This window comes from Aegilops tauschii, chromosome 2 (assembly GCF_002575655.3).
Source record: "Aegilops tauschii subsp. strangulata cultivar AL8/78 chromosome 2, Aet v6.0, whole genome shotgun sequence".
Lineage (NCBI taxonomy): Eukaryota > Viridiplantae > Streptophyta > Magnoliopsida > Poales > Poaceae > Aegilops > Aegilops tauschii.
In genome coordinates, this window is record NC_053036.3 from 188420504 (window position 1) to 188492592 (window position 72089).

Genomic DNA, 72089 nt, shown 5'->3' on the forward strand with positions numbered 1-72089 from the left:
TTAGTTACAGATTACTACAGACTGTTCTGTTTTTGACAGATTCTGTTTTTCGTGTGTTGTTTGCTTATTTTGATGAATCTATGGCTAGTAAAAGAGTTTATAAACCATAGAGAAGTTGGAATACAGTAGGTTTAACACAAATATAAATAAAGAATGAGTTCAATACAGTACCTAAGTGGTGGTTTTATTTTATTATACTAACGGAGCTTACGAGTTTTCTGTTGAGTTTTGTGTTGTGAAGTTTTCAAGTTTTGGGTAAAGATTCGATGGACTATGGAATAAGGAGTGGCAAGAGCCTAAGCTTGGGGATGCCCAAGGCACCCCAAGGTAATATTCAAGGATAACCAAGAGCCTAAGCTTGGGGATTCCCCGGATGGCATCCCCTCTTTCGTCTTCGTTCATCGGTAACTTTACTTGGAGCTATATTTTTATTCACCACATGATATGTGTTTTGCTTGGAGCGTCATTTTATTTTGTTAGTATTTGCTTTCTGTTATTTAGAATAGTGTTTTGCATCTTTAGTGTTAATAAAAATGTCAAGGATAGCTTTTACCATGCTTATTTTGTAAGTATACATGTTGCTGTTTCAAAACAGAAAGTTTACTGCTGTTGCAAAAATTCCCTAGAAAAGTCAGAATGTGATAAAATGTTGAAACCTTTTGCATAATAAGATCTGATAAATTTACTACAGTGGGAATTTTCTCTCATAATTTTTGGAGTTAGGGAAGTATGATGAATCTTGCATTCTTTACTGACTGTACTGTTTTGGCAGATTGCTGTTATGTTTGCATTGTTTGCATATGTTTGCTTGTTTAATGATTCTATTTAAGGATAGGAGTATTAAATATGCAGAGACATTTAGTATGCAATGTTGAATAATAATTTTAGTGATTTGTTACAGTAGAAAATGATAAGGTTTTGCATTGGTTTATACTAACTTATCTCACGAGTTCTTGTTGAGTCTTATGTGGATGAAGTTTTTGAGAAATAGAGAAACCATGATATGAGAGGAATTAAGGAGACACAAAAGTTCAAGCTTGGGGATGCCCAAGGCACCCCAAGATAATATTTCAAGAAGTCTCAAGCATCTAAGCTTGGGGTTGCCCCGTTAGGCATCCCACCTTTCTTCTTCAACAACTATCGGTTAGTATCGGTTGAGCCTAAGTTTTTGCTTCTTCACATGAGTTGTGCTATCCTTGCACTGTCATTTTATTTTGCTTTGCTTGCTGTTTGAATAAAATACCAAGATCTGAAATTCTTAAATGAGAGAGAGTCTTCACATAGCTACATAATTATTTAACTACTCATTGATCTTTACTTATATCTTTTTGGAGTAGTTTGTCATTTACTCGTGTGCTTCACTTATATCCTATGAGTAAATGGTTGAATGAGTTGAATTTCATAAATCTGAAATTATTTATGTTTCATATGCTTACCCCATTGAGAGTAATGACTTCACATCTAAGAAGTAGAGGTAGTAAATTTATTGAAGGTTAGCAAGCATTGTATTGGTCATTTGAACAATTCATGAAAGAATATTGAAGGAAGAGAAATTTCACATATAAATATACTATCTTAGACATCTTCTATGATTGTGAGCCCCATTAATTATTTTCAAACCTGAGCAAATTAGTTGAAATTGGACAAGGAAGACAACGTAATGAGTTATGCTTGGGTATATTTGTATAGAAGTTATATTGTTATAGATCCTCCAACATGTGGTGCTTGCTTTTTAGAATCCTTTGCTAGCCAAAATATCTGTACTAAGCGGGAATACTGCTTGTGCATCCAAATCCCTTGAACCAAGTTTCTTCCATGAGTGTCCACCATACCTACCTATATGCGGTATTTACCTGCCGTTCCAAGTAAATTTGCATGTGCCAAACTCTAAACCTTCAAATAATAATCTGTTTTGTATGCCCAAATTGCTCATGTACCGACTAGGGGCTGTCAGTATCTTCCATGCTAGGTGGGTTATTCTCACGATGAGTGGACTCCGCTCACCATTCACGAGAAAATGGCGGTAACTGGGATGCCCAGTCCCATGATCAAAAGATCAAAATCAAATCAAAGATAATTGCAAACAAAACTCCCCCAGGATTGATGTTAGTTGGAGGCACCCGTTGTTTTGGGCAAGCCAAGGATTGATGATTGTTGGTGGAGGGGGAGTAAAAACTTTACCATTCTGTTTGGGAACCGCCTATAATGTATGTAGTATGGAAGATATTGGGAACTCTTGGTTGTTATGTTGACAATGAGATCATACCTGTCAAAATTATTTTCATCTCTATTTCAAAATCGAGCTCTGGCACCTCTGCAAATCCCTGCTTCCCTCTGCGAAGGGCCTATCTTTTACTTTTATGCAAGAGTCAGTAGTATTCCTTCTCATTCCTACCTACTCTTTAGTTGGCAAGCATCGTGTGTTGGGGAAAGATCTAAGCATATATGGCCATGCAAATATATTTGATCATGAATTGTTATTGTTGACAATTATCTATATGATAAGTGAGTTGGGAGGCGAAACACTAAGCCCCTATCTTTCTATGTGTTCGATGGATGCTATTTGTTCTAAGAATATGCTTTGAGTGGTAGCAATCATGGAAGACTATATGATAGCTGGCTATGTGGAGTTTGCTAAATCAAAGCTCTGACATAGACCCTTCCTGAAAATAAGATGAATTGTAATTGTTTGATGACTAAGAATGAAGTTTACTAGTTTTCAAGAAAGTTTATGGTCTATGCTTTAACATGTGAATAGCTTGTTACTTGATCTTGAGAAGTTTTATGAGATGAACTACTGTTATGACATATAATCATGCTAGAAAAGGTGATTGAAATTATCATTGATCAAACTTGTGCACCTGCTAGAGTTCACACTTCATAAATTATTTCTTTTATCATTTACCTACTCGAGGACGAGCAGGAATTAAGCTTGGGGATGCTGATACGTCTCCAATGTATCTATAATTTATGAAGCATTCATGCTATATATTATCTATTTTGGATGTTTATGGGCTTTACTAAGCGCTTTTATATTATTTTTGGGACTAACCTATTAAATGGAGGCCCAACCCATATTGTTGTTTTCTTGCCTATTTCAGTGTTTCGAAGAAAAGGAATATCAAACGGAGTCCAAACGGAATGAAACCTTTGGGAGCGTGATTTTTGGAGCGAACGTGATCCAGGAGACTTGGAGTTGAAGTCAAGGAAGCTTCGAGGTGGCCACGAGGGTGGAGGGCGCGCCCCCTCCTACTGGGCGCGCCCCCTGTCTCGTGGGCCCCTCGAGCATCCCCTGACTGACTTCTTTCGCCTATATAAGTCCATATACCCTAAAACCTTCATGGCGAGAATAGATCAGGAGTTCCGCCGCCGCAAACCTCTGCACTTGGAGGCCCAACAACGTCTACAAGAAGAAGGTTGTGTAGTAGACAACAGTGATATAGTGATCTCAACGTGGATTTCACATTTCATGGTATCTGTCGTGGAATTGTCACGGCAGTTGTCCTCGAGCTAGGACCTAGTCGTGGAGCCATCGCAACTAGGAAGCTTGAAGGGGTTAAGTGGGACAAGGAACACGAGGGTTTAAACTGGTTCGGCCCCTTACGGTGAAGGTAAAAGCCTACGTCCAGTTTGAGGTGGTATTGATTAGGGTTTTGATGACCAGGGAGCTTAACTGCTATGCCTGGCTCTCGACGATCTCTTTCTTGTCCCTAAACCGCTGCCGGGTCGTCCCTTTATATAGGGGGGCTGACGCCCAGCAGCTCTCAGAGTCCCGGCCGGCTCACAAGAGTGTCCGGCTCTGACTCTCAACTATTCTTGCCTTACACTACAACTTCTACCAGAATAATGATTGTAACTACGGGCCTTAATCTATATCCGGGTCTTAAGCCCATCTTTGGCCCACCGTCTTCAGGCTTGTCGCCGGGCTTCTGGCAATGACCATTATGAGTAACCCGGCCCCTCCTGGCGGGTGACTCTAAGGTCTATATCCTCAACATTAGGCCCCAGATTAATTTGAGCCGGCTCATGTCAATCTTCAATTCTTTCGACAGAAAACCTCCGGCTTACCATTGTGTGAGAGCCATAACCCGGCGTGATGTCATCCTCTGTACTCCGGGTAATCCGCCGTGACGTCATCTTCCATTAAGCCCATTTTTTACTCCACCAGATCCGCAACGGATCTTATCTTTACTGCCATCCCGAAAATCGAGGCGTTTCATGGGGAGATAACCACGCCGCGGTCTCCTCGTTTCTCGCGCCCACTTATGAGCTCGCCCTTATAAATAGCCCGGCCCGACGGGCCTTCAGTCACTCTTCTCCTTCGTCTTCTTCCTCTCACTGCCCCCGGGCTGCTCCAGCTCCGCCGCCGCCGCCGCCGCGCCCCCGGTCTTCGTCAACCTTGGCCACTGCATCACCCTGACTCGGTCCAGACAAACGGCGGCGACCTCCGCATCTCTTCAGCACCGGTAAGTCCTCGCTACCCCGTAGAACAGATCTGCAGTAGGGTTCGTCCGTGTTCGTCCGTGTTCTTCGCCGTCGCCCACAAGTTCTTCGGTAGTTTTCATTTTTACTACCCTTCTTGATCTTAGACCTGTATAGACCTGCCGCGGTAGCTGTCTGGCACTCATTTCAGATGCAAGTAGATCTCTTTTGACTGCCTAAAGGCCTCGTTCCAGCTCAAGAACTCCCCTGCGTCTGTTTTTAGGTCTAGAAACTTTTCTTTTGCCCGACCATTTTGATCCAAAATATTTACCGCAATGTGTGAAACCTGTTTTCACCATACTTAGTAAAAAACTGCGCTCATTGAGTCATGGCGGTTTACTTTTCCGGCTTAAAGAAAACACACGCCGTAGGACCTTCTGACTTAAAGGAGACCATGCGCCATAGAGTTTTCCGGCTCATCTGTGATAAGGCCGTAGACAACCGAATTACTCTCAATACCTTGGGCGGCTTAAATAACCTAGTGCACTTAGATATATGTCATTAGTCCCCTTCGTAAGCCGCCACTTTAACATTGAACTATAACTTTCCTTCGGCTTATACTTAAACCAGACGTTTCCTTTTATCATAGGCTTCCGACTTTCACCATGCCTCCCAAAGCTCCTAAAGCCTCCATCACTTGCAATTGGATGAGGTCCAATGTCACCAACGAGACATTAGCAGACTTTGTCAAGTCAGGCTACCTGCCTAAGAAGGACGTCATGTCCTACCGTGCCCCCGACCCATCAGAGGAGAGACCACAGCCAAAGGACGGGGAGGTGGTCATTTTTGCGGATCACATGAGCCGGGGCTTCGCACCGCCCGGCTCAAAGTTTTTCAGAGACATGCTGAATTTCTTCGACCTGCACCCTCAAGACATAGGACCCAACTCAGTGTCCAATATTTGCAACTTCCAAGTGTTCTGCGAGGTCTACCTTGGAGAAGAGCCCAGTCTGCTGCTCTTCAGAGAGCTCTTCTACTTGAACCGCCAGAACGAGTGCGCCAACGGGCCAAGTTTGGAGCTAGGCGGCATCTCCATTCAGAGACGGAGAGACTGTCTTTTCCCTTACGCAGAGCCGCCAAGCCACCCCAAAGACTGGAACCAGACGTGGTTCTATTGCCAAGACACGTCGCCGGCTGACGAGAGTCCGTTGCCCGGCTTTCGCCCCTCGCATCTGGAACCAACACACCCGCTGTCAGACAAGCTGACTCAAGCGGAGCGCCAACCTCTGCTCCCCACCATCAACAAGATCAAGGCTCTCCTGGGCAATGGTCTCAATGGAATCGATCTGGTCCAGGTCTGGATCTCCTGGCGGGTGATCCCATTGAGCCGCCGCCCCGGCTTAATGTGCGAGTACACGGGCCGTAAGGATGACCCCCAGAGACACAGCCGCAACGATCTTCCTGAAGATGTTGCAGAGGATATGACCAAGGCTCTTTTGAACGAGAGCCTGGCAGACTGCGGGAGGACTGGGTGAGCCCCGTTCTGCAAGACCAACCCAGCCCCAGCGGTAAGCCGCTGATCTGAACATTTTATCTTCTTCTGTATATAACTTTCATCTGAATCGTTTTAAGAAATCATCATTGTATTTTTCAGGCTGATGACAAGTTCTGGCGGGTCAAATATGACCATGAGGCGGCCAAGAAGGCCAGAAAGGCGAAGAAAGCCACCAAGAAAGCCGCCCCTCGCAAGAAAGGAAGTAGGCCTACTGCTTCAGAGCTGATGCAACTAAGCGACAGCTCCGAGTCAGAGGTAACCCCTGAGCCTGTAAGTCCTTGTTGTATTTGTTGTTTATTTCTGTCCGCCTTATCAATACTTGTTCATCAATAGGACGACACCGGAGCAAGTAACTCGGTGGTTGAACAGGTAACGATACTTTCCTCCGACTCGGAGCCCTTGCCACGGCTGAAAATCCGAAGGGTAACCCGGAAAGTAAGCTTTTCACATCCTTTAGCTTATCAAGACCCTCAATTTATTTTGAAGTGACAGGTTCATGAGAGCCGGCGGCACACCCGGACCGACAAAAACACTGACCTCTCCTCCGGGTTACCTGATGCATCAAGGAAACGCCGGACCGAGGTGATATCAAAACTGTACCCTTTTCATCCTTTGGCAGGTGTTATACGTCAACCGCTCAACTCTGCTGACTCAAATTATCAGGAAACTTCCCCCTCTTCCGGCGACTCTATGCAGTCAAGCCTGCCGGCTTTCAAGACCGTGCCCGGGTAATGATAATCATCTCATGCTGTACTTTGTCTTTACTTACACTATTGTGCTTAACCTTTCTGTCTTTTCAGTGCCCAGGCTAAGCTCACCAAGAGGGCGAAGAAGACCAAGCCGGTCGAAGAGCCGGATTTGCCTGAGCCAGAGGCAGCCGCTCAAGAACCGCCAGCTGCCTATGCTCCTGAGGCCGCTGCTCCAACCAACAAGCCCGCAACAGAAGCTTCTGTTAACCCGGAGGCCTCCAGCTCGGCTCAACCAGCAGATGACCCGGACGTGGTAATCACCCAGACGGAGTTTGTTGAGCCGGGGAGACCTACTGCGCTGGCCAAGTGCTCCGCCAAAGGGGAGCTGCTAGAGTCCCGCCGGGTTAACCTGGACCTCACCGACTACGCCAATTTGAACATTGGAGAGATCGTCTCCGGCTTCGTCAGCCAAGTGCACAAGAGCCGGGACGCAGAGATTGCCATGGTGAACCAGATCCAGCAGAAATCTGAGGTATTATTCTTGTGTCCTCTTACTTACTGCATAGTTACCTTTACCATGCTAGCCCCCAAGTCGACGACTTATGATTGAGTATGTTGTAGACTTAGGTTCCGGCTTATTTCCATGAGCCGGTAGTTTGTAGATAGAAACGTTCGATATGCATTAGCCCCCAAGTGCCAAGTGTCTTTGTTGGAAAACGCTTGGGACTTTAAATTTGCATAGTAACTGTTCATGCCATAACCCGGAAATTCATGCAGGCTGCTGGCAAGAAGTTTGAGGCTGACATCTCTGATCTCAAGACCCGGCTGAAGACACAAGAGACTGAAACCCGGAAAGCAAATGCTAAATTTGTGTCCAGTATTGCTGCGCAAGAGAAGCTGAAGACGGAGTTTGACGCTGAACGGAAGGCTTGGGCCGAAGAAAAGGCCACACTGGTGAACCGGGCTGAACAGGCGGAGAAGGCTTTGGCAGAGAAGACCGCCGGACTGTTCGGCTTAAAGCGCCAAGTGTCCCAGATGGTTGCCGCAATCTTCGGTAAGTCACTTCACCGGCTGTCATCAAGTTTAAAATCTTTATATCTCATAACTCATCCTTGTCGGCGGCTTATCTTATTTTGCTAAACAGGTCCCAGAAGCGCCAACCTTAACCAGAGCGTGGTAACCAAGCTGAAGGCCGTGTACACCCTGGTGGAGCAACTCTACACCGGGTCACAACGTGCCTTGGCTGTGGTGGCCCTATCCAACGAGGTGCCGACTCACCTGGCGGAAGTTCTTCGCCGGCTCGCCGTTCTGCCTCAACGGATCCAAGAGCTGCGACGGGCCTCCGCAAGAGCCGGAGCGATCGCCGCGCTGAGCCGGGCCAAGGCGTTCCTTCCAGAGTTAGACCCGGCGGACATCGCCCTCGGCTATCCAAGTTTGAAGGAAGACGGCACAGCCTTCGACCAAAGGGACTTTGCCGCCTGCGTGAAGGTCGTGCGCCCGGTGGCCACTCTCATTGGAAACGACACAGATCTGACCAAGTACCAGCCGGGTTACAATGCGGAAAATCAGAGGATCCCGACCCCGCGCTATGAAGCCCTCAGCTTAATCCCGCCGGCTCGTCAGCACACCTTCGCCCCGGAGATTGACCCGGCCGGGTTAATTGACGAGGAAGCTCAATTCGAAGCTCTGAGCGGCATCGACTGGAAGTCGTCGACTTTCCAGACCTTGGGAATAGCCGGAGGAGAAGAGAGGGACGAGCCGGAGACTTCAACCCAGCAAGCGTCGTAACTCTGCTGGCGGCTTATCAAACAATGCCTCACCCTTTTGGACTCAATGAGTCTTGTAATAGAGTAGGACCAACACTTTATCTTTGCCATGCCATCGTGCACGCCTTGAATGCTGAAGTCTATTGAAGTTGTCTCCTTTATATTTCTCCGGGTCGTAATCAATCATTTGTTTTTCTTAAGCTCAAAATAGTTGCCTTTAACTATCCTGCAGAGAAGGACAAATCACAAGCCTCGAGGCGGCTTACCTCCCTGAGAATCATAGGTTTTAGATATATAACCCAGAATATGAATCAAAAAAGACTGGTCCTCAATTATATCCTTAATACAGCCGTAATAACACACTGAGCGGCCTACAAGCATACTTCCGGCTTAGATAACCCGGGTAATAAGGTTGGTACCTCAATTCCGGTTTACCTGTCTTAAGAACACCTATTGTGTTCAACTAATACTGTAAACCAAAATTAAGCCGGCAAAGTAAGACCCGCTGTACACACTTTGAAATAATCAGAAGAAACTTGCTATAAAGCAGAAGAACTTAAGGGCTTCCGGTTCGAATACGACCAGAGACCCGGCCCAAAGGGGTTATGCTAGGATTCGAATGCGATCATATAGCCCCCAGTGGGTGTGGCGATGCCAATCAAGAGGGTATCGACAGCTATGTTCTCTTTGGTTCGAATACGACCCATGTTTGAACAGGAAGCCCCCAAGTGATTTTAAGAATTGTTTAACGACGCTGATTCGAATACGATCCACGTCGGTTCCCAAAGGGGTTAAACTAAGATTCAAATATGATCAAAGAAAACTCCCCAATGAGCTCGGCACTTTGACAATCAAATGGGTATCGACAGCTATGTTCTCTTTGGTTCGAATACGACCCATGTTTGAATAGGAAGCCCCCAAGTGACCTTATTGCTTACGGCTAGATTCGAATACGATCATAAGCTGGATCCTCCTTCAAGTTATCATGTAATCTTGCAATGAAAACAACACGTGCATATTTGGAGGAGAAAAAAGGACAGAGGTCCTGCTTTATTGCTTATCATAATATATACATGGCTGAGAGAAATATGTACATTTATGAGAGCCGGTGGCTCAAGTGTAGTAAGGCCGAAGCTGAGCTGTGTTCCATGGCCGACGGGTCTCTTCCTCCGACTTACGTGAATCTTTGTGCTCCCGAATGTCAATGAGGTAATATGACCCGTTGTGCAAATTCTTGCTAACCACAAAGGGCCCTTCCCAGGGCGGGGATAGCTTGTGCGCATCCGTTTGATCTTGGATGAGCCGGAGCACCAGATCGCCTTCCTGGAAGACCCGGGTTTTAACCTGGCGACTATGATAACGGCGCAGGTCTTGTTGGTAAATCCCTGAGCGAGCTGCTGCCACATCACGCTGTTCGTCCAACAAGTCAAGAGCATCCTGGCGCGCCTGTTCATTGTCCGCCTCAACATAAGCCGCCACTCGAGGCGAGTCATGACGGATGTCACTGGGGCGGACTGCTTCTGCCCCATAAACCATGAAGAAAGGCGTGAACCCTGTAGACCTGTTAGGAGTAGTGTTGATGCTCCATAACACGGAGGGCAACTCCTCCACCCAACAACCCAGCGTCCGTTGCAAAGGGACCAACAGCCGGGGCTTGATGCCCTTCAGAATCTCCTAATTAGCTCTGTCAGCTTGACCATTGGATTGAGGATGAGCCACTGAGGAAACATCAAGTCGGATATGCTCTCGTTAACAAAACTCTTCCATGGCGCCTTTGGATAGATTGGTGCCATTGTCAGTTATAATGCTGTGCGGAAAGCCAAAGCGAAAGATCACCTTTTTCATAAACTGAACCACCGTAGCTGCATCACACTTGCTAACTAGCTCTGCTTCCACCCACTTGGTAAATTTGTCAACTGCCACCAAGAGGTGGGTCTTCTTATCCTTGGACCTTTTAAAAGGCCCAACCATATCAAGCCCCCAGACCGCAAAGGGCCAAGTAATTGGGATCATCCTCAGCTCCTGAGCCAGCACATGAGCCCGTCGTGAGAACCTTTGGCAACCATCACATTTGCTGACCAAGTCCTCCGCATCAGCATGAGCCGTCAGCCAATAAAAACCGTGGCGAAAAGCCTTGGCCACCAGAGACTTTGAGCCGGCATGATGGCCACAATCCCCTTCATGAATCTCACGCAAGATCTCTTGACCTTCCTCAGGGGAGACACAACGCTGAAACGCTCCTGTAACACTGCGGTGATGCAACTCACCATTGATGACAACCATTTACTTAGACCGCCGGCTTATTTGTCTGGCCAACGTTTCATCCTCAGGCAACACTCCCCGGGTCATGTAAGCCAAATAGGGCACTGTCCAGTCCGGTATGATATGGAGAGCCGCCACCAATCGTGGCTCCGGGTTAGGGACAGCCAAGTCTTCCTCTGTAGGCAACTTAACAGAAGGATTATACAGGATATCCAGGAAAGTGTTAGGTGGCACCGGCTTTCACTGAGAGCCCAGCCAGCTTAAAGCATCAGCCGCCTCGTTCTTCCTGCGATCGATGTGTTCCACTTGGTAACCCTGAAAGTGCCCAGCAATGGCATCAACTTCGCGGCGATAAGCCGCCATGAGAGGGTCCTTGGAATCCCACTTTCCTGATACTTGTTGAGCCACCAAGTCTGAGTCGCCGAAGCACCTTACCCGGCTCAAGCTCATCTCTTTAGCCATCCGAAGACCATGGAGCAAGGCCTCGTACTCAGCCACGTTGTTAGTGCAAGGAAACATCAACTGTAGCACGTAATGGAACTTATCACCTTTAGGGGAAGCCAACACGACTCCAGCCCCCAAGCCCTCCAACTACCTGGACCCATCAAAGTGAATAGTCCAGTATGTGTTATCTGGCTTTTGCTCGGGCACTTGTGACTCTGTCCAATCATTGATGAAATCCACCAAGGCCTGAGATTTAACAGCAGTGCGTGGCACGTATTTCAGACCATGGGGTCCGAGCTCTATAGCCCACTTAGCCACTCTCCCTGTGGCCTCTCTGTTTTGAATGATATCACCAAGAGGGGCAGAACTGACCACAGTGATGGGATGACCCTGGAAATAATGCTTAAGCTTCCGGCTCGCCATGAACACACCATAAACAAGCTTCTGCCAATGTGGATACCGCTGTTTGGACTCGATGAGCACTTCGCTGACATAATAAACCGGCCGCTGAACCGGATGCTCCTTACCCTCTTCCTTGCGCTCCACCACCACGGCCACACTGACAGCTCGTGTATTAGCAGCCACATAAAGCAATAAAGGCTCCTTGTCAACTGGAGCAGCAAGGACTGGGGGCTCTGCCAGCTGCTTCTTCAAGTCCTCAAAAGCGGTATTAGCTGCATCATTACTGATATAATGGCATGGCCTTCTCACCCAAACGGCGTATAAACCGGCTTAAAGCAGCAATACGACCCGCCAAGCGCTGAACGTCATTTATACATGCTGGCTTAGCCAGGGAGGTGATGGCCTTGATCTTCTCCGGGTTAGCTTCAATGCCTCTGTCAGAAACCAAAAAACCCAAGAGCTTGCCTGCAGGAACACCAAAAACACACTTGGCCGGGTTAAGCATCATCTTGTAGACCCGGAGATTATCAAAGGTTTCCCTTAAATCATCTATCAGGGTTTCCTCCTTTATGGACTTAACCACAATATCGTCCACATAAGCATGAACATTGCGCCCAATCTGGTTATGAAGACAGTTCTGCACACAACGCTGATAAGTCGCCTGTGCACACTTGAGTCCAAAGGGCATAGACACATAGCAGAAGGCTCCAAAGGGAGTGACGAATGCCGTCTTCTCCTGGTCCTTAACTGCCATTTTAATCTGATGATATCCGGAATAAGCATCCAAGAAATTTAAGCGCGCACAACCTGCCGTAGCATCAATAATTTGATCAATACGGGGAAGGGCAAAAGGATCAGCCGGACACGCCTTGTTTAAGTCCGTGTAGTCCACACACATCCGCCAAGTGCCGTTCTTCTTGAGTACGAGCACCGGGTTAGCTAACCATTCTGGGTGAAAAACTTCAACAATGAACCCGGCCGCCAAGAGCCGGGCCACCTCTTCGCCAATAGCTTTCCGCCTCTCTTCATTAAACCGCCGAAGGAACTGTCTAACCGGCTTAAATTTCGGATCAACATTGAGAGTGTGCTCAGCAAGTTCTCTAGGTACACCTGGCATGTCAGACGGCTTCCATGCAAAAATGTCCCTATTCTCACGGATGAACTCGATGAGCGCGCTTTCCTATTTCGGGTCCAGATTGGCACTGATGCTAAACTGCTGAGATGAATCTCCTAGAACAAAATCAAGAAGCTTAGTCTCATCAGCCGACTTAAATTTCATTGCCGGCTCATGTTCCGTAGTCGGCTTTTTCAGAGAGGTCATATCTGTTGGGTCAACATTGTCTTTGTAAAACTTCAACTCCTCTGTTGCACAAACAGATTCTGCATAAGCTGCATCACCTTCCTCACATTCTAAGGCCACCTTCCGGCTGCCGTGAACCGTAATGGTCCCATTATGACCCGGCATCTTGAGCTGTAAGTACACATAACACGGCCGTGCCATGAACTTGGCGTAAGCCGGCCGTCCAAATATAGCATGATATGGACTTCTTATCTTGACCACCTCAAAGGTCAATTTCTCCACCCTGTAGTTATTCTCATCTCCAAAGGCCACCTCCAACTCAATCTTGCTGACTGGATAAGCTGACTTACCAGGTACCACACCATGGAAAATAGTGTTCTGGCTGAGGTTCTTATCAATCAACCCCATACGACGGAAAGTCTCATAATAGAGGATGTTGATGCTGCTGCCTCCATCCATGAGCACCTTAGTGAACTTATATCCTCCCACCTGAGGAGCCACCACCAAGGCCAGGTGACCCGGATTATCCACCCGGGGAGGGTGATCCTCCCTACTCCACACTATAGGCTGCTCAGACCATCGCAAGTAGCGTGGAACCGCTGGCTCAACAGCATTCACAGCCCTCTTATGAAGCTTCTGATCTCGCTTGCACAGACTGGTGGTAAACACATGATACTGTCCACCGCTAAGCTGCTTTGGATTGGTCTGATAACCTCCCTGCTGCTGCTGATGACCCTGGCCAGACTGCTGATTAAAGCCCCCTTGACCATTCCGAGGATTAGAATTTGAGCCGCCGCCCGGGCCATGAAAACCGCCGGCGCCTGAGCCGCCGCCCGGGCCATTGTAATTCTTAAAGGCCTTCATGATTGCACAATCCTTCCATAGATGCGTCGCTGGCTTCTCTCTAGAGCCATGCCTTGGACAAGGCTCATTCAACAGTTGCTCCAGCGTCGGGCCTGACCCGCCGCCTCGGGGAGGGGGCCTCCCCTTGCGTCGCTGGTTATTACCTTGTGAGCTGGCGTTGGCTACAAACTCTAGGCTGCCATCGGCCTTGCACTTGCCTCCTCCTTGGTTTGCCGGGTTATGCTGAGGACCCTTGCCATTGCCGTTCTTCTTTCCCTTCCCCGTCCTTTCATCATCTGAAGGGGGGTCCTTGGTACCATCAGAATCGGCGTACTTGACAAGAGCCGCCATCAGTGTACCCATATCATTGCAGTCGCGCTTAAGCCGCCCGAGTTTCATCTTCAGGGGCACGAAACGACAATTCTGCTCCAACATTAAGACTGCAGAGCCGGCATCCATTTTATCTGACGAATGTATGATCTCTTTGACCCGGCGAACCCAATGCGTCGTGGAGTCACCCTCCTGCTGCTTACAGTTAGTCAAATCCACAATTGACATAGACTGCCTACAGGTATCCTTGAAGTTTTGGATGAATCGGGCTTTCAGCTCAGCCCAAGACCCGATGGAATTCGGTGGTAGCCTTTTCAACCAAGTGCGGGCAGTCCCATCCAACATCATGGTGAAGTACTTGGCCATCGCCGCCTCACTGACCTCCAGCAGCTCCATGGCCATCTCGTAGCTCTCGATCCAGGCTGCGGGTTGTAAGTCAGCCGTGTAATTGGGCACCTTCCTAGGGCCTTTGAAGTCCTTAGGCAGACGTTCATTGCGGATAGCTGGCACTAAGCAAGGGACACCCCCAGTCCTGGTAGGGATACCCACGTCGACGGAAGTCGTTGGATAAGCCGGGGGAGTCTGGTACGCCGTCAACTGAGGCACCTGCTCCGCCTCTTGCCGCGCTCTGTCTTGGTCTGCTGCGTGAAAGGCTCCGTTATGAGCCGGGCCATGGCCAGGGGGCGGGTCATGGCGTCGAACGTTACTTGAGCCTGTCGCTGAGACCATGTGTCTGCTGTAACTCGGGCTCCGGCCTGGACGAGGGGTCGAGTGGATCCTGTCCCGGTTGTAGGAGTACGCCTCTTGCTGCGCCAGTGCTATCTGAAGGAGTTCCCTGACCCGGCGGGTTTCAATAGCCGTCGGAGAGTCGTCGTCAACTGGGAGAGCCGCCAGCCGTGCTGCCGCGGCGACCATGTTCTCCAGCGGGTTATTATAATGACCCGGTGGTATTGGCACGTACTGAGGCGGGGCAGGGGGCACCTAGGGAGGCCCCATCACTTGTGGCTGAATAGGGGTCCCAGACCCGGGCACTATGACCCCTGGCGGGTTACTAGACCCTGCACCTGGCGTGTTGAAGAGGTTTCGTGGATCGTAAACCGGAGGGAGTCGAGACTGGGCCTTTTGATGCCTCCTTCTCAGGACTTCATTGGACGCGTTTTGATCCATCGTGAGCCGGAAGGACTGCGCTTGAATCAACTGGGTTTGGGCATCGAGAGCCGCCCTCTCCGCCGCCATCCTGATCCCTTCCGCTGCCAGATCCTCCTTAGCTTTCACTAGATCCAACTTTAACTGTGCCACCTCCGCATCATGCTGAGCTTGATCCGCCGGGTCAACCGTGGCGGTTAACAGAGCCGTCATCTTGTCCGTGAGATCCATCAGCACCTGAGCCGGCGAGGGCACCGGGTTTTCCATTCCAGCAGCAGGGTTCTGAACAGGCTGCGCACCGGCCATGAAGATTCCAACCCGGCTTGGCGGCTCAAACGGGTCCGGAATACTGTCACCATCGGAACAACCTATGAGCCTGCCATCTTGAAGTTGATACAACGAGTTTGACTCATCTGTGGTCGACTCGCCATCAGAGCCGGCGGCCGTCTCATCACCGGATCCAGATCGATCAGAGAGCCCTCCATGGATACAGCCCACAAAAGCATGCCTTAAGGCAGGCCGGGCCCAGGCGGGTCGTGCACGCTGAGCCGTCTTGATGAGATCGGCGCAGAGATCCGACTCAGGGCCCGACTCACCAATCTTGCCAATGAAAACATGAATTCCGCCGAAGGGGACCCGGTACCCGTACTCGATTGAGCCGGCGTCGGGGCCCCAGTTTGCATCGTCGATGTAGAGCTTGCCGCGACGACTCTTGGTCATCCGGCCCACAGCGTATCCCTTGAGCCCTTCAAAGCTGCCCTTCAAGAACTCAAATCCACCGTGCGCTGGCCCCACGGTGGGCGCCAACTGTCGTGGAATTGTCACGGCAGTTGTCCTCGAGCTAGGACTTAGTCGTGGAGCCATCGCAACTAGGAAGCTTGAAGGGGTTAAGTGGGACAAGGAACACGAGGGTTTAAACTGGTTCGGCCCCTTATAGTGAAGGTAAAAGCCTACATCCAGTTCGAGGGGGTATTGATTAGGGTTTCGATGACCAGGGAGCTTAACTGCTATGCCTGGCTCTCGACGATCTCTTACTTGTCCCTAAACCGCTGCCGGGTCGTCCCTTTATATAGGGAGGCTGACGCCCAGCAGCTCTCAGAGTCCCGGCTGGCTCACAAGAGTGTCCGGCTCGGACTCTCAACTATTCTTGCCTTACACTACATGTTCTACCAGAATAATGATTGTAACTACGGGCCTTAAGCCATATCCGGGTCTTAAGCCCATCTTTGGCCCACCGTCTTCAGGCTTGTCGCCGGGCTTCTGGCAATGACCATTATGAGTAACCCGGCCCCTCCTGGCGGGTGACTCTAAGGTCTATATCCTCAACAGTATCCCTAGTAAGTTTTTCATTGCAAATTCAAATTTAAAAGGTGAACAATATGGTGGTGAGAAAACTTTGTATGTATGAAGCATATGCCCACACACACACACAAACACACGAACACAACAACAATCCAATAAGTATAGTGCATCTATTTTTCGAAACCATGCATGTATGACACGAATTCAAAAATACTCCTTCTGTTCCTAAATATTCGTCCTTTAGAGATTTCAACAAGTAACAACATACGGAGCATAAGTGAATCTACACTCTAAAATATGTCTATATACATCCGTATGTGCCAGTCCATTTGAAATCACTAAAAAGACTAATGTTTAGGAACGAAGGGAGTAAAATGTAAGACATGCATGGTCCTCAATTCAATATTTAAAATGAACAGGAAACTGAAACATGAATATTAAGTCTAGTACTACAGTACATGCAAATGTTGTGTTTAGGCGGAGCTATGTAGATTGTCGGGGGTTAACCCCTCGACCTTAGATAAATTTGTGAAGCTCTGTTTAGGATTGTTTAGATTATATTTGTCCCCACCCTAGCTCCCAAACACCGATTGGTTGTGCACCCCCTCCTCCCCGAGATAATATTGAGGGAGTCCTAGACTAAGGGGTCCTCTGGCGTCCGGCCTGTTAGCCATGGGCCGGACTGATGGGCTGTGAAGATACAAGGACCGAAGACTCTACCTGTGTCCGGATGGGACTCTCCTTGTCGTGGAAGGAAAGCTTGGCGATCAAATATGTAGATTCCTTTCTTTGTAACCGACCTTGTGTAACCCTAGATCCTCCCGGTGTCTATATAAACCAGAGGACTTAGTCCGTAGTGGAGAGATACTCATTAGCGTAGTCATACAGGCTAGACTTCTAGGGTTAGCCATTACGATCTCGTGGTAGATCAACTCTTGTAATACTCATATTCATCAAGATTAATCAAGCAGGAAGTAGGGTATTACCTCCATAGCGAGGGCCCGAACCTGGGTAAACATCGTGTCCCCAGTCTCCTGTTACCATCGACCTTAGACGCATAGTTCGGGACCCCCTACCCGAGATCCGCCGGTTTTGACACCGGCATTGGTGCTTTCATTGAGAGTTCCACTGTGCCATCCCCAAAAGGTTTGTTGGCCCCTTCAATCATCAACAATGATGCTGTCCAAGGAGAAACTTTCCTCCCCAGACAGATCTTCGTGTTCGGCGACTTCGCACTGCGGGCCAACTCGCTTGGCCATCTGGAGCAGATCGATAGCTACGTTCCTGGCCATTAGGTCAGATTTGGAAGCTTGAACTACGTCGCGGACATCCGTGGAGACTTGATCTTCGACGGATTTGAGACCGCGGCGACCACTCCTTGTTGCCCCGATGAACATGACTTAAATCTGTCATCGGACCACATCCAGGAGATAGCAGACCGTGCCATCCGAGGACGGGAAGCTCAACCCCGCCATGGAGGTTACAGATTCCGTGGCGTTGGAGCCGCACATAGACTTAACCTCACACATATCTGTGTCACCGGAACTCCGGACTCGTCTCCGGCCATAAGTTCTGAACCATGTGCGTTCGCGGACACCGAGCTTGATCAGTTATCGATCTTTGAATTCAGCGCCACAGACATCTTCCGACACTTGCCCCTCGGCGATGTGCTGAACTCATTGAAGAATCTGTCCTTGGCGGGGGACTCACAACTGAATTATGTCCGGTTTGAACCGGAGGCTGATGTTGGGGGAAAATTTTGCATCCCACCCACCACCCACTTCATAGCCACTGTCGAGGACTTAACCGACATGCTTTATTACGGCTCCGAAGACATCGATGGTATAGACGATGATGCCGATGAGGAGCAAAGCCAAAACCCGCCATTTACTGGACGCTGGACGGCCACTTCTACGTACGATGTGTACATGGGGGATACACCCAAAGCAACCAACGACGATGACAAAGAAAATCTAGTTGAGAATAAACCTCCTGAGACACAACACAAACGCCGGCGTCCTCGGCGCCGCTCTAAGTCACGTCCTTCAAAAGACAGCAATACTAGCACCGGAGAAAATAATACTCCGGACAACATCGAAAACAATGAAGACCCAGCTGAGGTAACATCCGAACAGGAGGAACAAGAAAACGTGCAAGTTAGCCCCGATGAACAGGCCATGCCCAACGACTCGGAGGACGGTAGTTATCATCCGCTCTCCGAGGATGAGGAAAGCCTCGGCAACGAGGATTTCATCGTGCCCGAGGAACCTCTCGAGCAGGAGCGCTTCAAGCGCCAGCTAATAGCCACTGCAAGGAGCCTGAAAGAGAAGCAATAGCAGCTTCAAGCTGACCAAGATCTGCTCATCGACAGGTGGACTGATCTCCTGGCAGCCGAGAAATAGGGCCTCAGACGCCCAGCCAAGAGTTACCCGAACCGCAGATTGCTACCTCAGCTTGATGAAGAGGCTCCGGAGCCCATACCTCCCTCGCATAATGCGGCCGATCGACCACTACGCGGTCGGGATAGTGCGGTGGACCGACCACCACGCGGTCGGGATAGAGTGGCAACTCAGGCCGAACATCAGCGCGCCCCACCGCCACACAAAAATAGAGACAAAACAGTTCGGGGTTATACATACGACCTTCGGGAGGACCTGGACAGTAGAGCAGGATATACCAGATCGATTTATGGATCGCGAGGACGTCCCTCGACACGCGATAATGGCTACCTATTCAGACGTGACAAACCTAGTCACGCCAGGGCCGACAACCGCAGACAGACTCCATCAGAGCTACGTCGCGATGCGGCAAGATATAGAGGCGCCGCACACCTTCTTTGCTTCACTGATGAAGTAATGGATCATGAATTCCCCGAAGGGTTCAAACCCGTGAATATTGAATCATACGACGGGACAACTGATCCTGCGGTATGGATCGAGGACCTTATCCTCTACATCCACATGGCCCACGGAAATGACCTCCACGCTATCAAATACCTCCCACTAAAGCTAAAAGGACCAGCTCGGCATTGGTCAAATAGCCTGCCTGAAAATTCTATCGGCAGCTGGGAGGACTTGGAAGAAGCCTTCCTCAACAACTTCCAAGGTACATATGTCCGGCCACCAGACGCCGATGACTTAAGCCACATAGTTCAACAACCTGGAGAGTCAGCCAGGAAATTTAGGACTAGGTTCCTAACTAAAAAGAACCAGATCGTCGACTGTCCGGATGCCGAAGCCCTAGCGGCCTTTAAATATAGCATCCGCGACAAATGGCTCGCCCGCCACCTCGGCCAAGAAAAGCCAAAATCTATGGCAGCCCTTACAGCACTCATGACCCGCTTTTGCGCAGGTGAGGATAGTTGGCTGGCTCGTAGTAAAAACACAGCCAGCAAGGCAGGCCCGCCTTCCGAGGTCAAAAATAGCAACGACAAGGTCCGACGTAACAAACACAAACGCTAAAGCAATGGTGATAATGCCGACGTGTCGGTGGGAAATGACAGCTATGGGATCACGAGGATCCCTTTTGCGGTTGCGGGGCGCTGGGTGGTGAGGAGAGCAAAATCAGCAGTCAGTACAAGCACGCGGATCGTTTACCCAGGTTCGGGCCGCAGAGATGTGTAATACCCTAGTCCTGCTTGGATGTGTATATCTGTGTTCTTGAGGTTCTCGAACTAGCTACAAGGGGTGTAACTTATCCAAGAGTGCGAATCCTTCTCATGGATGCCCTGGGTGTCCTTTTATAGGCAAAGGGATCGCCACAGTGGCACCAGGAGGTGGCATCAGGGTACCGTGGTGAAGCTTATCACTAGCTATTACAGGACAAGACGCATTTAATGAGCCCCTAACGTGTCCCCTCCACTTTACCGCCGCTTCGCCCCGCCTTGACACGCGCCTGGGCCAGCGAGGCGGTGGTGCCATGCAGGCAGGCAAGCAGCTGAGGTGGCGCGGTGGCGGGGCCTTCACGAAGATTTGCATGCCACAACGTAGGCGCCTCCCGGGCCTTGGTCCCAACGCGGTTGGCGGCGCTGGAGGGACTGGGCTCAAGGGTGGCACGCCTTGCTTGCGTTGGGTAAGCTGCCCTGGCAAGAATCTTGCTGGGGGAAACCACTTCGCCCTCTCGCTCTTTATGCCTCTGTCTTGGCATTGCTTCTCTTTGCCTTGTATCTGTCCTCCCTGGCAGGGTAGGATGCTCCTTGCCGGGAAGGTGGCTTGAGTCTTGCTTGCCGATGTCGCGCTTGTCGACGAAGATGGATCCTTTTTAGTGTAATTGCATATAGTCGTGGCCCATGCCCGGCGGTTAGTGTAGCCCTGGTTTTCACTACACCGACAGTAGCCCCCAGGCCCGACTTCAGTGGAGAACTCCATGAATTCGATGCTGGAGACAGGACCAAGCTTGGCATGGGTCACGGTTGTTACATCTACTCTTCTGAAAAAATACTATTTCCGAAAAGATTGTTCCCAAGAAAGTTGCACTCAAAGGAGCCGCCAGCCCCCGAGGCTACTTCCGTGGAAATTTTTGGCAGAGAACTCTATAGATCTTGATGCTAGAGTGTGGTTTTGTTCCCTTTCTTGCTCCTGGCAAGGCTGTTGCTGGGAAGTCTTGTGTTTTCAGCGGAGAATTTTGACGTTCTCGACGCCGGTTTCCGGCAAGCTTGTCGCCAGGAAGGCTTTTATCTTCAGTAGAGAACTTCGATGTTCTCGATGCCGGCTTCCGGCAAGCTTCGCCAGGAAGGCTTTTATCTTCAGCAAAGTACTTTGATGTTCTCGATGCCTGTTTTTAGCGGAGAACTCTGGAGTTCTCAACACTGCCAGGAAAGCTCATGGTGGAGAACTTCGTCGTACTTGACACCGGTTCCCGGCAAGATCATTGCTGGGATGTCTCATGGCGAAGAACTTCGTCGTCCTCGACACCGGCTCCCGGAAAGGTCGTTGCCGAGAAGGCTCATGGCGAAGAACTTCATCGTTCTTGACACCGGCTCCCGGCAAGGTCGTTGCCGGGAAGGCTTATGGCGAAGAACTTCGTCGTTCTTGACACCAAGAGGATTGGTCCTAAGGGCGTTGCCAACCCCCGGGCCATAACTGTGTTTAAATATGACAAGTGATTAGCATCAAAAGTGCATGCAACTCGCTTGTAAATTCTGACTTCTGCTAAATATTCCCTTGCTTGCCGGAACACCTTCCGGTGCGCACGCTCCAGTCGGCAGCGCTTTGAGGAACGGGTCCTTGGCAGCTTGCCGGGAACGCCGCCTTCCGGAAAGATTTACCTTCCCAGCTTTAGCGCAACTGCACATATTGTCGAGCGGACTCAAGGCAATTAGGAGCGCGACTAGCCCCGGGAAGGCTCCTCAGCATACGGGGTTACACAGAAATCTCAAATAAATAGTGCATGCTATCTTCCTGTTTGATCTTCCCTTTGTACGTCCACCCTACGCTAATCGGGTAGGCTTGTCGGCGCGTAAACCCAGGGTGGCACCTTGAGGACGGATCCCCAATGGCCTGCCGGGTGTACTTGTAGCCGAGCGAACCACCTTGCCGCTCTCAACGCAGCCACTCGAACTCTCGAGCTTGACTCGAGTCAGAATCGAGAGCGTTGCCAATTGCGGAAGGCTACCCTGTCACTCTCGACGCGGCCGCTCGAGCTGTTGAGCGGACTCGAAACAAAACAAGGGCATTGCCAATCGCGGAAGGGCCCCTTTGCGTGCAGGCTTTCATACATAGGGCAGGACCTTTGAAGACAATAACTTCATATATAAAAAGGGAATTGCTTAAGGTTTCGCATGACTTAGCTCTTTTTCTTCCTCTCGTCGTGCGAACGCTCGCCGCACTCGCCGGCGGGGCTGCTCGCTTGGTCTCCTTCTTCCTCGGAAGCCACGGCGATGAAGAGTTGTGCCACTGGCTCCAGAACCAGATGCTCACTACTGCGCCACATCTCCTACCTGGCGCGCCAAAGATGTCGGTGGGAAATGACACCTATGGGATCACGAGGATCCCTTCTGCGGTTGAGGGGCACTGGGTGGTGAGGAGAGCAGGATCAGCAGTCAGTACAAGCACGCGGATTGTTTACCCAGGTTCAGGCCGCGGAGATGCGTAATACCCTAGTCCTGCTTGGATGTGTATATTTGTGTTCTTGAGGTTCTCCAACTAGCTACAAGGGGCGTAACTTGTCCAAGAGTCTGAATCCTTCTCATGGATGCCCTGGGTCTCTTTTTATAGGCAAAGGGATCGCCACAGTGGCACCAGGAGGTGGCATCGGGGTACCGTGGTGAAGCTTATTGCTAGCTATTATGGGACAAGACGCATTTAATGCGCCCCTGACGTGTCCCCTCCACTTTACCGCCACTTCGCCCCGCCTTGACACGCGCCTGGGCCAGAGAGGCGGTGGTGCCATGGAGGCAGGCAAGCAGCTGAGGTGGCGCAGTGGCGGGGCGTTCACGAAGATTTGCATGCCACCACGTAGGCTCTCCCGGGCCTTGGTCCCAACGTGTTTGGCGGCCCTGGAGGGACTGGGGCTCAAGGGTGGCGCGCCTTGCTAGCGTTGGGTAAGCTGCCCCGGCAAGGCCCTTGCCGGGGCCGTGGAGGCCGCCCCGGCAAGGATCTTGCCGGGGAAACCACTTCGCCCTCTCGCTCTTTATGCCTCCGTCTTGGCGTTGCTTCTCTTTGCCTTGTATCTGTCCTCCCTGGCAGGGTAGGACGCTCCTTGCCAGGAAGGTGGCTTGAGTCTTGCTTGCCGATGTCATGCTTGTCGGCGAAGATGGATCCTTTTTAGTGTAATTGCATACAGTCGTGGCCCATACCCGGCGGTTAGGGTAGCCCTGGTTTTCAGTACACCGACACGACGAAACTACAGTCAACGCCGGATTCAGCGGCTCCAAGTCCAGCCAGCGGAAGAAACCGTAAAAAGAAACAATCAGGGACCATCCAGCCTAGACTGCATACTCGATCGCCCGTGCCAGATACATGGCACCCCAGACAAACCAGCCAATCATACCAACAAAGATTGTTGGGTTTTTAAACAGGTCGGCAAATTAAACGCCGAGAACAAGGAAAAGGGATCACAAAGCGAGGACGATGATGAGGAGCCCCGGCAACCGAACACAGGGGGACAGAAGAAGTTTCCCCCTCAAGTCAAAATAGTGAACATGATATATCCTACACACATCCCCAAAAGGGAGTGCAAGTGCGCACTCAGGGACGTCTACGCGATAGAGCCAGTCGCCCCAAAATTCAATCCATGGTCGTCATTCCCGATCACCTTTGATCGTCAGGATCATCCGACTAGTATCCATGGCGGTTCAGCCTCGCTAGTCCTCGACCCAATCATTGATGGATTTCACCTGACGCGCGTCCTTATGGACGGAGGTAGCAGCCTCAATCTGCTCTATCAGGATACAGTGCGCAAAATGGGCATTAATCCATCATGGATCAAACCCACAAAGACTATCTTCAAAGGAGTCATACCAGGTGTAGAGGCCCACTGTACGGGGTCAATCACACTAGAGGTTGTCTTCGGATCTCCGGACAATTTCTGAAGCGAGGAGTTAATCTTTGACATCGTCCCCTTTCGCATCGGCTATCACGCACTGCTCGGACGGACCGCATTCGCTCGATTCAATGAAGTACCACACTATGCTTATCTCAAGCTCAAGATGCCCGGTCCACGTGGCGTCATAACGGTCAATGGAAATACGGAACGCTCCCTCTGTACAGAAGAGCACACAGCTGCCTTAGCAGCAGAAGTACAGAGCGGCCTTGTCAAGCAGAACCTTAATTCGGTTGCCGAGCCCACGGACACCGTTAAGAGGGTCCGAACTACCCTGCAGCAGGACAGATCGGCTCATCAGGAGCTCGACTAGCAATTCGGCATCCGTCTCAGTCGCGATCAAGTGGTGGCATTCGTACCGCGCGTACATAACTACGGACTCAAAATTCCATGGGCATTGACGGGGGCATAGCTAGCTTGTGATCCACAGTACGGCTCAACCGGCACCGGATACACACATACTTTCACTTTTATTCGTTTCCTTTTCAGGTTTCAATCCCGCAGGCCCCATCTATTGGCCTGATCACCGGTTCTCTTGAAGGATAAACACACCAAGACGGCGAGAAACACAGACGTATGGGATACTTTCAAGGTGGTTTCATTAACGATCACTCTACCTATTTTTTAGGACCCACATGCAGCTCTCCCTTGGTTTTTGGGCATGTTAAATAGCATGTTGCTTATCGCACTACTTGTATCAATGCGCCTTGACGTATTAATCAAATTACAATGGAAACCGTTCGTGGCCCGAGCTTTAGGGCCCCAGCTTATCACCTTTGCACCCTTCCTGTTTTCTTTTCTTTTTTTCTCCCCTGTGGGTAACCTTATCAGGTAGCACCCGTACACTTTGGTACGTTTTATATTTGCCAGGGGCTTCATAGCACCCCGCACTACGGCAACAAAAGTCCGAACACTTTTTTTAGTATAGTTCGGCACCCCGAATTTAGCACTATATGCATTGGCTCCGAATCATGTCTTTGGTCAATAGTTGGGTTGCTCGGCTCCTATGCTTGCTACCTTACGTTCCACTATATCGGCTAAAGTAGTAAAGGGAGAACTACTGCGATTGTGCCTTGGTTTATCCAAAGGAGCAGCTCAGTAGAGAAAGCCGAAAACTAACTGTCATGATGCGGCGAGAGCCGGTCAGCTCTTCGGAGGTTGCAAATCGTTGGAGATTTCTTCCGCATTACGCGAAGGATCGGTACTTCCCGATCAGGCGCTTATAGCACTCTAGTTCAGATTCTAGGGGCTGTGCCAATATTTTTATTGTCAAACTCCTATGGCTAAGTGAGGGTGTTAAAGCTGCATAGCCTGATTGCCTGGTTCGTTGCGCTAAACAACTCCTTCAAGGACCATATAATTGGATCAAGAGTGTTTAGATTCCATCCCGAACACCTCCGTACTAGCTACGTGGGGGCAGAAGCCGACGACTGGCCAACCCTCAGATCTCATAAAACACGGCCGCACAGGAGGTAAATTTTTTAACATAACAAACATTATATTACAAACCCACTTTGTTTTATCATACAAGGTAGAGGCAACTCGAATGCATTCATTCAAAGAAAATGTCTTGCGAACACTGCGTCGCTACAATACGAGAACCCTCCAGGACGTCTCCAAAATACCGCTCGGGTGTGCGGTGCTCCTTGCCCTCGGGTGGCCCCTCGGTCACAATCTTGATGGCATCCATCTTCACCCACCAGACCTTGACGCGGGCGGAGGCCATACGCGCGCCCTCGATGCAGACGGACCGCTTGATGGCGTCCAACCGAGGACACGCATCCAACAACCGCTTCACGAGGCCAAAGTAACTGCTGGGTATAGCTTCGGCTGGCTACAGCCGGATTATTAAATCCTTCATGGCCAGTTCGGCTACCCTGTGCAGCTCGTCCAGCTGTTTTAGCTGATCCCTGAAGGGCACCGGATGTTCTGGCGCAAGATATTGCAACCAGAACAGCTTCTTCGTGGAGCACCCTTCTTCGGCTCGGAAGAACTCCGCGGTGTCGGACACACTATGTGGCAGATCAGCAAAATCCCCTGGGGAACTCCGAATCCGGGTTAGTAAAAGATACTTCCTCTTCACATAATTGCTTTGCATACTAAATGCCTTACCCGCCACGATCTTCCTGGCCTCCTGGATCTCCTGGAGGGTGCCCTGGGCATCATTCCGGGCTGTCTCTGTGCTCTGACGAGCCTTGGCGAGTTCGGTCTCTTGAGCCGATGCATCGCGCTCCAAGGTCTCGCACTTCCTCACCGCGTCCTGGAGCTCTTGCTGGACCTCGTTGACCCGGGCCTTGAGCTTCTTACGGGCGGCCTGCTCCTTGACAGCCTTCCCCTTGGCTTCGGCCAGGGCCTTTTTCAGGGCCTCGACCTTGGTCGTCGCTCCTATACATATCATGACACGTCGGTCAATATATATCATTTTACTCTTTTCGAATATATAACGGGTTATTAAATACCTTGCTTCTCCTGGAGCTGCCTCCTCACCTGGCCGAGCTCCTCCTTGGACTGCTTCAGTCTCTGCTTCAGTCCGGAGACTTCAGCAGTATGCGAGGCCGCGGCCAGCAGCGACGTCTGCGTATTCATTTCAGACATATTTAGTTAGTTTCCTGCAATAGGGGATTGATCCTCTGTCCGACTTTTCTTTCCGAACACCGCACAGTGTCTCAGGGGCTACTGTCTGTATTGGGATCTTCTCTTTTTGCGTCGCTTACCTCAAAACCTGTCAGCGGGCTGTTGCAGGCTTCGGTTAGTCTGCTCTTGGCGGACTGAACCCTTTCAATTACCGTGCCCATAAGAACACGGTGCTCATCCACAACGGAAGCGCCTCGCAGCGCTTCCAGCAGATTATCCGGTGCCCCTGGCTGGACAGGGGTCGCCGGCGAAACGGGCATAACCTCCTCTTTTGAAGGAGGTTGCACACCGGATTCCGGAGCCGTATTGGTCTCCGGAATCGTATTCGGCTGAGGGCCGAACTGAATGCGGCCCTCATCACCTGTCTCCATGGGGATTTGCTCCCCTTGGTGTCCGGCGACGGAGGTTTCGCCTTCTAGCGCCTCTTGAACCTCCCCCTGGCCTGGGAAGGTCCTTCGAGACAGTACCTCCGCGTCGCCCTGGCCTTGGGAGAGTGAGCGGCCGGTGGTGACTCGCTGGCCATCGCCCTCGAGTCCAGCGAACCCCTTGATGAGGATCGCTGGGATCTGTCGTGAGCCGGACTGCAATGGCATACTTAACCATGTCAATACAATGAAGAGGAGAGGCTGGATATATGGGTATGTACGAGTCTTCGCACTTATGATGCAGCCCGGGGCTTAGTGCGGGGGCGTCGCTCCGGACTGCTGTCGACATCCCACGCGGAGTTATCCGCGAGGGAGCCCTTCCCCTTTTTGGACGTCTCCGCCTCCAGATTCGTGGAGGCCGCCCTCTTCCTCTTTCCCCCGTCAGGGGGAGGGATCTCCTCTTCCTCCTCCTCCTCGGCAGCGGAGGAATGGGTCTCGTCGTCTTCAGACGTCGCGTCCAAAGCACCCTTGCAACGGGGGCCAACTTTGGCCCCCTTGGCCTTCTTCTTGGCCTTATTTTTCGGCGGCCGATAGGGCGCCGGAACTAGCATCTTCGCCAGGAGCGGGATGACTGGCTCTTCGGGCAGCGGAGCCGAACTCTGGATCCGCTCCGCTCTCTCCGTCCACACCTGAAAAAATACAGCAAAGATTAGGCATCCTCCTTGAATAGACAAGTAGAAGGTACGCCTTGAGAAAAGGAAAACTTACCGCATTGGTGGGATGGGTGTGATCGTGCCCACGGTCTGAATCTATGACCGGCGGCTTCTCGTTACCCTTGAAGAGCAACTTCAGGCATCTTCGTGAGTAGTTCCGAAGAGCCCCCCAGGGTCTGGTGCTTCTCCGGATCGAATTCCCATAAAGGGAAGCTTTGGCTTTGGCAGGGGAGAATCCGGCAAACCAGCATCACCTGGATCATGTCGACGAGCTTGATGTTTTTATCCACCATACTCTGAATGCGCGTTTGCATCGCTATCAGCTCGTCTGACGTAGACCAGTTGGGGCCCTTCTCCGTCCAGGAGGTGAGCCGCATTGGAGCTCCGGCCTTGAATTCGGGAGCCGTCGCCCAAGTGGCGCCGCGTGGCTCTGTGATGTAGAATCACTGCTTCTGCCACTCCTTGACAGTGTCCACAAAAGTGCCCATGGGCCAAGTGACGTTAGGCATCTTGCTCACCATGGCGCCTCCGCACTCCGCATGCTGATCATCCACCACCTTCGGCTTCACATTGAAGATCTTGAGCCATAGGCCGAAGTGGGGCTGGATGCGGAGGAAGGCCTCGCACACGACAAGGAATGCCGAGATGTTGAGGAAGGAGTTCGGGGCTAGATCATGGAAATCTAGCCCATAATAGTACATCAGTCCGCGGACGAAAGGGTGAAGTGGAAACCCCAATCCGCGGACGAAGTTAGGGAGGAAAACTACCCTCTCAGTAGGCTTCGGGGTGGGAATGACTTGCCCCTTGGTGGGCAGACGGTGGGCGATTCCTTTCGCCAGATACCTGGCCGCCCGAAGCTGGGTGATGTCCTTCTCCTTGACGGAGGAGACCATCCACTTGCCTTGGCCTCCGGATCCGGACACGGTTGAGTGCTTCCTTGAGGTGGAGAAGATGGGAACTTGGGCGCTGAAGCTCGAGAATGAAAAGAAAGAGAAGAAGAGGAGACGTGGGTGAAGAAAGGAAATCCTTATCTCCTTATAAAGGCAATGAATATTGAACGCCTCCCCACTCGCCTTAAAACTCGCCTGTTCCCAAGGGCTGTGTAAACGGCATGGTTGGGTTACCCACGTCCGTATTAATGAGAATCCCGCAATAAGGGGACATGATCTCTGCTTCGACAAGACGTGCCAATGGCAACCGCGTCTCGAAACAAGGGGCAGCAGACGAAAAACGGTTCAAGATTATGACCGGGCGGACGTGATGTCATGTCGCAAAAAGTTGTCAGCGGATTGGACTCATGGAATATTATATTCTCTGCAGTTGTGTGTGGTGTGTGTGTTACAGGTCCGGACACGATCATTATGTCCGAAGACTATATTGGAGTTTGGAAGGAGGAACCCGCCTTGCAATGCCGAAGACAGATCTATGCGCCGGATACCTTGTCATTGAAGCCAGGTTCAGGGGCTACTGAGGGAGTCCTGGACTAAGGGGTCCTCTGGCGTCCGGCCTATTAGCCATGGGCCGGACTGATGGGCTGTGAAGATACAAGGACCAAAGACTCTCCCTGTGTCCGGATGGGACTCTCCTTGGCGTGGAAGGCAAGCTTGGCGATCAAATATGTAGATTCCTTTCTTTGTAACCGACCTTGTGTAACCCTAGATCCTCCCGGTGTCTATATAAACCGGAGGACTTAGTCCGGAGGGGAGACATACTCATTACCATAGTCATACAGGCTAGACTTCTAGGGTTAGCCATTGCGATCTCGTGGTAGATCAACTCTTCTAATACTCATATTCATCAAGATCAATCAAGCAGGAAGTAGGGTATTACCTCCATAGAGAGGGCCCGAACCTGGGTAAACATCATGTTCCCAGTCTCCTATTACCATCGACCTTAGACGCATAGTTCGGGACCCCCTACCCGAGATCCGCCGGTTTTGACACCGAAAAATATCATCTGCCTCCACACCTTATATGCTATATGCTGATACGAGTTGCTTGGAGCTTGTAGATCTGAGATATAGCAGCTCATGTGATGTCTTAATATTTTTACAGGAAAACTTAATGAGTTTGAGAATTGCACACAATTTGTACAAAAACTACTCAGATGCCCTTGGATCCCATATCCAATGACCTCGAAGCTTGTATCACCGTAGCATCTAAGATGAAGGAGGACATCATATTCTCCTGTATGTAAGAATATCATGTGCTACCACACCTTAGATGCTTTGGTGATACAAGCTCTTCGGAGCCGTTGGATTTGTGACCCAAAAACTCCTCGGTGGTTCGAATGGTTTTTTGCAGAAAAGCTCCCAAAGAGTTCGGCTACTGCTTACAAGCACAAAGACTGCTCAGATGCCATTGGATCTCAGATCAAACGACCTCGAAGCTCGTATCACCGTAGCATCCAAGCTGCAAGAGCACCTGATGTTTTCTCGGACGGGTGAATATGAGGTGCTCCCGCACCGTAGATTCTATGGTGATACGAGTTCACGGAGATCTAACGGCCCACAGTAGGAGGTTTTAATGTTTTTGCAATATACGACTGAGAGAGTTTGGGAATTGCGCAGAAAGTACAAGTACTACGCATGTGCCATCTGATCACAGATCATATGACCTAGATGCTCGTATCACCATAGCGGCTAATTAAGCTATGGGGAGCACCTAATATGAGCAACGGGGAGCCGTTGGATCCAAGATGCAGCGGCACACATGAGGCCTGAATGTTTTATTTGCAAAAAAACCTTTGGAGAGTTTGGAAATTCCGCATAATTACAAAGACTACTCCCAAGCCATTGGATCTCACTACCAACGATGTAAAAACTCGTATCCAAGGTTGTTAGAATCGCGATTCTGTTATACGATTCTACGACTTTATGATCCAAACTTACCCATCTGATTCTACGATTTTAGTTCATAAAATCTACGTTTCTACGATCCTGGTAGTGAAGATTGTACGATTTACGATTCTACTATCAGAGCTCCGATCCGATTCAAAATCGCGATTTTGACAACCTTTCTCGTATCACCGTAGCATCTAAGTTGCGGGGTGGATGTCATATTCTATGTTGTTGTCATTTTTGTTTGTAAACTTGCAAAATACATGTAACTCGTGCCGTTACTTGTCTAACGACGCAAAGTGTTTGTTCAAAAAAACCATCCGACACTGAAATATCGGAAGAACACAGAGGGGTCCCACTTGTCATTGATGAAATTTGGACCTAAAACTGACAAATCTGAAAGACGAGATTCGAACTGGCAACCTGGACTACAAAGCGTAGCTCGATAGCCTGAAACAACAACGGTTGTTGGCTTTGTCCCATAACTTGATTTTATACAGTATTACGTTGAGTAGAGTAGAGGGAGTGCCTCGTCAACACGTGCATGACCGTTGACTCACTTACTGGTGGGTCCCAGGTCTGCGATCTCTCTCTCCTCTCCATCGTCTAACCTTTAGACGCACGGGCACACACGAAGAGCGGAGCTAGCTTGCCGTGGTGTTATTATAACTAAAAAAGCTTGGAAAATAGAAGAATCGCCTAGAACAAGAGACGTTATGGCTGGTCGAGACGGAGCTAACCACACCTATCCTCCGTGCCACGTTAGCATGATGAAGCTGTGTGGCTAGTGGGGTGTTTTTGACCGACTGGCTGGGTCCCAAGGTTGAACCATAGGTACTACTGCGTCTGATATATTTTTACATGCACATTTTTCCTCTGTGCCAAGACGTGGCACACCCTACCACACGGTTTCGGGGTCCTCCCGGGTGGTGCACGCATATATTCTTCCTTGCCGAGACGTGGGACGCCCTACCGCGTGTTTTTGGGTCCTCCTCGGTCGTAGCACCGAGGCAAGTAAATGAGTCATCAAATCACGAGAAACCACCTTTCCCGCCGAGTACATCAGTGAAGCACGGTGGCTAGCTAGTTGGGCTAGTGCGACCGATTAGCTCGGCCGCCGCCACATTTGTTTTTTCACCCTTTTTTTATCTCCTTGCCGGCAAGTAAATTTAAATATCCACCGCGGCGTTGCTCTAGTCTTTGGGCGCGACAGGATTTTTAATTTTTTGATTGACGGGAGCAGACACGACAGGATTTTTAATTTTTTGATTGACGGGAGCAGGCGTGGCAGTAATTAGTCACGATGACTCCGCCTGTAAAACCCGCTGCTCCCTGATGTGAGAAGTCGTCGACTGGTGTCTTCCCATGGTGAAAACCTAAAGATTCCCTGCTCCTCGGCTGGCTCCCTCCGCCTTCCCGTACATTGCATTTCCTTTCAGCCGTTTCGCCCCCTTTGCTTCCTCTCCCCATTTCTTCTACCTGGTGCCATGGCGGTGTAGCAGATCACGGAGTCTGAGGTGAGGCGTCTGACACAGGAGCTCGAGGCCAAGGATGCGGAGCTCAGGAGAGGAGTGCCATGCTCCTTCGTTATGTGTGGGAGTTCACGGAGCTTCAAAAGCGGCAGGCGTCCACCACAAAGATGCTCAAGGCGTCGGTGGCGTTGCTGCAGAAAGTGGGAGATACGATAGGCCATCAGGGGAGGCGGCTGGAGCGGGAGCGGGCCGATCGTGACGAGCTCCAGGATCGCCTCAGCCACTTGGTAGACCAAGTTATCAAGCACGTGTTGCGGCTGCGCGATGCCTACCGTCGTGCCAGCGCGACCATGCCGGCCATCGGGCTAAACCCATTCGACCACCCCATCAACTTCAACGAGTTGCGGCTTCTTGACCTGGTCTCCTTCTTCACCTATATCTCTGAGGAGCCGAGCCGTCTCCGCGTGATGGTGGGGGCGGAGCTGGACAAGGAGGGGTTGCGGGCTGCCGTCGCCGTTGCCGGGCGAATCCTCTCAGGGCTCCGTCACCGGAATCCATTCGTGCCATTGGACGCCGTCTTTGAAGAGCTAGCTCCCGTCGACCAGGAGCGGGCTTTGCGGGCCGTTGCACCCTGCATCACCAACGTCGTGCGCCTAGAGAAGCGGAGGGACTTCGTGGTGTTTAGGCGTCCTCTGCATGGGCATGTCCATGCACTACAAAAAAATACACTTCCGTGATGATACGTCTTTGTCACAGTAGGTCACGTTTTCTGTCATGCATGTACATCCATGACAAATTTATGACAGAATCAAGATAGTCATACATGTGATGTCGTAGAAGTGTTCCATGACATTACCAGAATTATCATCACGGAAGTGTCCACTTCCATGAAGATAAATCGCGCGTCACATAAGTGCTTTCGTCAAGGGTGACCGACACGTGGCATCCACCGTAACGGAACGCTGTTAAGCTATCGGGTCCGGTTTTGGATCCGATAAGCCGTTAACAGCCCTGACCAATGGGGATTTTCCACGTGTAAAATCATCATTGGCTGGAGGAAACACGTGTCGGCTCACCGTTGGGACAAATGTAATCCACTCATTGGACCCAAAGCGCCTATGATACGTCGACACGTGGCATGGCCCAACAGAGGCCCATTCCTGTGAAAAGGCCGGCCCATTTGACTTGGTCAAAAGGTGGCGGGCTGGCCCATGGCAAGCCTGTTAACGGCCTGTTCGGATATAGCCCATTTACAGCCCGCTAACCCAGGGCCCGTTTACGGCCTATCCGAATTAGGTCCAGTAGCGTCATTTGGGCCGTCCAATATAATTCCAGCCCGTTTTAACTTCTGGCCCATGTATGGCCCATGACGTCTTTCGGCCCATATGAGGCCCTTAGTAACCCTCGACCCCTTAACGGCCCGTGGTAAAACTGGCCCGTAACGAACAGTGTATCACTTTATACCCATTAACGGCCCATTATTCCGTTGGGCCGTTTCTAGCCCATGTTATCTTTCGGCCTTCTCAGGGCCCATTTATTCTTGGGCTCATTTCCAGCATTCGGTTACTTACGGCCCTTTACTGTCATTTTCTGCTTGTGGGCCAAATTCAGCCCGTGGTTACAGTCGGCCCGTTTGTGGCCCGTTAATACGTTGGACCATTTTCATGTCAAAAAAACCCGTTGGGCTGTTTTCATAGAGTTATCAAATATGGCCTATTAACGGCCCATTATTGTCCACGAATAGTATGGCCCATGATTGGCGAAATGATGATACGCCCCGTAGAAGGCCCATGGATCCTACGGCCCATATAGAAGGCCAATGGATCCTACGGCCCGTAGAAGGCCCATGGATCATACGGTCCGCGGGAGGCCCATGGTTACAACAGTCCGTGTGTTGCCATGATTATTTTGGCATAGTTTCCAAAAATAGGTTATTGTGGCCAGTAGAAAAACACAGAAAAAGAACTGCAGTGACTACAAGCAAACAACTAAACAAGATAATAAGGAAATAAATAAGCAAGCAATTAACGCTAGCCTATTACCGCTATTACACATATTACATCCACTGGGCATCAAAGTTCGCCACCAGTGCAAATATAGGGAACAAAGCAGCATATTACATACACTGGTCGTCAAAATTGGCCACCAGTGCAAATAAACGCGGCAGCAAAACAAGAGCATAACTGAAACAACTTCAGAAGAGCTCAAGAAACGTGGTATCCACCATGCTGGCAATAAGCTTAGCAAGCTTATTAGCATTGTCCTGTTTGGCGCTAAAATCCTCCAACGCTTGCTGTTGCACCAGAAAGTATGCATCTGAATGCTCCAGGGACTTCCGCAGTCCTTCCGCTTCTTGTCGCAGCACAGTTGATCGACGTCTTTCAGCTTGTTGTTGAGACTCAAGAAACCGAACTGATTCAGACCCTGAGTTTGAATACCTTGTGGAAGCGGTAGTGGCCAGTAACTCGAACACTAAACCAAGACAGGACTTTGGGGTTGTCTCACTGTCATCGAGATAGTCTTCCTTAGCTGTTTTATCAGCTTTGTTGCAGACCAACAAGGATGTGTCACTATCCTGAACCTTATCTGCATTACTTCCTTTACCATTGCTTAATAAGGCACTCTTCCCCAATATTCTGTCAGCATTCTAAAAGAAGAAACAAGCAGACACATAACAGGTTTAGCATGTACTAGTATATGAAACTCATTTCGGTGAACCAGTTCATTAGTAAGGTGGACATGATTAAACTACCAAGTCTTCTATTGCCAAGTACTAGTACATAATAAAAGCATCAAACAAACATATATCTATGTCCTATGGTCACTGCATTGTCTTGCCAAATCAAAATAGAGACACGGTTCAAATCATATCAGTTCAAGACAAAGCAGCAGTGAAAGAATACAAAGCGTGGGAAACTACACGGCACAACAAGATTTTAGATGGCTACCATGGGTCTACATGTACAACAACACTATTTTCTCTATTGTGATGCTAGTAATGTGCATGATATGAGAAGTCAACTGTATACACAATTGAAATTGAAATCAACAGAGCTATTGATAAGAGCAAGCTTGTTAAAGAAACATGCAGTGATACAAGAGCAAACCAGTATGCACGATAGAAATCATAGTTAAAAAAGGCGCGCCTAAGCGAGCGCTTAAGCACGCCTAGGATCTAGGCGTTGGAGAAACGCATTGCACATAACTACGCTTAATCTGTGCATAACTGCGCATAAGCATGCGCTTTGGTCAGTAAAGCGCAAGGCGGTGGCAAAACGCACAATTAACGCCTAGCGCTTTTTGGAACTATGATAGCAATGGAGTCTTAAATTAGAACAGTTGTTCTTCAGGTTTAGGCACTTGTTCTACATGAACAGAGTACAGTAAGACGCAAGAATATAGTACTTAAAATAGAAAATGAGATCATAGACCTTACCACATTCTTGGTTCGGGACCAGTACAGAACAAGGTGTTCCCAGTCATCATCTAGTAAATGTGTCTCAGGAGAACGTAAGGGAATTTGATGAGTTTCTTTGCCGGTGAAGTACGTTTTCTTCAGGTAATTCCGATACTGCCACCAAGCATTCTTGAAGATAGCAGGGGTATTAGCACATGTTACCTCATCCAGAGTTTCCAAATCGATCCTTCTCTATAGAGAAAAATGGGAAAATTTGCTGTATTATAATAAATCATGGAGGTAGGATGTATGGGACAAAGCAAAGTAATTTCCATGAATAACATTACTTACACATAACTCCTGGACAAACACCTACAACTGGCATTTTCCTTCATCTTCAGTATAATATTTCCAAGATGGGAAGATACGCACATACGATTTAACAACATCAAATGCAATAGATGCTAAACTACGACTAGCTGGTTGTGCTTCCTCCACAGGAATAGGTGTACTAACTGGTGGAGTTGGGGTTCGCCGTGGTAGTACTGGCCCTTTGGGCACTGGAGCTACCTTACTAACTGCTCTTGTTTGGGAGCTCTGTGGTGGAGATGGTGCTATGTCAACAGGAACTGGGTTACTATCTGCTGGGGTTGGGGTTAGATTGGGTGAAGCTGGTTCTCTGTCCATCGCAGTAGGGGTACAATCTGCGAGAGTTTGGGTTATGTGTGGTAGGGCTGGTTCTCGTGCATGTACAACCGGGGTGCTATCTCCACCAAGAGGTAGCACTATTTTATTTGAAGACCGTGTTTTTAGTCCGCTAGATGCTGGCATCACCTGCTCCAATTCAAATGGCTGATAAACAGGAAACATAGTTGAATGTACAGACATTGTATGAGAGACAGATGCAATAGATAGTGTGGAAAAAAGAGGACATGAAATAGTTGACATGTATATTGTTTAACTAAAATGGATAACATGAAATAATTTCACATATATGATGTCTATCTAAACTGGATAGCATAGCATAGCATAATTCAAAGATATGATGAATAACTAAAACGCCGTGCCAAGTTAGAGCATACACCTCGGTGGGGGAATAGGACTGGTCATCTGTCTCTGAATCCATCTCTGAGGAGCTATCGGGGCCCAACAAGAGATCTGCTTCGACAGGTAGCACTGTCTGCTCTGAAGGCCTTGTTTTCACTCAAGATTTTTCAATCTCCCACCCAAATGGCTGATTCACAGGAAGAGTAGTTTAATGTACAAACATTATCGACAAATGGAAATGCAATGAAGAAAAGGATGGGCAAGATATCATTCAAATATATGATGCCTGGTTAAACAGGATGGCATTGCACATTTCACGTATATTATGGCTGGCTAAAAGACATGAGACTGCATAATTCCCATATATGATATAGAAACTAAACAGGTGGCGACAGAACATGTCTAAACTAAGCAGATGACATATATGATGTCAAAAGTAGGCACTGCAAGGCAACATATGCATGATATGACTAACATCATCATGCCAAGGTAGAGCAAACACCTTGGGGGGTAAATAGGAGTGGTCAGCGGCATCTGAATCCGCCTCAGAACAGATATCTTCCTCTGGATTACAATCTGGAGAGAGGTGGGGAGGGTTTGCCATTGAACCCACCATCGAGCGATGTCTGCAGGACATTGTATTGCTGCGCAAAACTCTTCTCTTTTTCAATACATGTTCAGCATGACTGTGTACAATATCTGACATGCATACGAAACAAATATGGTGAGATTATGTAAGGAGAGCATGCAGAAATTTAGAGTGATGGTAACAACCAGTGGATGGATCCAAAAATAATGATAGCAGGCTGACGATTGCTTTAATTTAATAAAAAGACAGATGATGATTTCTTTACTATTTGTTTCCCACCCAAGATGAACAACATAGGCATACCCTAGGTGAACTAGATATTAGACAGAGACTCTATTCATTGCTTCCTCGATATGTGCCCCACAACTAATTTAGAACTCAAATTTGGACCTGACTTGGAGTCCAAGAGGTGAACAGGACGATAAAGTAGCAGGTAATTTTAAGCAATGCATAACATAAGCAGAATCAAAAGAGTGCGACCTCTCTTGTGGACCCGTGTACTCCTCAGGTTCATCTGCTGAGTCGATGATGGTGATGCTGTTGCGGTGGGTGCCGACGGCAGTGCAGGATATTTGAGGCAGTGAAAGACGGTCAGGAGTCGTGATGTCTGGTTTGGTGGATGTTTCTGTCGATGGAGCAGCTCTGGTGAGGTGGATGACGTCGCGGCAGGAGCAGGACAAACCACACAAAGTTCCCTTCAACACCTACCTGTAACTGAAGTAATTCTATAAGGGCTCATTTGGCTTGCATGATTCTAAAAACGCAGGGATAGAAAAAACACCGGAATAGGATAGGAATCCACATGGTAAACAGAGCATTTGTAAACACGGGATTTCGGTCAACTTGGGTGTTTGGTTTACAGGAATTGGAAGAGCAGAGGAATGCAAAGAAACAAGGCCAAAATAAAGTGAAACCATATGAAAGCGTGTACAGTTAGAATGTTATTCTGCCACTAATGCACTAGGTCTTGTTTTCATGCATAAGATTTTGAAAAGTAGGTCCAGGTGGATGTTTTGCTTCATTCCTTTCAACAAAATGCATGAATAATTGAATAGTAGAGTGCCATTGGAAAATTCCCAATTGCTATGTTTTTCCGTCGAACCAAAATAGCCCTAATGGATCGACATGAATGTATAGTAATAAGTGATGCAACAAGTGTACAACCTCTTTGCCGTAGCCGTGTCGACCTCAGCATCATTGGGTTGGTCGCTGAAGCAGTTGAGGCCGAGGTGGCTGTCGGAGGTGTGGAGGAAGATCTGAGGAATCTGTAGATGGCGTCCAGGGCACTGCTCTGTTGTGATGGATCGTTCTGTCGTTGGAGCAGCTCCGGTGAGCCGTAAGACATCAAGGTTGAAGTAGCACAAGACAGACATCGTCAATCTCAAGTGGGGTTCTAGTAGCATCTCCAATAGATGATGTAAAATAGATGTAAAATTTACATCACCAAAAACTACCTGACTACACCAGATGAGGTAAAAACTGTTGACTCTGAACTTAACTGTCGAAACTGAAATTTACTGTGGAATCTGAATGTTACTGTCGAAACTGAATGCAATGGTAGTAGAGAGGCACTTGACATGTAGTTTAGGGAGGGCCTGCAGTTCATCTTCAACCTGTGCCCCCCTGAGCCGCCAGCCACCACCGGCCTCGCCGCCGGCCCCCGCGCCGCCTCGCCGCCCCGAAACAACTCCCCACCGCCGCTCCGCCGCCGCCCCGGCCAGCCCTATAGGCCCCCCGCCCCCACCCTGAACCCTAAGATAGATAGTGGGGTACCTCTCCGATGAGCCCCCATCCCCGCTTCGGGTGGTTCTTCCTTAACTCCGGCGAACCCCCCCACCCCCTGAAAATCGACTGACCCAAAAGTCGATTCAGTCGACTGAAGTGTAGCTAAATTGGAGCAGAGCAGCAGCATGAGCGAGGGGGAGAGCAGTAGCAGCAGCGCGAGCGAGAGAGCGAGAGCCGGAGCAGAAGCAGTTGGGCGAGCGAGCGATCGAGCGAGAGCCGGAGCAGCAGCAGCAGCGCGAGCGGGCGAGCGAGAGACAGAGCAGCAGCAGATCCGGCTGGTATGGACGCCGCCGCCGAAGGGGCCTCGCACTGGGGGAGAGCCACCATGGAGATGTCGCCCGCGACGCCGGCTTCAAGGTAGCCGCTCCATGGGGGTGCGGGATGGAGCACCGTCGGCGCCGGGAGGTCGAGCTAAGGAGAAGGTGCGATGCGATGAGTGGTGAGGATGTTGCGGTTCCGGAGGAGCAGATTAAGGCGGCGCTGTGGGGATGGAGCAGCCGCGATAGACGAGGCGATCGTCGGAGTAGCTCCTTGGAGGTGGAGGATGGGGCGGCTGAACCGGTGGGACGACGAGATGGACGATGAATCCTCATCCGGGGAGGTGGACGAGGGACGTCGAGCTGTTGCGGTGGACGACGTCGTCAGGGAAGAGGCTCCGGCTGGGCAGCGGTGAGGTGGCGGGCGGAGGAGGTTGCGGTTTCGCGGCTGGAGCGGAGAGGTTATGGCGGCCTGGGATTTCAAATGGCAAAAAGGAGGCGATGGGAGGGGGTGAACCATGACTTAGGGACGCGCTTGTCCAAAATGTAGGGTGTGTTCCAAAAGTACCCCCCACCGATTTGACCTAGCGGCCCTTTCGGCTCAGGGTTAGAAGGGGGATTTCGCGTGTCGGGATTTGGCAACTGGAGGGAGTTTTCGCGCGCGTTGTAATTTCGGGATAGCAATGCGCGGGTTGTGAAGGCGCCAGTTTTGGGAGCACGATATCTGAATTTTCGGGATATAACAAGGCGCGGGTTGAATTTTAGGGACAAGCCTAACGTGTAATATTGTACTTATATGTACCAAATCAATTCGCACTTCCCTCAACCAAAAAGAAAACAAAAAAATAAAAGTATTCACACCACACAAAGAGAGAGTCTTGCCCCGTTTTACTATAAAAATGCTATTCAAAGCTACTCCCTCCTTCCATCTATATAGGGCCTAATGCGTTTTTTGATGCTAACTTTGACCAAATATTAGAGCAGTAATATATGACATGCAACTTACACAAAGCACACCGTTAAATTCGTCTGTGAAAGGTTCTTTCAATGATATAATTATCACATTGTGCATGTCATATACTATTAATCTTGTCAATAGTCAAAGGCGGTCTTAAAAAACGCATTACGCCCTATATAGATGGAAGGAGGGAGTTTGAATCCATGTTATGTCCAATTAAATTTTTTTCCTTGCTGTATAATGCATGTAACCTACTCATACCAACATTTTAGTGCATTCCAAATGTCTATACTACCGCTGCAATTCGAACTGAATTTGAATTCGTTTCTCTATTTCAATAAGAATCTACAATCATGATTGTTGCCAACTTCAACCATCATTCGTGTATTACCTTAATAACACACCTCATGATTACTATAGAGATAGATATGAACTATGTGTACTACATGAACTCAAATTCTATTTTTTGAATACACTTGATGTTGATTCCAAATAATAGTACATTTGATGTACTAACTATATATTCATAATCTAAACCATGTTCCATACGTGTACACCGTGTTTATCACACATAGTATAGTGCCCCGCCCCCTACATTATGACAAGTATTTAGACCTGAGCTGCAAAAGCCACACATTATCACAAATTATGATCAATGTTCTATATATTATACGTAGTACTAGCAAGATGCCCATGCGTTCCACAGAACATCAACATGATCAAGGGGAGGCCTAATTTGCAAATATGGAGAGGGGTGTGGGTATCTTTTTTCAAAATTGCCATAGTTTCCTTCCTATCCGTCAGATATAAATCGGACGGTCTATATTGCAGGATGGCAGGCACACTATCATCAACAACTCCATTTTTTTGTAAGAGTAGAGATAAAATATATTATATGTAGTATAACATGTTCATAACCACACCATGTGTATCACCGTTATATATATTCACACATGCATGGGTTTAAAACACTATGATAAATTCTTCAAATATATGAATTCGCTTTTTATAATGAAGTATGATCTCTATTCGTCTTTTACACCCACACAATCCTCTTATATTTGTAGCTAGCTAGCGCTAACTTTCTCTCGTGCATGCACACACCCGCATCCCTCTCACCCTCCCTCAGCATTCTCTAGCTCCATCGCGCAAATTCGTCTTTTCACTTTAGGTCGTTCACCCACGGTGTGTGTAGGCCCCCAGCTCCTTCTTTACGGCACACATCGATTGATATACCTCTCTAGCCAGGTGTGCCTAGCACAAAACACAAGCTTCCCCTCTTCTCTTATCACCGTCCATGCCTCACTCCCACCACTCTTTTCATCGATCTCGTACTCGCACACTCCTCCCCCTCGATATAGTATGACTCTCGCACCACCTCCTAGATGCATCCCTCTCTCTCTATCCTTCTCCTCGTGCCTCATTTGCTTCTAACACACACATGCATGTATACCGATCGACATCCCAACATATACCTAGGTCGACTTTAACTATTCCCCCCATCGATCGACGTACCTCACAAGTTATGTCTCTCCTTTCTCTGACAAAGGATGATTGATCTTCCTATGTAGTTATGTCTGCTTACCACAGCCATATCGCCCCCCTCATAATTCGTGCATGCCTCCTGACCCGTCCCTCACACACACGTGCATAGACAGGCAGCCATCCCCTCTCTTATTGATATTGCAGGTGTGCCCTCCGGTTGTCTAGCAAGCCTATCCCACCATTTCTTAGAAGCAACTCCACTACCACCCCCTCCAACACTCTAGCTTTGTCTCTCTCCCAACCTTATTCCTGTCCTACACATATGCATGGATGTCGATCGATCTCCCTGAATACATGAGGTAGATCGATCTCCCTTAATACATGAGGTAGGCCTCTCTCCTCCTCCACACATATACCTGCCATTGTACCTCTATAGTTAATTAGGCCTCCCTCCCCCACCACACACCGATAGTCGAGTGCTGTAGGTAGGTATCCATGCCACAGAGAGAAACTACACCTGTCCCCTCTCACGTTCCAGTAGGCCAGCCACTCTATATCTTTGACATGGGCACACACAAATTCGATGGCACTCTTTATCGATCACGCGCGCACACACACACACATCATCCCTCTCTTCGATTCTATGGACACCTCAAGCCGATGATACCTCCACTCTCTTCTCGTGGATTGCCCCCTCTATATATATGATATATCCAGGACTCTATTTCACACACATTGCATATGTTACATTTTTTGATTAACCCCACCCCCCCCCAAAAAACTCTCATGAACCCACACACTATATCTCTCTATGTTTGTATCTCTCTCACACAACCCCACGTAGGTGGTGTACATATACAAGAAGAGAATAGGTGCACCGTGCACGTACTCACGCTTCGTGCCCAGCCACACCTGCGCAGGTACATGGTGGAGCTCATTTCTGTACGAAATGGCAGCCCACGTGCTAATTTGAACGCGTGTAGCAGTTGTTTACCTACGGAGGTCGTGTACCACGCATGCACGAAACAAAGTTTGACTTGATGCATTGGCGCGTTAGTTTTAAATAAAGTTATATCGCTCAATGGCACGTACACAGAATATAAAACGATTTTTATGGAGAAAAAGGTAGTCCGCTCCACTATATACAATGGAGCCAGCTTGCCTGGTTTGTCTCTCTTCAGAGTATCTCACACAAGGCTGCGGTGGCCTCTCTCTCTCTCTCACCATTGGTCACTGATCCGGCCGCATCCCGTCCGCAGGCGGAAAGGGAGGACGTGCATCGTTTCTCTGTTCGACGGCGCCGAGGCAGCACGTCCCGATCTGCAGTACACGCCGTTTTCTCTGACCAAGTTCCGGCGTGGTAGGGCCTACGCCACCTGCTCGCTGTCGCAGTATGGGAAGATTCCTCCTACCGCCGCTCACCTAGTTACATCTCGACAACCTCCAGGTATCCCCTCCGGCCTTGCTCCACTGCCCGTCTTCCCACGTCGCTGCATGTGGATCTTCCATAGTTCTTTGCCCAAACGTAGCTCGTCCGGCGTACTTTCCATATTGCAATCTCGTCCTCAGACCATTTTAGACAAACACAACCGTGTTGTTATCTTCCCTTAGGACAAGGAATATGCTTCTTTTTTGTCGTCGCATGTGTCATCAACTGTTATTGGCCAGTAATTGTTTCCTTTCTACCTCTTCTTTGCAAATAGGGCTATCCATTTCACCTCGTTGCTATTGCGACCTTTTGGTGAACTGCACAAATCACTTTTTTCTTAAGAGTGTTTTGTGCAGTTCTACCAAAATGTCACACGGGCAACGTCTCTACATTTCAGTGCGACTGCACAAAGGGAGATTGGTTTTGCTCTATCCTCCTCATCCAACTCCGAGCCTAATCTTCTCCAACCAGTTAGTCTTAAGAGAGACTGCAAAGGTGACCGGCTTATATTTGTGTGTTTATTGTTTCATCAGTAGTCCTCTATTATCGTAATCACACTTAATATCTTTGGAACAGGGATGCTCAGCTCTATTTTAGTGGAACTGCACAAAATGATAGAATGTTGCATGCTCCAGACAACTACTTTTTTCCCAACATGCCTTGTTGATTTAGACAGAGCTGGGGGGACGTTGCTGCCAATGAAAGCATGGATCAATTTTAATTTAACACCTTCTCACAACTTTGTCTTCAGTTGTGATGTAAATATTAGCTCTGATTAGCAAGGAAGTTAGTTTTTATTGTTTCCGAAAGAGCATCGATGGCAAGACACACGAAACAAAAGCTGAAAGCTCACACCATTGTACAATTTCATGTCGTTGGAAAATTATTTGTATAGTACATCAATTATGTAAATAAATGCTGGAAGCTTGGTAGCATTGCCAGAAGCCTCTTCAGCATCCGGGTCCATGTGCCCTGCACAAAATTATACTCCTTCATTCCTAAATATTTGTCTTTTTACAAATTTCAAATGGGCATATTTTAGAGTGTAAATTCACTCATTTTGCTTCGTATGTGTAGTCCCTCCGTTCCTAAATATTTGTCATTCTAGAGATTTCAACAAGTGACTACATACGGAGCAAAATGAGTGAATCTACACTCTAAAATATGTCTATATACATCCGTATGTAGTAGTCCATTTGAATCTCTAAAAAGACAAATATTTGAGTAGTCACTTGTTGAAATCTCTAGAAAGACAAATACTCCGGAGTATATTTAAGAACCGAGGGGGTAGTGCACAGCCACATGGGAGACTCAGACCGGTCGTTGCGCCGCATTAATAGTGAGTAATGAGCAGTCAAATCATAAGCCCCACCTTTCCCACTGTAAAGTCACTCGGAAGAAGCAACCATCAATACGCTCTTCTTTGAATCCGCTCATACTACTCCATCCGTCACTGTTTATAGAGCACGCTTCAGAAAAAGAGAAAATCTCTGGGACCAAGGCGACTAGCGATCGGCCTGAAAAATAGCATTGGTAGTTATAGCACGTCGTCTATTACTAGAGGAAATAATGCGTACACACATGCATGCAGTGCTTCCACCCCGGGTACACACATGCATGCACTTACTCCACTCCGTAGTACTACATCGAGAGAAAATTGCAGTTACCACGCCCTAATTAATTGAGCATTAAACCAAACGCGTCTAAAGTCTCTCTGGTGGTGGAAATGCATTGAGAGAAATGCATCATAATGAAGCACGCCCTGTAAACTGTGACGGAGGGAGGAGTAGTATGAAGGTGCAAAACCAAGTATGCGTATGGCTAGTCGGCCAACGCACCTCCTCTTGGCATATCACTGACATGTGGGACCGGAGTGTAAGAAAACTGATCTCAATTGACAGCAAAATGGCCAACCCACCGTTCCTTGAGAGAGACGAGGAGCGAGAACACACAGATGGGCTCGCACGGAGGCCAAGATATATTCGAGAATGGTTGATCGATATCATCATTATATGTTGGGCTACTGTTTTCCGCCCTTCTCCGGAATAAATGTGTACTTTATCAGAGATTAAAAGAAAATAAGAGTACAGAAGCTCCACCATGCGGTTCTAGTAGTAGTACTACTCGTACTACTAAACCTTGCGCTTGGCTCTTCGCCTCTTCGTGAAGTCGAACAATGATGGTACTCCACATGTTCGGTACGACAGTGTATGCCTCTGGCAATCTGACACCGAATGAACTGATGCATGTCCACCGCCTGGGTGAGAGTACGTTGCATTAGTCAAAGCGAGCTTCACCTTGTCCTGCAAGCTTCTCCTCGTTCTGCGAGTTGACGGGACACACCAACAAGTAGTGCTAGTCCATACTCCCTCCTTTCTGGTTAATATGGCTTAATCTTTTTTGCGGGTAAATGAGAGAGCTTTATTCATATATAAGCATTCTTAGGACGATCAGCCCAGACACTGGTCACTAGGAAGCGAGGTACGCCGCAAAAAAAGAAGTAGGAAGCAAGGTGTTTCATCAAGCCAGCTCTCAACCACATTCAAAGTGCAGCAAGCACGGTTCGCACAAAGATGTGCCGCATGGTTTGCTGACCTGTTTACATGCTGAATAACAAAAAAAGAGGAAATATTACTGAGCGCTCCTATTTGTAACAGGATATGAGCCAGAATTAAGGGAGAATTGTGGCGAGTATTCCATGCAATCAACTTCCATTATCACATGCGAGAACCCTCGAAGAGAACCAAATGTGTTGAAGATTCCTTTATCACATTTAAAAAATATAATAAGAGTGCAGACGCTCCTCCATCCGGTTCCTAGTACTAGTATAGTACATACCTCTATAGACAATAGTAGTAGTACTAGTACTAGTAAACTCTGCGCTTGGATGTTCGCCTCTTCGGGAAGTGCAACAATAATAGTATTAGTATAGTGTATGCTTCTGGCAATCTGACACCGAATTAACTGTTGCACGTCCACCGCCTGAGCGAAGGAGAGCTTGCATTAGTCAAAAGTTTCTCCTTGTCCTGCGAGCCACCGTGCGCAAGCTTCTCCCGTCCTGCAAGCTTCTCCTTGTTCGGCAAGTTGACGGGACACAGCAAAGTAATGCTAGTCCATATTGCCTCCTCTTCGGTTAATATGGCTTAATTTCAAACGAGATAAATACACTGTCTGTCACCGTATATTTGTAAAAATATGGTCAGTGGACTTCATAATATGCTCATTGCGCTCAATATATACATTTTCCGGTGTTTAGACGGTCACTAGCTCACCCTGGCTTAGTATGTGTGTGCATGCACGTGTAGGTTGAGCACTTGAGTGTGACCGTGTGTGTTCCGTCGTGTGCTCGGACATGCATGCATTAGAGTGTCGCGCGCGTTTTTGCATCTATGTGTACGTGTGACTGTTGCATACACGTAGGGGGAGTACGTGTAGGGGCCACTAAAGGAGCAGTCAAATCACACAGTAAGTTAGTCGGAAGAAGCAACCATCATTTCACTCTTCAATGACTCGTACACAATATAAAATGGTTGATATGGAGAGAAAAAGAAATCCACTATATATACACTAGCAGGAGCCTAAGCTACAAGCCTGCTTGCTTGGGTTGCTCTCTTCACAAGCATAGAACGACGGTCCACACCGCTAGTCACATATCCGGCCTGATCCCGCAGCTGGGGAAAGGGAACAATGTTCTGCGTAGACGGGGTCGACATCGGCGAGGGAGAAAATCCACAGTCATTGCGTCCCAATTGGGGGTCACCGCGGTATGGGCCGATGTCGCGTCCCAACCGCCCTTCTAGCTATAGCCCGACGTCCCAGGTAGTCCATCTTCCTTTTGGAGCCGGCTTGCTCCACTGCCGCAGCTCCCCACGTAGCTCCATCTCCATGTTGATCTTTCTCTACTTCTACCGGCTTCTACTTGTGATGAGTTTATGTCTCATGAACTAGTGCCAGTACTATTATTCTAATCACACTTCTTCAATATCTTTGCCATCAGGGATGCTCAGCTCGATTTTAGTGGAACTGCACATAAGCATCGTATGATCCAAGGGTGCCAGCCGTCTTTCCTTCGACAAGTTCTACCTGGCCAGGAAATTAAATCATGTTTAGGGTTTAGGGTTTAAGTCGTAGTGACCCGATCAGTAGTTTTTCTTTCGTACACGCTCTCACAACTTTCTTATTTAGTTGTGAAGTAAATATTGGTTATGATATGTGAATCATTGAGATGCATCAGCATGCGTGTTAGTTTTCCTTTGTATTTGATGGAATGTTGTAACGGGGCAACCTTGGAGTAGGAATGAAAATGGAGTGGAAAGTTTCTGTTTTTCCGGACAAAAAATGGAAACGGAGAGAAACCAACGTTTCGTTTCGTTGGATCGCGCCATCGAGCAAAACCAACGTTTAAATCATGTCTGTCGCGTTCGTGTCTCACCCTCCTCCATGGCTCGTCCCCACATGGTCGCTCGGCATGCCACTCACCGCAAACCGAGTATACGATAACTTTCCCGCCGGCTTGTTGATGGATCGCGCCATGGAGTACTAGTACTACTGGAAGAGATTGACGAGTTGGGGGAGGACAGCTAGCTATAGAACGGACTCCCAAGAACTTTTTACATGCATGTTGTGGCTGGCTATTGCGACCTTTGAACGCGGAGCAGTCGCGTGTGAGGGAGTCCTGGATTAGGGGGTGCTCGGACAGCCGGACTATATACTTTGGCCGGACTGTTGGTGTAACGCCCACGATGCGGCTATATCTCCCACGTGTCGAGGCACGACTTAGAGGCATAACCGCATTGTAGGTATTGTCGCAAGAAGGGTCATCTTCACACAATCCCATGTAATGAACAAGAATGGGATAACGAGAGTTGGCTTACAATCGCCACTTCACACAATACATAAATTAATTCATTCATCATCCAAAATCCACACATAGACCGACTACGGTCAAATACAAATGAAAATAAGATAACCCCAAATGCTAGATCCCCGATCGTCCCAACTGGGCTCCACTACTGATCATCAGGAAAAGAAACATAGTAACGACCACATTCCTTGTCGAACTCCCACTTGAGCTCGGTTGCATCATCTGCACTGGTATCGTCGGCACCTGCAACTGTTTTGGTAGAATCTGTGAGTCACGAGGACTCAGCAATCTCACACCCACGAGATCAAGACTATGTAAGCTTATAGGAAAGGATGGTGTAATGAGGTGGAGCTGCAGCAGGCACTAAGCATATATGGTGGCTAACATACGCAAAAGAGAGCGAGAAGAGAAGCATCGCAACGGTCTCGAAGCTAGAAATGATCAAGAAGTGATCCTGAAACTACTTACGTTCATGCATAACTCAAACCGTGTTCACTTCCCGGACTCCGCCGAAAAGAGACCATCACAGCTACACACACGGTTCATGTATTTTAATTAAGTCAACTGACAAGTTCTCTACAACCGGACATTAACAAATTCCCATCTGCCACATAACCGCGGGCACGGCTTTCGAAAGATAATACCCTGCATGGGTGTCCCAACTTAGCCCATTATAAGCTCTCACGGTCAACGAAGGATAAACCTTCTCCCGGGAAGACCCGATCAGTCTCGGAATCCCGGTTTACAAGACATCTCGACAATGGTAAAACAAGACCAGCAAGACCACCCGCTGTGCCGACAAATCCCGATAGGAGCTGCGCATATCTCGTTCTCAGGGCACACCGGATAAGCTAAGTGTACAGGTACCAACGTAACCCAAGTTGCCAAGGGACGGTCCCGCACGGTGCTCTAGTTTGGACCAACACTCGGAGGAGCACTGGCCCGGGGGTTAAAATAAAGATGACCCTCGGGCTCGCGAAAACCCAAGGGAAAAGGCTTAGGTAGGAAAATGGTAAAACCAAGGTTGGGCCTTGCTGGAGGAGTTTTATTCAAGGCGAACTGTCAAGGGGGTCCCATAAATCACCCAACCGCGTAAGGAACGCAAACTCAAGGAACATAATACCGGTACGACAAAAACTAGGGCGGCAAGAGTGGAACAAAACACCAGGCATAGGGCCGAGCCTTCCACCCTTTATCAAATATATAGATGCATTAATTATATAAGAGATATTGTGATATTCCAAAAAATATCCATGTTCCAACTTGGAACCAACTTCAACTTCACCTGCAACTAGCAACCTATAAGAAGGGCTGAGCAAAAGCGGTAACTTAGCCAAACAACGGTTTGCTAGTAAAGGATGGTTAGAGGCTTGACATGGCAATATGGGAGGCATGATATAGCAAGTGGTAGGTAGCGCAGCATAGCAATAGAACGAACAACTAGCAAAGCAAAGATAGAAGTGATTTCGAGGGTATGGTCATCTTGCCTGCAAGGTTCTCAGAGTTGTCGAAAGCTTGATCCTCGTAAGCGTACTCAACAGGTTCCTCATTCGCGAACTCGTCTCCTGGCTCTACCCACAGCAAAAACACAAGCAATGGAACCACAATCAATCACGGGAAATGCACAAGCAACATGATGCAAAACATGCATGAAATGCGAGATGTGATATGCGAGGCATATGCGTGCTCCGGAAGAAAAAGGATGAACAAGGCAGTAACTTGGCAAACCAAGTATGCCACTGGAAAGATGAGATGATTTCGGTCGAAATCGATATAAAGATCACCAGAAACGGATGCACGGTTTGCAAATGGCAAGCAAAACAAGAATGACAACGATTCCGCGATTAACAGCATGATAGCACTTAGAATACATCAAGTAACTATGCTACAGCACTCCAACATAGCAACAAGGCATATGGTAGTAATATACAGGAGATGCTTGACAAAATATGAACATTGAGCTACAGCTAGATCACAGCAGAAATGGTTCAAACAAGCATGGAAAAAGTGCAAAAGATAACAGGTTCACAGACTTAGTGAAATCACTGGACATGGCAGAAACAGCATCAGGTAGCAATGTTCAGAGCAAGCAATCGACATGCTACAGGAACTTAACGTAGCAAAACAAGGCATGGCATGAATCTACTAAATGCATAGAACAAAAGTCACTTACTGACCATGAGCCAAAAAGGATCAGAAGATATGATGGCATTCATGTAAATATAGCAAGTTTTGTTAACAGGTTTCAGACTTGGCAGAAAACAGAACATGGCGTTAACAGCATTATGAAGGCATCTTGGTGAGCTTGATTCACTCATCACAAAGAAATGCATGACAAAACAAGCATACCTACGGCAAGACGGCATGTTTATGAAGCTAACCATGGCAAGAGCAAATACATTTCGTGGAAGAACCAACTACAACAACCTTGGCAAAATTGAATATCATGTTAACATTCTGCCAGAAATATTTTATAGCAAAAGTAGAGCAAGATTGAGTCATGCTACGGCACTCCATAATTGCAAAAAGGAGCATGGATGGATAGAGCACACTCCATAATTACAAAACATCCTACATAGCATACTCAAAAGAAGCATGGATCTCTCTGTAGCCACATGGATACATGGAAACAAAATAACAGCAGATAAAAGACAGCAAAATCATAAGTCCCTGAAAACAGAAACAGCACGAAGCCTAGTTTGCATGCTTGTGCTAGTCACCACATAGATCACAAAAATACATGAAATAGACCTCCGTAAAAATGGAATGACATCGATCAAAACACCTGTAGAGCTCATGCCCATAAGATGCACACATCAAATGCAACAAAAATAACAAAACATCAAGTTCTGATAAGTAACAGCAGAAAACATCATATAGCATTCTTGCACCAGAGATTTGGGCATCAAGATGAACTCAAACGAGCATGGCACAATGGAACAAAATGAAGAGCATCTCGAGACGAACATTTTGATATATCATGCACACAAAACTGAGTAGTATGTAATGAGATATGATGCGATGAACATGAGCACATAATGCAATATACTCGGGACTTAGCAGAAAACGAGGGGGGGGGGGGCAAGTCAACCTCTCCCAGATCTGGATCCGCATGGAATCCGAGGACGGCCGGGCTGCTCACCGGAGTTGGAGGAAGTAGAGGGCGCCGGAGCAGGGGGGAGCGCTGGATCCGGCGGAGGGGCGCTCGGGCGCGGTGGACGCGGGTGCGGGCGGCGGCACCGGTGCGGAGGACGGGCGCGGCGGCGCCGGGCCCAGCGAGGACGACGAGGCGGCGGACGGCGGGGGACGGCGGCGGCGCCGGCGGGAAGACGAGGCGGCGGGGCGCGGTCGGAGCCGCGGGGCGACGGGGAGATGGGCCGGGAGGGCCCGACTCGGGCTCTCCGGGCTGCGAGCGGTGGGTGGCGGCGGCGGATTGGGCGAGGGCGGCGGCGGACGTGTTAGGCGGCAGGCGGACGTTTTGTCCGGCGCGCGGAGGAGGAAGAGGCTAGGGTTAGGACTGCGAAAATTTCGGGGGGGATTACCTATTTATAGCTAGAGGGAGCTAGGAGACTCCAAATGGAGTGCGGTTTTCGCCCACACGATCGTGATCGGATGACCGAAAGCATGGAGATGACTTAGATGGGTTATTGGGCTGTTTGGAGGGGGGTTTTGCTGCAACACACAAAAGGCCTTTGCGGTTACCCGGTTAACCGTTGGAGCATCAAACGACCTCCAAATGGAACGAAACTTGACAGGTGGTCTACCGGTGGTATACCAAGGCCACTTGGCAAGCCTCGGTCCATTCTGAGAACGTTTAACATCCGCTCACGAAAAGAAACAAGAGGGGTGCGCCGGTGCATGTGGGAGTGCCGGATTGCAAAACGGACAACGGGAAAAATGCTCGGATGCATGAGACGAACACGTATGCAAATGAGATGAACATGATGACTTGATATGAGATGCATGACATGAACAAAATGCAAAACGAAAGACAAAACCCAACCACGGAGGGAATATCATAACACATAGCCGAAAATGGCAAGAGTTGGAGTTACAAATATGGAAAGTTACATCCGGGGTGTTACAACACTCCACCACTACGAGAGGATCTCGTCCCAAGATCTAGGACTGAAAGAACTCCGGATATTCGGAACGGAGGTGGTCCTCGCGTTCCCAGGTGGCTTCTCGGTCGGAATGGTGCGACCACTTCACTTTCAGGAATTTGATTGACTTGTTGCGAGTCTTGCGCTCAGTTTCTTCAAGAATAGCAACGGGGTGCTCATGATAAGACAGATCTTCTTGGAGGTCAATCTCTTTGAAGTTGATAGTGCGCCTAGGAGTCTTGAAGCACTTGCGAAGCTGTGACACGTGGAACACATCGTGCACGTTCGCGAAGTTGGAGGGAAGCTCAAGTTGATAGGCGAGGTCGCCTCTTTTGCCAATGATCTTGAAAGGACCCACGTATCTAGGGCAAGCTTCCCTTTGATACCGAAGCGACGAGTGCCTTTCATTGGAGAGACGCGGAGGTAGACATGGTCTCCGATCTCGAAAGCCACATCACGGTGCTTGCTATCATAGTAACTCTTCTGGCGCGATTGCGCGGCTTTGAGATTTTCACGGATGACTTTACACATTTCTTCAGCCTCTGTGATTAATTCATTGCAAGAAGTTGGCGTTCACCAGTCTCTGACCAATTGAGAGGAGTACGACACTTTCTGCCATAGAGAATCTCGAATGGGGCCTTGCCCGAACTCGCTTGGAAGCTGTTATTGTAGGAGAACTTGGTATATGGAAGACAATCTTCCCATTTCATGCCAAAGGAAATGACACAAGCCCTGAGCATATCTTCAAGGATTTGATTGACTCGCTCGACTTGGCCACTAGTTTGAGGATGGAAAGCTGTGCTGAAGCGAATGTTGGTGCCCATGGCCTTCTGGAAGGAGTCCCAGAACTTAGAAGTGAAGATGCTTCCACGATCTGAAGAAATAAATTGTGGAATGCCGTGCAAGGAGAAATCCTGGAGGTGTAAAGCTCTACCAACTGAGCTGCTGTGATAGATTCTTTGATTGGAAGGAAATGAGCCACTTTAGTAAGCTTGTTGATGACAACGAAGATAGCATCATTTCCGTGCTTGGACTTTGGAAATCCAGTCATGAAGTCCATTTCGATATGATCAAACTTCCATTCTAGAATAGCAAGAGGTTGGAGGAGATCAGCTGGTCATTGGTGTTCTGTTTTCACCCTTCGACAGACATCACATTCATTCACGAATTGAGCAATTTCTCGCTTCATTCGAGTCCACCAATACGACTGCTTGAGGTCATGGTACATCTTCGTATCTCCAGGATGAATGGAAAGAAGAGAATTGTGTGCCTCGTTCATAATGACTTTCCTTAGATCACCTTTAGGAACCAAAATCCGGTCCTCGAAGAATAAAGTGTCTCTATCATCAATGCGATAGCACTTGTATTTGGAAAGACCCTTGTCGATATCACATTTCACCTTCTTCACCATGGTATCCAGGAGTTGTGCCTCACGTATTTGATCTTCCAAAGTAGGAGAGACTATGAGGTTGGCAAGAAAGCCTTGAGGAACAACTTGGAGATTCAGCTTGCGGAAAGCTTCACAAAGATCCGGTTGAAATGGATTGAGGATTAAGCTGTTGCAATAAGCCTTCCTGCTCAAAGCATCTGCAATGACATTGGCCTTGCCTGGAGTATATTCAATACTCGGATTGTACTTTTGAATCATCTCGACCCATCGAATTTGCCTGAGGTTGAGGTTGGGCTGAGTGAAGATGTACTTGAGACTCTTGTGATCGGTGAATATGTCCACTTTTCTTCCCAACAAGAGATGTCTCCATGTTATTAATGCATGGACAACTGCCGCCAACTCAAGATCGTGAGTGGGGTAGTTCTTTCCCTTGGGCTTCAACTGACGAGAGGTATAGGCCACAACTTTCTTCTCTTGCATTAACACAACACCGACACCTTGAAGAGTCAGGAGGAGTCAAGACAGGAGCTGTGACGAGTTTCTCTTTGAGAGTGTTGAAAGCAATGTCACACTCAGGAGTCCAGACATACTTCACATGCTTCTGGAGGAGGTTGTAAAGAGGCTTTGCAATCTTAGAGAAATTCTCAACGAATCTTCGGCAATAGCTTGCAAGACCAAGAAAACTGCGAAGCTGCTTGACATTCTGAGGAGGTTCCCAATTCACAATTGCAGACACCTTCTCGGGATTAACAGCGATGCCCTTGGCAGAGATGATATGACCAAGGTAAAGAACTTCATCAAGCCAAAACTCACATTTGGAAAACTTCACATAGAATTGATACTCTCTGAGCTTGTCGAGCACCAATCGCAAATGTTTGGCATGATCCTTCTTATTCTTGGAGAAGACCAAGATATCATCGAGATACACCAGCACGAATTCATTGGTATAGGGGTTGAAGATGAAATTCATCATTCGAGAGAATGTTGGAGGAGCATTGACAAGGCCGAAAGACATGACAGTATATTCATAAGAACCAAAGCTTGTTCTGAATGCTGTCTTGGGAATATCTTCTTCACGAATGCAAATCTGATGATAACCCATACGAAGGTCAAGCTTGGAGAATACTTTAGCACCTTTGAGTTGCTCGAATAGCTCATTGATGTTGGGAAGTGGATACTTGTTCTTGATTGTCTTCTTGTTCAATGGACGGTAGTCGACACAAAGTCGGTCCGTGCCATCCTTCTTCTGCACAAAAAGAACACCACAACCCCACGGAGATGAACTCGGTCTGATAAAACCCAGATGCTCTTGTTCATCGAGCTGTTTCTTCAATTCTTTCAGCTCCTTGGGTCCAAGCTTGTATGGACGCTTGCAAACGGGTTCAGTGCCGGGCTCAAGATCGATAATGAACTCCACTGGCCGGTGAGGAGGCATACCCGGAAGCTCTTCTGGAAAGACATCTTGGTACTCACAAACGACTGGAATTTGAGAAATTGCATTCAACTCGCCCTTCTCATTGAGAGAAAACAACCGAATAGTTTCATCACGAGCGGCATAGATGATAACATCCTCGGAAGAGTGTGTCAATTGAATTTCCCTGGCAGCACAATCAAGTTGAGCCTTGTGCTTAGAAAGCCAGTCCATCCCGAGAATTAGATCAATATCCGAGTCACCAAGAACAATTGGAGAAGACATAAATTTATAGTTGCCCATCTTGAAAGAAACATCTGGAATCATTCTGGTAGCCCTCATAGAATAGCCCGGAGAAACAACTCCCATGGGTTTTTCCAACATTTCCGAAATGAAATCATGCTTTGCAACAAATGATCTTGACATGAAACAATGCGATGCACCAGTGTCAAAAACAACTTTTGCAGGAAAGTCATTAACATGAAGATTACCCATTATCACATCAGTAGATTCCTCCGCTTGAGCTGCATTGATCATGTTCACCTTTGCAGATTTGGGATTATGCTTGACCACTGCATTGCTGGAAGATCTCACAGGAGGAGGAGGCGGAAGGCGCCTTTGGTTGAAGCACTTGTTAGCATAGTGACCTTTCTGCTGACACTTGTTGCAAGTCACCTCTGAGAGTGGACGATCATAAGGAGCATTCGACTTTGGAGCTTGATTCTGAGACTTGTTCTGATAGCCAGGGTTGGGTGGGTGGGAAGATCCATGGCCACCTTTGTTCTTCTGCTGGTAAGGCTGACGAAACGGAGGAGGAGGAGGCAACCAGAACTTCTGTTGCTTAGCAGCCACTAGTGAGGAAGAAGAAGACTGAACTACGCCCCTGACTCTCTTCTTAGAAGCCTCACACTTGAGCTGAGCATCCTCTTGCTTCAGAGCCATGTTGTAGAAATCATCATACTTGGTCGGCTCAAAAAGCACTAGAGGTAATTGCACATCTTCTCTAAGGCCACCTCTGAATTGATAGATCATGCTCTTTTCATCAGGAACGTCTTGCTTAGCAAAGCGAGCGAGTTTCTGAAACTGAGTATTGTATTGATACATGGACATGCTGCCTTGCTTGAGATTGCGGAACTCCTCACGCTTGCTCTCAACAACACTTTGTGGAATGTGGTGAGCTTTGAAGTCTCGGCGGAAATCATCCCAGGTAATCACACGACCTCCGCTGGAATCTTTGTATTGTTGATACCACTCGGCAGCTTGATCCTTGAGTTGAAAAGAAGCAAACTTGACAAAGTCCTCAGGCCTGACATTGCTACATTCAAAGTGCTTGTTGATGTCCACGAGCCAATCATCGGCGTCTGTGGCCTCGGCACAGTAGCTGAAAGACTTGGGCTGATTTGCGAGGAACTGGTTGAGGGTAGCGAAGTGAGGCTGATTGTTGCCTTGGCCTTGATTTCCTTGATTGCCTTGCCCTTGGGTGCGCTCTTGCAAGAGTTGCAAAATCATCTAAGCATTGGCGTTGGTGGCTGCCATGATAGCTTGCCATGCCTCCAGAGGCGGAGGTGGTGGCGGAGGGTTCGCCTGACTCCCCTCATTGCGTTCGGATTCTGACGCGTTGGCGGAGCCATCCTGAAGAGGGTGACATCCGTTAGCATCTTGATAGACAAATAGACAAGTTGAATCAACGGATAGAAATTGCAACATATAGTCTTCACAATAAACATTCGAACGAGGATGAACTAATGAATTCCATAGTAAATCATCGCACTTCCATAAGGTGAGAAGCCACTTGATAAAGGATTGATGAATAAAAATAAAAAGGTACGACTGGAACAAATAAGTGGTAAGGATTACCCAATCACAAACCAAATATCTGCGGGAAGAAATGCTAAGAGCTACGTGAATCCCACCTATGAACTCCCGAAACTTTCTGGTTATGCAATTTGGTGTTGGGGATACAGGGGACACAAAATATATCGCCCAAACTAGCAATCCCTAGATCCAGCTGTATCCATCCGTCAACACATAACCAAGAAACCTTCGGAAATCGTGTACCTCAACCTTCGAAAAGCATTCGTTATACGAGTTATGGCAATACTCCCGAACTCCCGCCCCAGTACTGGGTGGCGTCGAGGTGATCTCACCAACAACTGCATAAAAGAGATTTCAATGTCGGCGAAACTCAGGTATTCCAGAACTGCAACGATAAAATTGTGACGACAACACCTCGGAGCTCAACTCCCCGGGACACTGCCACAACCCCTAAATGTCAGGAGGCACCAAGAACAATGTTCTCGTCACAAAACCATCGGAACGATTCCAAGATACCCGCGTGATCCTCAATTTTTTAGTGAAATTTGAGGAGAGAAGAGTCAAAACTTCTACGTCAGGAGGCCTCACCAGAGCGACGAAGGGACTGAGGAGTAAAAAGAATCCTACTCTCTGATATATATAATCCTAAGACTCAAAACATTTTTGTTCTAGACTCAACAACGCCAGCGATTCGATCAAGCAGGGGGCTCCTAAGTCGGGGATGGCTCTGATTACCAACTTGTAACGCCCACGATGCGGCTATATCTCCCATGTGTCGAGGCACAACTTAGAGGCATAACCGCATTATAGGTATTGTCGCAAGAAGGGTCATCTTCACACAATCCCTTGTAATGAACCAGAATGGGATAACGAGAGTTGGCTTACAATCGCCACTTCACACAGTACATAAATTAATTCATACATCATCCAAAATCCACACATAGACCGACTACGGTCAAATCCAAATGAAAATAAGATAACCCCAAATGCTAGATCCCCGATCGTCCCAACTGGGCTCCACTACTGATCATCAGGAAAAGAAACATAGTAACGACCACGTTCCTCGTCGAACTCCCACTTGAGCTCGGTTGCATCATCTGCACTGGTATCGTCGGCACCTGCAACTGTTTTGGTAGAATCTGTGAGTCACGAGGACTCAGCAATCTCACACCCGCGAGATCAAGACTATGTAAGCTTATAGGAAAGGATGGTGTAATGAGGTGGAACTGCAGCAGGCACTAAGCATATATGGTGGCTAACATACGCAAAAGAGAGCGAGAAGAGAAGCATCGCAACGGTCGCGAAGCTAGAAATGATCAAGAAGTGATCCTGAAACTACTTACGTTCATGCATAACTCAAACCGTGTTCACTTCCCGGACTCCGCCGAAAAGAGACCATCACGGCTACACACACGGTTGATGTACTTTAATTAAGTCAAGTGACAAGTTCTCTACAACCGGACATTAACAAATTCCCATCTGCCACATAACCGCGGGCACGGCTTTCTAAAGATAATACCCTGCAGGGGTGTCCCAACTTAGCCCATTATAAGCTCTCACAGTCAACGAAGGATAAACCTTCTCCCGGGAAGACCCGATCTGTCTCGGAATCCCGGTTTACAAGACATCTCGACAATGGTAAAACAAGACCAGCAAGACCACCCGCTGTGCCGACAAATCCCGATAGGAGCTGCACATATCTCGTTCTCAGGGCACACCGGATAAGCTAAGTGTACAGGTACCAACGTAACCCAAGTTGCCAAGCGACCATCCCGCACGGTGCTCTAGTTTGGACCAACACTCGGAGGAGCACTGGCCCGGGGGTTAAAATAAAGATGACCCTCGGGCTCGCGAAAACCCAAGGGGAAAGGCTTAGGTAGGCAAATGGTAAAACCAAGGTTGGGCCTTGCTGGAGGAGTTTTATTCAAGGCGAACTGTCAAGGGGGTCCCATAAATCACCCAACCGCGTAAGGAACGCAAACTCAAGGAACATAATACCGGTACGACGAAAACTAGGGCGGCAAGAGTGGAACAAAACACCAGGCATAGGGCCGAGCCTTCCACCCTTTATCAAATATATAGATGCATTAATTAAATAAGAGATATTGTGATATTCCAAAAAATATCCATGTTCCAACTTGGAACCAACTTCAACTTCACCTGCAACTAGCAACCTATAAGAAGGGCTGAGCAAAAGCGGTAACTTAGCCAAACAACGGTTTGCTAGGAAAGGATGGTTAGAGGCTTGACATGGCAATATGGGAGGCATGATATAGCAAGTGGTAGGTAGCGCAGCATAGCAATAGAACGAACAACTAGCAAAGCAAAGATAGAAGTGATTTCGAGGGTATGGTCATCTTGCCTGCAAGGTTCTCAGAGTTGTCGAAAGCTTGATCCTCGTAAGCGTACTAAACAGGTTCCTCATTCACGAACTTGTCTCCCGGCTCTACCCACAGCAAGAACACAAGCAATGGAACCACAATCAATCACGGAAAATGCACAAGCAACATGATGCAAAACATGCATGAAATGCGAGATGTGATATGCGATGCATATGCGTGCTCCGGAAGAAAAAAGGATGAACAAGGCAGTAACTTGGCAAACCAAGTATTCCACTGGAAAGATGAGATGATTTCGGTCGAAATCGATATAAAGATCACCGGAAACGGATGCACGGTTTGCAAATGGCAAGCAAAACAAGAATGACAACGATTCCGCGATTAACAGCCTGATAGCACGTAGAATACATCAAGTAACTATGCTACAGCACCCCAACATAGCAACAAAGCATATGGACGTAATCTACAGGAGATGCTTGACAAAATATGAACACTACAGGTTCAAACAAGCATTGCAAAAGTGTAAAAGATAACAGGTTCACAGACTTGGCAGAAAACAGAACATGGCAGAAACAACATCAGGTAGCAATGTTCAGAGCAAGCAATCAACATACTACAGGAACTTAACATAGCAAAACAAGGCATGGAATGAATCTACTAAATGCATAGAACAAAAGTACCTTACTGACCATGAGCCAAAAAGGATCAGAAGATATGATGGCACTCATGTAAATATAGTAAGTTTCGTTAACAGGTTTCAGACGTGGCAGAAAACAGAACATGGCGTTAACAGCATTATGAAGGCATCTCGGTGAGCTTTATTCACTCATCACAAAGCAATGCATGACAAAACAAGCATACCTACAGCAAGTCGGCATGTTTATGAAGCTAACCATGGCAAGAGCAAATACATTTCGTGGAAGGACCAACTACAACGACCTTGGAAAAATTGAATATCATGTTAACATTCTGCTAGAAATATTTTATTGCAAAAGTAGAGCAAGATTGAGTCATGCTACGGCACTCCATAATTGCAAACAGGAGCATGGATGGATAGAGCACACTCCATAATTACAAAACATCCTTACTGAGCATACTCAAAAGAAGCATGGATCTCTCTGTAGCCACATGGATACATGGCAACAAAATAACAACAGATAAAAGACTTGGCAAAATCCTAAGTCCCTGAAAACAGAAACAGCACGAAGCCTAGTTTGCATGCTTGTGCTAGTCACCACATAGATCACAAAAATACATGGCATAGACCTCCGTAAAAATGGAATGACATAGATCAAAACACCTGTAGAGCTTATACCCACAAGATGCACACATCAAATGCAACAAAAATAACAAAACATCAAGTTCTGATAAGTAACAGCAGAAAATATCATATAGCATTCTTGCACCAGAGATTTGGGCATCAAGATGAACTCAAACGAGCATGGCACAACGGAACAAAATGAAGAGCATCTCGAGACAAACATTTCGATATATCATGCATGCAAAACTGAGCAGTATGTAATGAGATATGATGCGATGAACATGAGCACATAATGCAATATACTCGGAACTTAGCAGAAAACGAGGGGGGGGGGCAAGTCAACCTCTCCCAGATCTGGATCCCCACGGAATCCGAGGACGGCCGGGCTGCTCGGCGGAGTTGGAGGAAGTAGAGGGCGCCGGAGCAGGGGGGAGCGCTGGATCCGGCGGAGGGGCGCGCGTGCGCGGTGGACGCGGGTGCGGGCGGCGGCGCCAGTGCGGAGGACGGGCGCGGCGGCACGGGGCCCGGCGAGGACGACGAGGCGGCGGACGGCGGAGGACGGCGGCGGCGCCGGCGGGAAGACGAGGCGGCGGGGGGCGGTCGGAGCCGCGGGGCGCGGGGAGATGGGCCGAGAGGGCCCGACTCGGGCTCTCCAGGCCGCGAGCGGTGGGTGGCGGCGGCGGGACACGTGGCGACGGCGGATTGGGCGACGGCGGCGGTGGACGTGTCAGGCGGCGGGCGGACGTTTTGTCCGGCGCGCGGAGGAGGAAGAGGCTAGGGTTTGGACTGCGAAAATTTCGGGGGGGATTACCTATTTATAGCTAGAGGGAGCTAGGAGACTCCAAATGGAGTGTGGTTTTCGCCCACACGATCGTGATCGGACGACCGAAAGCATGGAGATGACTTAGATGGGTTATTGGGCTGTTTGGAGGGGGGTTTGCTGCAACACACAAAAGGCCTTTGCAGTTACCCGGTTAACCGTTGGAGCAACAAACGACCTCCAAATGGAACGAAACTTGACAGGTGGTCTACCGGTGGTATACCAAGGCCACGTGGCAAGCCTCGGTCTATTCTGAGAACGTTTAACACCCGCTCACGAAAAGAAACAAGAGGGGTGCGCCGGTGCATGTGGGAGTGCCGGATTGCAAAACGGACAACGGGGAAAATGCTCTGATGCATGAGACGAACACGTATGCAAATGAGATGCACATGATGACATGATATGAGATGCATGACATGAACAAAATGCAAAACGGACGACAAAACCCAACCACGGAGGGAATATCATAACACATAGCCGAAAATGGCAAGAGTTGGAGTTACAAATATGGAAAGTTACATCCGGGGTGTTACAGTTGAACTATGAAGATACAAGATTGAAGACCTCGTCCCGTGTCCGGATGGGACTCTCCTTTGCGTGGAAGGCAAGCTTGGCGATTCGGATATGTAGATCTCCTTCTTTGTAACCGACTCTGTGTAACCCTAGCCCCCTCCGCTGTCTATATAAACCGAAGGATTTAGTCCGTAGGACCAAGAACAACAATCATAACTGTCGTGGAATTGTCACGGCAGATGTCCTCAAGCTAGGACTTAGTCGTGGAGCCATCGCAACTAGGAAGCTTGAAGGGGTTATGCGGGACAAGGAACACGAGGGTTTATACTGGTTCGGCCCCTTACGGTGAAGGTAAAAGCCTACGTCCAGTTCGAGGTGGTATTGATTAGGGTTGCGATGGCTCCACGACTAAGTCCTAGCTTGAGGACATCTGCCGTGACAATTCCACGACAGTTGGCGCCCACCGTGGGGCTAGCGCATGGTGGATTTGAGTTCTTGAAGGGCAGCTTCGAAGGGCTCAAGGGATATGCTGTGGGCCGGATGACCAAGAGTCGTCGCGGCAAGCTCTACATCGACGATGCGGACTGGGGCCCCGACGCCGGCTCAATTGAGTACGGGTACCGGGTCCCCTTCGGCAGAATTCATGTCTTCATTGGCAAGATCGGTGAGCCGGGCCCTGAGCCGGGTCTCTGCGCCGATCTCATCGAAACGGCTCAGCGCGCATGACCCGCCCGGGCCCGGCCTGCCTTAAGGCGCGCTTTTGTGGGATGCATCCATGGAGGGCCCTCTGATCCATCTGGGTCTGGCGATGAGGCGGCCGCCGGCTCTGACGGCGAGTCGGCCACCGATGAGTCAAACACGTTGTACCAACTTCAAGATGGCAGGCTCATGGGTTGTTCCGATGGCGACAGTATTCCGGACCTTTTTGAGCCGCCAAGTCAGGTTGGAGTTTTTATGGCTGGTGCGCAGCCTGTTCAGAACCCCGCTGCTGGATCGGGAAACCCGGTGCCTTCTCCGGCTCAGGTGCTAATGGATCTCACGGACAAGATGACGGCCCTGTTAACCGCCACGATTGACCCGGCGGATCAAGCTCAGCATGATGCGGAGGTGGCACAGTTAAAATTGGATCTGATAAAAGCTAAAGAGGATCTTGCAGCGGAAGGGATCAGGCTGGCTGCGGAGCGGGCGGCTCTCGATGCCCAGACTCAGCTGATTCAAGCGCAGTCCTTCCAACTCACGATGGATCAGAACGCGGCCAATGAGGACATGAGAAGGAGGCATCAAAAGGCCCAGTCTCGACTCCCACCGGTTTATGATCCACGCAACCTCTTCAACACGCCAGGTGCAGGGTCTAGTAACCCGCCAGGGGTCATAGCACCCGGGTCTGGACCCCTTATTCAGCCGCGAGTGTTGGGGCCTCCCCAGGTGCCCCCTGCCCCGCCTCAGTATGTGCCAATACCCCCGGGTCATTATAATAACCCGCTGGAGAACATGGTGGCTGCGGCAGCACGGCTGGCGGCTCTCCTCGTTGACGGCGACTCTCCGACGGCCATCGAGACCCGCCGGGTCAGGGAACTCCTGTAGACGGCACTGGCACAGCAAGAGGCGTACTCCTACAGCCGGGATAGGATCCACTCGACCCCTCGTCCGGGTCAGAGCCCGAGTTACAGCCGGCACATGGTCTCAGCAACCGGCTCAAGCAATGTCCGACGCCATGACCCGCCCCTGGCCATGGCCCGGCTCATAATGGAGCCTTTTACGCAGCAGACCAGGACAGAGTGCGCCAAGAGGCAGAGCAAGTGCCTCAATTGACGGCTTACCAGACCCCCCGGCTTATCCGACGACTTCCGTTGACGTGGGTATCCCTACCAGGACCGGGGGTGTCCCTTTCTTAGTGCCAGCTATCCGTAATGAACGTCTACCTAAGGACTTCAAGGGCCCCAGGAAGGTGCCTAACTATACAGCTGACTTACAACCCGCGGCCTGGATTGAGAGTTATGAGATGGCTATGGAACTGCTGGAGGTCAGTGAGGCGGCCATGGCCAAGTACTTCACCATGATGTTAGATGGAACTGCCCGCACATGGTTGAAAGGGCTACCACCGAATTCCATTGGGTCTTGGGCTGAGCTGAAAGCCCGGTTCATCCAAAACTTCAAAGATACCTGTAGGCAGTCTATGTCAATTGTGGATTTGACTAACTGTAAGCAGCAGGAGGGTGAATCCACGACCCATTGGGTTCGCCGGGTCAAGGAGATCATACATTCATCAGATAAGATGGATGCCGGCTCTGCAGTCTTAATGTTGGAACAGAACTGTCGCTTTGTGCCCCTTAAGATGAAACTCGGGCGGCTTAAACGCGACTGCACCGATATGGGGACACTAATGGCGGCTCTTGTCAAGTACGCCGATTCCGATGGTACCAAGGATCCCCCTTTAGATGATGAAAGGACAGGGAAGAGAAAGAAGAACGGCAATGGCAAGGGTCCTCAGTTTAACCCGGGGAACTAAGGAGGAGTCAAGCGCAAGGCGGATGGCAGCCTAGAGTTTGTGGCCAACGCCAGCGCACAAGGCAACAACCAGCGACGCAAGGGGAGGCCCCCTCCCCGAGGCGGCGGGTCAGGACCTTCGCTGGAGCAGCTGTTGAATGAGCCTTGTCCGAGGCACGGCTCTAGAGAGAAGCCAGCGACTCATCTGTGGAAGGATTGTGCAATCATGAAGGCCTTTAAGAATTACAATGGCCCGGGCGGCGGTCCAGGTGCTGGCGGCTTTCATGGCCCAGGCGGCGGTTCAAGTTCCGGTCCTCAGAACGGTCAAGGGGGCTTTAATCAACAGTTTGGCCAAGGCCATCAACAGCAGCAGGGGGGTTATCAGACCAATCCAAAGCAGCTAAGCGGTGGACAGTATCATGTATTTACCACTAGTTTGTGCAAACGAGATCAGAAGCTTCACAAGAGGGCTGTGAATGCAGTTGAGCCGGCAGTCCCACGCTACTTGCGGTGGTCTGAGCAGCCTATAGTGTGGAGTAGGGAGGATCACCCTCCCCGGATGGATAACCCAGGCCACTTGGCCTTAGTGGTGGCTCCTCAGGTGGGAGGTTATAAGTTCACAAAGGTACTCATGGACGGCGGCAGCAACATCAACATCCTCTATTATGAGACTTTTCGCCGCATGGGGTTGGTTGATAAGAACCTCAGCCAGTCAAACACTATCTTCCATGGTGTGGTACCTGGTAAGTCGGCTTATCCAGTCGGCAAGATCGAATTGGAAGTGGCTTTTGGTGATGAGAACAACTACAGGGTGGAGAAGTTGACCTTTGAGGTGGTCAAGATAAGAAGTCCATACCATGCTATATTTGGACGGCCGGCTTACGCCAAGTTCATGGCACGGCCGTGTTATGTGTACTTACAGCTCAAGATGCCGGGTCACAATGGGACCATTACGGTTCACGACAGCCGGAAGGTGGCTCTGCAATGTGAGGAAGGTGATGCAGCTTATGTAGAGTCTGTTTGTGCTACAGAGGAGTTGAAGTTTTACAAAGACAATGTTGACCCAACAGATATGACCTCTCTGAAAAAGCCGACTACGGAGACTGAGCCGGCGATGAAGTTTAAGTCGGCTGATGAAACTAAGCTTGTTGATTTCGTTCCAGGAGATTCATCTCAGGAGTTTAGCATCAGTGCCAATCTGGATCCAAAATAGGAAAGCGCGCTCATCGAGTTCATCCGTGAGAATAGGGACATCTTCGCATGGAAACCTTCTGACATGCCAGGTGTACCTAGAGAACTCGCTGAGCATACTCTCAATGTTGATCCGAAATTTAAGCCGGTCAGACAATTCCTTCGACGGTTTAATGAAGAGTGGCGGAAAGCCATTGGTGAAGAAGTGGCCCGGCTCTTGGCGGCCGGGTTTATTGTTGAAGTTTTTCACCCAGAGTGGTTGGCTAACCCGGTGCTCGTACTCAAGAAGAACGGCACCTGGCGGATGTGTGTGGACTACATGGACTTGAACAAGGCGTGTCCGGCTGATCCTTTTGCCCTCCCCCGTATTGATCAAATCATTGATGCTACGACAGGTTGTGCACGCTTAAGTTTCTTGGATGCTTATTTCGGGTATCATCAGATTAAGATGGCAGTTAAGGACCAGGAGAAGACGGCTTTCATCACTCCCTTTGGAGCCTTCTGCTATGTGTCTATGCCCTTTGGACTCAAGTGTGCACAGGCGACTTACCAGCGTTGTGTACAGAACTGTCTTCATAAGCAGATCGGGCGCAATGTTCACGCATACGTGGACGATATTGTGGTTAAATCCATCAAAGAGGAAACCCTGATAGATGATTTAAGGGAAACCTTTGATAATCTCCGGATCTATAAGAAGATGCTTAACCCGGCCAAGTGTGTCTTTGGTGTTCCTGCAGGCAAGCTCTTGGGTTTCTTGGTTTCTGACAGAGGCATTGAGGCTAACCCGGAGAAGATCAAGGCCATCACCTCCCTGGCTAAGCCGGCGTGTATAAATGACGTTCAGCGCTTGGCGGGTCGCATCGCTGCTTTAAGCCGGTTTATAAGCCGTTTGGGTGAGAAGGCCATGCCCTTATATCAGTTGATGAAGAAAACGGATAACTTTGTCTGGAATGATGCAGCTAATACAGCTTTTGAGGAGTTGAAGAAGCAGCTGGCAGAGCCCCCGGTCCTTGCTGCTCCGGTTGATAAGGAGCCCTTACTACTGTATGTGGCGGCAAACGCACGAGCAGTCAGCGTGGCTATTGTGGTGGAGAGCAAGGAGGCGGGTAAGGAGCATCCGGTTCAGCGGCCGGTTTATTATGTCAGCGAAGTGCTCATTGAGTCCAAGTAGCGGTACCCGCATTGGCAGAAGCTTGTGTATGGTGTGTTCATGGCGAGCCGGAAACTTAAGCATTATTTTCAGGGTCATCCCATCACTGTGGTCTGTTCTGCCCCTCTTGGGGATATTATTCAAAACAGAGAGGCCACAGGGAGAATTGCTAAGTGGTCTATAGAACTTGGACCTCATGGCCTCAAATATGTGCCACGCACTGCTGTTAAATCTCAGGCCTTGGTGGATTTCATCAATGATTGGACAGAGACACAAGTGCCTGAGCAAAAGCCGGACAACACTTATTGGACTATTCACTTTGATGGGTCCAGGCAGCTGGAGGGCTCGGGGGCTGGCGTTGTATTGGCTTCCCCTAAGGGTGACAAATTCCATTATGTGCTACAGTTGATGTTTCCTTGCACTAACAATGTGGCTGAATACTAGGCTTTGCTCCACGGTCTTCGGGTGGCTAAGGAGATGAGCTTAAGCCGGGTAAGGTGCTTTGGTGACTCAGACTTGGTGGCTCAACAAGTATCAGGCACGTGGGATTCTAAGGATCCTCTCATGGCGGCTTATCGCCGCGAGGTTGATGCCATTGCTGGGCACTTTCAGGGCTACCAAGTGGAGCACATTGATCGCAGGAAGAACGAGGCAGCTGATGCTCTAAGCCGGCTAGGCTCTCAGCGAAAGCCGGTGCCGCCTAACACTTTCCTGGACGTTCTGTATAACCCTTTGGTTAAGTTGCCTACAGAGGAAGACTTGGCTATCCCTGACCCGGAGGCACGACTGGTGGTGCCTCTTCATGTCATACCAGACTGGACAATGCCATATCTGGCTTATATGACCCGGGGAGAGTTGCCTGAGGATGAAACTTTGGCCAGGCAAATAACTCGGCGGGCTAAGTCAATGATCGTCATCGATGGCGAGTTGCATCATCGCAGTGTTTCCGGGCATTTCAACGTTGTATCTCCCCTAAGGAAGGTCAAGAGATCTTGCGTGAGATCCATGAAGGAGATTGTGGCCATCATGCTGGCTCAAAATCCCTTGTGGCCAAGGCCTTCCGTCATGGTTTTTATTGGCTGACGGCTCATGCTGATGCAGAGGACTTGGTCAGTAAATGTGATGGTTGCCAAAGGTTCTCACGACGGGCTCACGTGCCGGCTCAGGAGTTGAGGATGATCCCAATCACTTGGCCCTTTGCGGTCTGGGGGCTTCATATGGTTGGGCCTTTTAAAAGATCCAAAGATAAGAAGACCCACCTCTTGGTGGCAGTTGACAAATTCACAAAGTGGGTGGAAGCTGAGCCAGTTAGCAAGTGCGATGCAGCCATGGCGGTTCAATTTATGAAAAAGGTGATTTTCCGCTTTGGTTTTCCGTACAGCATTATAACTGACAATGGCACCAATCTCTCCAAAGGCGCCATGGAAGATTTTTGTCAATGAGAGCATATCCGGCTTGATGTTTCTTTAGTGGCTCATCCTCAATCCAATGGTCAAGCTGAGAGAGCTAACCAGGAAATTCTGAAGGGTATCAAGCCCCGGCTTTTGGTCCCTTTGCAATGGACGCCGGGTTGTTGGGTGGAGGAGTTGCCCTCCGTCTTATGGAGCATCAATACTACTCCAAACAGATCTACAGGCTTCACGCCGTTCTTCATGGTTTATGGAGCAGAAGCAGTCCTCCCCAGCGACATTCGTCACGACTCACCTCGCGTGGCGGCTTATGTTGAGACGGATAATGAACAGGCGCGCCAGGATGCTCTTGACTTGTTGGATGAACAGCGTGATGTGGCAGCAGCCCGGTCAGCGATTTACCAACAAGACTTGCGCCGATATCATAGCCGCCGGGTCAAATCCCGGGTCTTCCAGGAAGGCGACCTTGTGCTCCGGCTCATCCAGGATCAAACAGATGCACACAAGTTATCCCCACCTTGGGAAGGGCCCTTTGTGGTCAGCAAGAACTTGCACAACGGGTCATATTACCTCACTGATATTCGGGAGCACAAAGATTCACGTAAATCTGAGGAAGAGACCCGTCGGCCGTGGAACATAGCTCAGCTTCAGCCTTACTACACTTGAGCTACCGGCTCTCGTGGTGTACATATTTGTCTCAGCCATGTATATATTATGATAAGCAATAAAGCAGGACCTCTGTCCTTTTTTCTCCTCCAAATATGCACGTGTTGTTTCTATTACAAGATTACATGATGATTTAAAGGAGGATCCGGCTTATGATCGTATTCGAATCTAGCCGCAAGCAGTAAAAAGTCACTTGGGGGCTTCCTGTTCAAACATGGGTCGTATTCGAACCAAAGAGAACATAGCTGTCGATACCCATTTGATTGGCAAAGTACCGAGCTCATTGGGAGGTTACCTTTGGTCATATTTGAATCATAGTTTAACCCCTCTGAGAACCGACGTGGATCGTATTCGAATCAGCGTCGTTAAACAATTTTAAAAATCACTTGGGGGCTTCCTGTTCAAACATGGGTCGTATTCGAACCAAAGAGAACATAGCTGTCAGTACCCTCTTGATTGGCATCGCCACATCCACTGGGGGCTATATGATCGTATCCGAATCTTGGCTTAACCCCTTTGGTCCGGGTCTCTGGTCGTATTCGAACCGGAAGCCCCTAAAGTTCCTCTGCTTTATCACAAGTTTACTCTGATCATGTCAAGGTGTGTACGGCCGGGTCTCACTTTACCGGCTTAACTTTGGTTTACACTGTTCGTTGAAAGCCATGAGTGTCATTATGAACGGTAAGGCGGAGTTACGATACCAACCTTTTTACCTGGGTTATTTAAACCGGAAGTATGCTTACTGGTCGCTAAGTGTGTTCTTACGGCTGTGTCAAGAAGATAATTGAGGACCGGTCTCTTTTGATTCATATTCCGGGTTATCTATCCAAGACACCTGATTCTCAGGGCGGTAAGCCGCCTTGAGACTTGTGATTTGCCTTGTTATGCAGGATACTTAAAGGTACCTCTTTGAGGTTGAGAAAAACAACGGGATGATTATGACCCGGAGAAATATTAAGGAGACAACTTCAAAAGACCTTGGCATTCAATACGTGCGCGATGGCACGGCAGAGATAGACTGTTTGCACCTACTCTATTACAAAAAATCTTCAAGTCTAAAAGGTGGAACATTGTTTGATAAACCGCCAGCTAAATTATGATGCCCGCTGAGTTGAAGTCCCCGGCTCATTCCTATCTTCTCCTCCGGCTGATCCCAAGACCTCGAAGGTTGATGACTTCCAGTCGATGCCGCTGAGAGCTTCGAATTGGGCTTCTTCGTCAATTAACCCGGCCGGGTCAATCTCCGGGGCGAAGGTGTGCTGACGAGCCGGCGGGATCAGGTTGAGGGCTTCATAGCGAGGGGTTGGAATCCTCTGATTCTCCGCGTCATAACCCGGCTGGTACTTGGTCAGATCGGTGTCGTTCCCGATGAGGGTGGCCACCGGGCGTACAGCCTTCACACACGCCGCGAAGTTCTTCTGATCGAAAGCTGAGCCGTCTTCCTTCAGGCTTGGATAACCCAGGGCGATGTCTGCCGGGTCTAGCTCCGGCAGGAATGCCTTGGACCGGCTCAGCGCGGCGATTGCTCCGGCTCTCGCGGAGGCCCGTCGCAGCTCTTGGATCCGCTTAGGCAGAACGGTGAGCCGGCGCAGGACTTCGGCCAGTTGAGTTGTCACCTCGTTGGATAGGGCCACCACAGCTAAGGCACGCTGTGACCCGGTGTAGAGCTGTTCCACCAGGGTATACACGGCCTTTAGCTTGGTGACCACGCTCTGGTTGAGGTTGGCACTCCTGGGACCTGTTTAACAGAATCAGATAAGCCGGTGACAAGGATGAATCACGACATATACAAACTTGATGAAAGCCGGTGAGGCGACTTACCGAAGATAGCGGCCACCATTTGGGAAACCTGGCGCTTTAGGCCGGAGAGCTCGGCGGTCTTCTCAGCGAGAGCCTTCTCCGCCTGTCCGCCCAGGTCACCAGTGCGGCCTTCTCTTCGACCCAGGCTTTTCTCTCAGCATCAAACTCGGTCTTCAATTTTTCTTGAGTAGCGATGCTGGATACAAACTTGGCGTTTGCCTTCCGGGTCTCCATCTCCTGCATCTTCAGCCGGCTCTTGAGATCCGCAAGGTCCGCTTCTAGTTTCTTGCCAACAGCCTGCATATATTTCCGGGTTAATTAACAGTCATTATATAAGTCCCAAGCGTTTTCCAAGCAAAGACACTTGGCACTTGGGGGCTAATGCATATTGAACGCATCTATCTACATACTGCCGGTTCAGTTGAGTAAGCCGGAACCTAAGTCTACAACATATTCAAGCATAAGTCGTCGACTTGGGGGCTAGCATGGCAAAGATAACTATGCAGTAAGTAAGAAGACAGCAGAAGGATACCTCAGATTTTTGTTGGATCTGGTTGACCATGGCGACCTCGGCATCCCGGCTCTTGTGTACTTGGCTGATGTAGCCAGAGACGAGCTCTCCAATGCTCAAATCGGTGTAGCCGGAGAGGTCCAGGTTCACCCGGTGGGGCTGCAGCAACTCCCCCTTCGCGGAGCATTTGGCCAACACGGTCGGTCTCCCCGGCTCAACAAACTCCGTCCGGGTGATTACCACGTCCGGGTCGTCTGCTGGTGGAGCTGAGCCGGAGGCCTCCGGGTTAACCGAAGCTTCGGTCGTTGCCTTGGTAGTCGGGGCAGAGGCCTCAGGTGCCGTGTCCATTGGAGTGGTGGCTTCGGGGGCGGAGGCAGCTGGCGGCTCTTGAGCCGTCACCTCTGGGTCAGGTAAGTCCGGCACTCCGGCTGACCTGGTCTTCTTCGCTCTTTTGGTGAGCTTTGCCTGGGCACTGAAAAGACAGAAGTGTTAAGCACACAAAGAGTAAGTACAGACAAAGATAATGTAAGAAGATTGTTGTTACCCGGTGTCACGACCGGATTTTCAGGATATAAATTCCCAGAAATACGGCCTGTGAGCTCACCAGCCCCAGGATTACTGTTAGCTGATGAGGCACCAACTTGATACAAGGAAATCCAAGCACGTACAAAAATATGTAGAACATGACCATTTAGGCCCAGAAGTACAACACTTGGTTTCTAATGGTTGAGGGCGGAAGCGGTTGGATACATCTGCGTCTATGGGACTCCATTTCCCACAAGAACAGCTGACCAGGATAACTCCTATCTTCGCCAGGCTGAAAACGTCAACGCGTAGGTTTCGAGGTTGTCACCGCGGTGCTTATCTCCAAGCAAGGAATCTGGCCAAGATAATAGCCAGGGACAAACCAGTGAGTACGTTTGAATGTACTCGCAAACATTAAGAACACGGGTATAATATATCAAACATGCTCCGGGTTAATATGCGATCACACGTCTGTCACGAATAGATACGAACACCAAGATGCACGTATGTGGTTAAAATAATTCAAGGAAACATACTGGTGCCAAGCGAGTGTCTGAAAGACTCCTCGAGCGGAAAATGCAGAACAATAATACATGTGCCAAACGAGTGTCTGAATGACTCCTCGAGCGGAAAATGCAGAATAATAATACATGTGCCAAACGAGTGTCTGAATGACTCCTCGAGCGGAAAAATGCGGAATAATAATACAGGTGCCAAACGAGTGTCTGAATGACTCCTCGAGCGGAAAATGCAGAAATAATAATGCCGCAGTCGGGCGTCGGGGCGACACCACATAAAGGGCTTATAAAAGATAAAAGAACAACAAGCATGCCGCAGTCGGGCGTCTAAGCGACACCACAG